This window comes from Pongo abelii, chromosome 13, assembly GCF_028885655.2.
Source record: "Pongo abelii isolate AG06213 chromosome 13, NHGRI_mPonAbe1-v2.0_pri, whole genome shotgun sequence".
Lineage (NCBI taxonomy): Eukaryota > Metazoa > Chordata > Mammalia > Primates > Hominidae > Pongo > Pongo abelii.
Window position 1 is genome coordinate 119,729,114 of NC_071998.2, and position 58,226 is coordinate 119,787,339.

The 58,226-nt window shown below is 52.7% G+C and overlaps 2 protein-coding genes and 1 pseudogene across 33 annotated transcripts in view; all 3 read left to right on the plus strand.

The window, feature by feature from the left end:
- Positions 1-221: 221 nt before the first annotated feature.
- On the plus strand, positions 222-30,753 carry CERCAM (cerebral endothelial cell adhesion molecule). Of its 4 annotated transcripts, XM_063714469.1 has the most exons (18): positions 222-498; positions 3,343-3,466; positions 6,382-6,496; positions 12,872-12,991; positions 13,905-14,799; positions 15,105-15,236; positions 16,590-16,700; positions 16,870-16,987; positions 17,864-17,998; positions 18,137-18,341; positions 21,755-21,874; positions 22,211-22,287; positions 22,393-22,499; positions 24,623-24,755; positions 27,517-27,644; positions 27,825-28,028; positions 29,060-29,312; positions 30,250-30,753. In XM_063714469.1, exons 5-17 carry the CDS (start codon positions 14,240-14,242, stop codon positions 29,310-29,312), a joined length of 2,283 nt encoding a protein of 760 aa, XP_063570539.1. In that variant the 5' UTR covers positions 222-498; positions 3,343-3,466; positions 6,382-6,496; positions 12,872-12,991; positions 13,905-14,239; the 3' UTR covers positions 30,250-30,753. The 4 variants fall into 4 exon arrangements, with proteins under 4 accessions (XP_063570539.1, XP_063570538.1, XP_063570540.1 ...); XM_063714468.1 differs by lacking the exon at positions 6,382-6,496; XM_063714470.1 differs by lacking the exons at positions 6,382-6,496; positions 15,105-15,236 and having other exon boundaries at positions 227-498.
- Positions 30,754-37,278: 6,525 nt separating this feature from the next.
- On the plus strand, positions 37,279-40,192 carry LOC100455427 (protein PAT1 homolog 1-like; annotated as a pseudogene).
- Positions 40,193-47,952: 7,760 nt separating this feature from the next.
- Positions 47,953-58,226, plus strand: part of ODF2 (outer dense fiber of sperm tails 2) — a 46,378-nt gene continuing 36,104 nt past the window's right edge. For 3 of the 29 annotated variants that reach the window (XM_054519432.2, XM_054519438.2, XM_054519441.2), the window contains exons 1-4: positions 49,323-49,492; positions 50,113-50,352; positions 52,505-52,595; positions 53,881-53,949. In XM_054519432.2, the coding sequence (XP_054375407.2) occupies positions 50,321-50,352; positions 52,505-52,595; positions 53,881-53,949 (192 nt within the window). In that variant the 5' untranslated portion in view covers positions 49,323-49,492; positions 50,113-50,320. 29 annotated transcript variants of the gene reach the window in all.

Below are 58,226 nucleotides of genomic sequence, written 5' to 3' on the forward strand. Positions count from 1 at the left end.
TGCTCCAACTTGCTGGGCGTTGGCCAGGGGTGGGGATCGGCTGCTCTGAATGGAGTCAGTGTAGATGCAGGAAAAGCAAACACCTCCGTGTGGGCCCTGCTGGCAGTGGATGGGAGCGGTGTGGGGGCAGGGGCCTGCGCTCCTCTCAGCCTCCTTGATCAGACCTCTCCCCACTCCTGAGGCTCCCTGTCTTCCTGGACCCTTGGCCTACAGTGTCCAGAAGGAGAGTGGGGTGAAGGTTTAGGGGCAAGCCCTCTGGGAGACATCTTTGCTCAAATCTTTCCCTGCTCCTCTGCCCAACCCCCAGCCAGTGCCCTTCCTGCCCAGCAGATGCCAGGAAAATCTGTGCCCGGGAAGGGCGGTCTGGCACCTGAGGGCCCCGCCTGACCAGTCCTTCTCAGCAGCAGGAGCTGGGTGGGGGTCACCTTATACCAGAGACACCACAGCAGTGCCATCCACCTCCTGGGCTGAGGAGTACCCCCAAGAGGCTCTGCCCGGGTGAGTGCTCCTCTGGCCCCACAGCCAGGCAGTGAGGGAGGGAGAGGTTGTCCATGTCGGGGCTCCCCAAGACCCCCACAATCTCCGTGAGTCCTCATGGTTCTGTGTCATTTTCTGTTGTGACTGTCTCACCCTCTGTCGGGGACTCGTGTGTCACTGATGGCTTGGTGAGGGGAGCTGAAGGGATGGTTAGAGAAGCTGGAGGAGAGGGCTGGGAGTGTGAGGAGGCAGGAGGGGCTGGAGTCTAGGGTATAGGACTCCTGGATTCCCAGCCAACTTTTTGTGTTTTATTTTTATTTGTATGATTTTTAAATTTCTGTTTTAAAAGATGAGGTCTCTCTTGCATGGACTATATCTTTATATTAAAAAAAAAAAAAAAGATAAGGTCTCACTATGTTGCCCAGGCTGGTCTTGAACTCCTGGGCTCAAGCAATCCTCCCACCTCAGCCTCCCTAAGTGCTGTGATTACAGGCCTGAGCTACCGCACCCAGCCTAGCCAACTTTCTGATTAGATTTGTGAAATCACAGAGGCTCCTGTAATGGTTTCCTTTTAACGCTTTGGATTCTAAAAGACCTTTGGAATGAGCTCAGAGAGAGTCAGCAGTTCATCCCGGGTGACACAGCAAACTGGTGGTACTCAAACTCACCGGGCCCCCTCATCACACCGCAGGCTGTTTGTGTTATGGAAGCCATCTTTGACCACCTCTGTCTTTCCCTCTCCACATGCAGTTTCCCCCTGAATTTAAGAGGCTGAGGGGTAGAGGGAGCCGACTTTGCCTAGCACCTCCAGGCCTTTCCTTTCTGTTCTCTCTCCAGGCACCATGCCCAGGGCCCAGCCTAGTAGCAGGAGCAGCCCCTGCCTGGGCCTCAGAGGGCCACAATCTCCTCTGACTATTCCTGCGAAGCCGTGGTTGGCTTTTGCCTTACATCCCCCAGAGAATGGGGACCGCTTTGCTCTTGGTGTCTAACCATAGTCCCTCATGTTGTCTTCAAAGCCCAACCACGTCCCAAAAATCAAGGTCAACAGCGGACTGCATACCACAGCACCCCAGTGGTGCCTGCTTTGAGATGGGACCTGGCTGGGGGGACCCTGCCGAGTAGAAACAGGCATTCCTCACTGGGTCAGGCTCTGTTCTGAGGTCGTCCACGTACCTTGCTGAATGCTGGTCACCACATTCCTGCAATGTGGAGTCAGTTTTACAGATTGGAAAACTGAGACACAGAGCATTGAAGTGACTCATCTGTGGACACACTGCAAGAAAAAGAGCTGGGATTCAAGCCCATAGCTTGGCTGCAGAGCCCAATCTCTTAAACGTTCTTCCATAATGCCTCTGATTCCTAGGGGGCCTCCACTGGAGGTGATTGCATTCAATCCCCTGCATCTGGGTGTCCACCCAGGCCCACCTCTGCTCACAGATAAGAATCAATCAAGCTTTTATTTTTTTTTTAACTTTGTTTGTATTTTTCGAGACACGGTCTCACCCTGTCGCCCAGGCTGGAGTGCATGGCCAACACGCTTGGCTGATTTTTGTATTTTTTGTAGAGATGGAGTTTTGCCATGTTGCCCAGGCTGGTCTTGAACTCCTGGGCTTAAGTGATCCACCTGCCTCAGCCTCCCAAAGTGCTGGGATTACAGGCGGGAGCCTCCCAAAGTGCTTGTCCAACCTCGTTTTTAAAGGCAACTGCGGCTGGGCGCGGTGGTTCACGCCTGTAATCCCAGCACTTTGGGAGGCCGAGGAGGGCTGATCACAAGATCAGGAGTTGAGAGACCAGCCTGGCCAATATGGTGAAACTCCGTCTCTACTAAAAATACAAAAATTAGCCAGGCGTAGTGGTGGGTGCCTGTAGTCCCAGCTACTCAGGAGGCTGAGGCAGGAGAATCGCTTGAACCCGGGAGGTGGAGGTTGCAGTGAGCCAAGATCGCGCCACTGCACTCCAGCCTGGGTGACAGAGCGAGATTCTGTCTCAATAAATAAATAAATAAATAAAGGCACCTGCTCCAAGGGTGGAATTTCCCCTGGGGATAAGCAGACATTTCTTTATTCATAGCCTTCTGGCAGGGAGGGAAGACCCTCCCAGCCAGAACTCACCATGTCCAGCTGCCTCGTTGTTCCTCTCTCCTTCCCACTGGAGTATAATTTCGGGAAGGAAGCAGCTCCGCCTTGAGTCTTGGCTCCACAATCTCCAGGCTGTGTGATGCCGGACAAATGACTCAACTTCTCTGAGCCTTAGCTTAGCAAGTGTAAAGTGGAGCTAATTATACATCTGCTTTGTGAGTCTGAGAAAGTTTACATGATAAAAGGGTATGAAGGTCTGAAAGCGCTTAGTAAGCACAGTGCCTGGCACCTATGAAGTGCACAGGACCAAGTGGCAAATACTTCTTACTGCATCCTTACTTCTCACTGCATCCTGAGGGGTCGTTCCCAGACCTTGAGATCCCACCCAGCCACAGCCAAGTCACCTTCTGGGTTGTCTTACTTAGCCATGGGATTGTCCCTGTTCCCCTGTCCCCTCCCTAGTCCGGGTTCTGGACTCAAGAGAGAAGGCCCTAGGGGTAAAGGAGTTGGAGGAGGGGGCCTTGGCAGCACCACCATCACCACTATCATCATCCTCATTGAAACCCTTCTACCTGCAAGATCAGAGCCCGTGCTTTTGGCCTTATAGTTTAGCCTTCTTACTACAGATAGGGAAACTGAGGCCCACAGTGGGTAAGGACTTGCTCAGGGTCACGTAGCAAATTGGTGGTGGAGCAGGAACTAGCTCTCAGGCCTCCACATTCCCGGTTGGTTTCCCCTGTCTCTTCTTGACAACTGCCCACCTCAAGTCCTCCCCTGGTGTGCCTAGGGCGTGGGGCCTGGCACCCAGTCCTGCCTGGCAGAGCCTGGAGAGAAGTCAGCCGCGGTTGGTGAAGTAGTCGCAGCGGCCCGGCGCGTTCTCAGCCCAGCTCTTTGTCTGCTGCTTTGTGATGGTAAGTGCTGCTCCTAAATCAGTTCTGTGACACTGTTATTGTTGCCCAGGGCGCAAAGAGTCTAAACTTTTCCCCTGAGGTCAAGAATGTGGCTGGTCCCCAAGCCGCCCAGAGCAGAGGCCTGGGTGGCTGGGGGTGGGGATGGGGCCTCGCCCCGAGCTGGGGCGAGATGTTGGGGGGAGGGGGTCAGCGGGAACAAAACGCTTTGAAATGCCTCCTCTCCATCACTGCCAACATTGTCCGCTGCCCGCGGGGGGCCTGGCACCGCCTCGCCGGGGCTCCGGCCCCCAGCCCTGGCCAGGCCCAGCCCGACATCTGAAAATGGACAGAAGGTTATTGTCCCTTCCCGCAGCCCTTTGTCTGCCCCAGTTCCAGATGTCTAGGCTGGGACCAGGGAACTGACCCATGGTGGGCAGGGGGGAGGGGACAAAAAGGGAGAGCACGGGTCACTGCATCCTGAGGGGTCGTTCCCAGACCCCGAGATCCCACTCAGCCACAACCAAGTCACCTTCTGGGTTGTCTTACTTAGCCCTGGGATTGTCCCTATTCCCCTGTCCCCTCCCTACTCCAGGTTCTGGCCTCAAGAGAGAAGGCCCTAGGGGTACAGGAGTTAGAGCAGGGGACCTTGGCAGACTCACGGATGGGGCTGAATCCCAGCTCCACCCGGTAACTGTGTGATCTTGGACAGGTGTGGCCCTCTTCCAGCCTGCTTTCCCCATGTGGGGACCATGGACCAGGTTCATTCATTCACAAGTAATGACAGAGCCCTCCTACGTACCAGCTGTGAGCTGAGCATGGGGGCACGCGATGGTGGATGGGCCACTCAGATCCTGCCCTTGACCATTGTGGTTAAATAGAAGAGTAACAGGCAGGATTTCCCACCCACTACCTCTGGGTCAGGTCCTGGGCTAATCACTTCATCTGCGTCATCTCATCCTTTCCATAACAAAATCAAAGATGCAGAGGCATTGTTCCTGTCTCCATTTTCCGGCTTTGGAGACTGCTAGACTCTGAGAGGTCCAGTCACTTGCCCAAAGCCAGGCAGTCTGGAGGCAGCAGAGCTGGGATTCTAGCCCAGGCCGACCGTAGCCACCAGGAGGAGTAATTCGCTAATAAATACTTGGAAAGAATCGAGCACAGAACCTGACACAGCTCCAGACTCAGAACTGGTGTGTTTACTCCATGCATAGAGTGTCCCCATTCCACAGGTGGGGCGACTGAGGACAGGGAGAGAAAACCTGGGGCAAAAAGCTCCGGGGAACTTAAAACAGTAACACCAACAGCAGTTCCAGAGTAACCAGGGCTGGCCAGAGTGAGACAGGCAGACTTGGTTTCAAACCCCAAACCCCAACTCTGGATGAGCTTCGGCAAGTGATTTATTTAGATTCTCCGTGCCTCAGTTTCAAGGTTTCCTCTTCTGTAAAATAAAAATATTCCCAACTGGCCAGGCATGGTGGCTCACACCTGTAATCCCAGCATTTTGGGAGGCCAAGGCGGGCAGATCACTTGAGGTCAGGAGTTCAAAACCAGCCTGGTCAACATGGTGAAACCTCGTCTCTACTAAAAATACAAAAATTAGCTGGGCGTGGTGGCACATGCCTGTCGTCCCAGCTACTTGGGAAACTGAGGCAGAAGAATTGCTTGAACCAGGGAGGCAGAGGTTTCAGTGAGTCAAGATAGTACCACTGCACTCCAGCCTAGGCGGCACAGCAAAAATCCATCTCAAAAAAAAAAAAAAAAAAAAAAAAAGAATTCCTGACTTCACAGGGTTGTTGTGAAAATCGTTATATAATACATTTAAAGCACTTAGCAGGCTGGGCACGGTGGCTCATGCCTGTAATCCCAGCACTTTGGGAGGCCGAGGCAGGTGGATCACCTGAGGTCAGGAGTTGGAGACCAGCCTGACCAACATGGTGAAACCCCATCTCTACTAACAATACAAAAATCAACTGGGCGTGGTGGCGGGTGCCTGTGATCCCAGATACTTGGGAGGCTGAGGCAGGAGAATCACTTGAACCCGGGAGGCAGAGGCTGCAGTGAGCCGAGATCATGCCATTGCACTCCAGCCTGGGTGACAGAGACTCCGTCGCCTACCCAAAGAAAAAAGCACTTAGCAGATGCCTGGCACACAGCAAACGGTTAATGATAGCTATGATTATTATTCTGAATAAGGTTAACATTTATTCCTTTGAGCCTCCTGCTGGGTTCACCTGAGGACAAGGCTCTGTGGAGTGGGGCGGGGGTTAGGAGTTGTTGAGGGGGGTGGGGATAGCAAAACTTGGTCTTCTTGGGGTCCCTAGAAGTCCCGAGATGGGCTAGTTCTGTGGGTCAGGGGGAAGCAGAAGGTATCAGGGCTGAGAGAGGGAAGGGGCTGCCTGGGCCCAGAGGAGTTAATAGCTCCCAGGACCTGGCTCAGCAGGGCTGCCACGCTGCAACCACAGCAACGATTTTAGCAGAGGAGCCAGGACTGCTTCCTGATGGGCAAAACAGCTGGCTGCCCAGAGAAAACAGCTGGCCTGGTCCCAGCCTCCTGAGAACAGAGGCAGAGCCTCAGAGGAGGACAGCTGCACATCTGGGATCCTGGGAGAGGAGGGCATGGCCAAAAGGGAGAGAGAGGGTGGTCCGTGGAAGTGTGTGTGGGTGTTGGGTGGACCCCCAGAATGTGGGGGGCTGAGGGCAGATTCCTAGAGCAGAGACCAGGGTGTGCTAAGTCTAAGCAGAATGGGCAGGGATGCCTCCAGCTGGGCTTTGAGGGTCTCAGTCTTCCCTCAAATAGGAAAGATGAGGAGCAGGGGAGGATATTGGGGACAAGCCTCTGCTCAGCCTTGGGTCCTCTTGGAACTGGGCTTGGAGCCGGAGGTGGGGAGGGTGCCCAAGCTGAGCTCCTGGATTCCCATCTGCCGAACTGCACCCAGAACCAGGAGTGGGGCGTGGGCCCACCCTCTGGCCAGGATCCTGGGCTCCCTTGGCCACAAAGCAGGACAGAGGACCAGAGATCCCCCAACTCAGGAGACGTGAAGCTGGCAGCTGGTAAGAGCATCCAAGCATCCTCTCTGCTTTGGGTCCCCATTTCAAGCCTGTTTGACTGCCAGGCCACGAGGACTCCCAATCCGGGGACCCTACCTGGGCCCTGGGGCACCCCCAGGCTGCCCCTACCGATTGGCAAGGAAGCAGCTCCTGGGACCTCAAATGAGGTGGGGCAGGGTACACAGAGGGTTAATGGGGGTGTGGCCAGAGTCCACTGGACCAGAGCAGCCTACCCGGGTTGCTGACCCCCAACTCCCAGTGGCCTGATACCCCTAGTTTCTCTTTGACCCAAGGGGGCTCTTGCAGCCCACCTCCCTAACATTTAGGAGTAGGGGTTGGCCCCCAGTTTGAGTCTGCCAGCCTCAGCTCCCCTCTCCCTGGTGGAGCCATGCTACAAAGTCTTTGCCAGGGGCAGGCAGGCCTTGGAACTGAGGCTCCCAGCAGGACGAAGGCGCTGGGGAGGGGGACAGTTCTTGCAGGGTCTCTACTCCAGGAAGCTAGAGTCAAGCCTGAGGCGCTGGCGCCATCACCTGGATTTGGTCAGAACTACAATGGCTGAAGTGGGTGAGGATGCTGCAGGCAGAAACCCGCAGCCTCACCAGGTGTGTCAGCCCCATAGGATCCGGATCCCGCTCAGCCAGGTGGGCCCAAGCAATCATTTTTTTTCCAGGCATGACCCAGCTAATGAGGTCTTAGGCTCCATAGGACAGCACTTTTTTTTTTTTTTTTTTTTTTTTTGAGACGGAGTTTTGCTCTTGTTGCCCAGGCTGGAGTGCAATGGCGAGATCTCGGCTTACTGCAACCTCTGCCTCCGGGTTCAACCGATTCTCTTGCCTCAGCCTCCGGAGTAGCTGGGATTACAGGCACCCGCCATCACGCCCGGCTAATTTTGTATTTTTTTAGTAGAGACAGGGTCTCTCCATGTTGGCCAGGCTGGTCCCAACCTCAGGTGATCCACCCGCCCCAGCCTCCCAAAGTGCTGGAATTACAGGCATGAGCCACTGCGCCCGAGCTTTTTTTTTTTTTGATGGAGTCTTGCTCTGTAGCCCAGGCTGGAGTGCAGTGGTAGGATCTTGGCTCACCACAACCTCCGCCTCCTGGGTCCCAGTCCAAGAAATTCTCCTGCCTCAGCCTCCTGGGTAGCTGGGATTACAGGCACGTGCCATCATACCCAGCTAATTTTTGTATTTTTAGTAGGGATTACATGTCTGTAATCCCAGCACTTTGGGAGGCCGAGGTGGGTGGATCACGAGGTCAGGAGTTCAAGACCAGCCTGGCCAAGATGGTGAAACCCTGTCTCTAGTAAAAATACAAAAATTAGCCGGGCACTGTGGTGGGCGCCTGTAATCCCAACTACTCGGGAGGCTGAGGCAGGAGAATCCCTTGAACCTGGGAGGCGGAGGTTGCAGTGAGCCAAGACCCCACCGTTGCACTCCAGCCTGAGTGACAGAGCGGGACTACGTCTCAAAAAAAAAAAAGAAAAGAAAAGAAAAAAAGGAAATCCAAAACCCTGCCATATAGCCGGGTGCGGTGGCTCACGCCTGTAATCCCAGCACTTTGGGAGGCTGAGGTGGGTGCATCACCTGAGGTCAGGAATTTGAGACCAGCCTGGCCAACACTGGCAAAACCCCGTCTCTACTAAAAATACAAAAGTTAGTCGGGCGTCGTGGCAGGTGCCTGTAATCCCAGCTGCTCGGGAGGCTGAGGCAGGAGAATCGCTTGAACCCAGGAAGCGGAGGTTGCAGTGAGCTGAGATCATGCCACTGCACTCCAGTCTGGGCAACAGAGCGAGACTCCCTCTCAAACACAAAACCAAAATCAAAACCCTGCCATAGTTTCAAGGCACTGGGTGACCTGGCCGTTCCCACCTATTTGACCTCACCTCTTACCATATCCTCTTGCTCACCTTGCTCCAATCACACTGGCCGCCTTGCGTGTTCCCACCTCAGGGCCTTTGCTCTACCTATTCCTTCATCTGGAACACTCTTCCTTCAGATCTCCCCTTGATTAGCTCTTCCTTTTGTTCCAAAATGTCTTCCCTGACCCCTCTGTCTGAATGTTGCTCGACTCCCAACTACTCTCAGTTCTCTCTCTCTCTTATTTATTTATTTGTTTTTGAGCCAGTGTCTGGCTCTGTTGCCCAGGCTGGAGTGCAGTGGCGCAATCTCAGCTCACTGCAACCTCTGCCTGCTGGGCTCAAGTGATTCTCCCACCTCAACCTCCTGAGTAGCTGGGACTACAGGTGTGCACCACCATGCTCGGCTAATTTTTGTACTTTTTGTAGAGACAGGGTTTCACCATGTTGGCCAGGCTGGTCTCGAACTCCTGAGCTCAAGCAATGTGCCTGCCTTGGCTTCCCAAAGTGCTGGGATTATAGGTGTGAGCCACTGCCTTCAGCCTACTCTCAGTTCTTGATCACGTGTTTCAATTTGTTCATGGCATTTACCATTCCTTGAAATGATCTCTTCATTGATTGTTTTGCTTGTTTCCTATCTGTCTCTCCTCACCAAAATGTAAGGAGCCTAGGAGCAGAGACTGCATCTGTTTTGTGCACGTCTGTATTCCCAGCCCCGAGCATTCCACCTGCACATAGCATGTGCTCGGGAAATAGTTGCTGAATGAACGGGATCATACAGAATGACCTGTAGGGATATGTCTTCCCAGACATGGCATCAGGGAAATCTTTGCAGAGAGAGGAAGTTTGGGCTGAGACTATAGGACCCAGAGTGTAGAAGCTGCCCAGGAAGGGAAAGACCAGACCAGGCAGTGGGACCAAGGGAAAAAATAGAAAAGGGTGTGGGAAGGTCCAAAAGCATGGAGTATTCTGGAAACTGTAAATGGTGCAATTTGGCTGGAGCATAAGGTCGGGTCAGGGGGAGGGCTTGCAGACCAGAGGAGGTGGAGAAGATGCAAGCAGGCCATGAAGGGCCTTGTTGCCCCTTGACAGGTTGAGCTCTGTGCTCAGCAGCGGCAGCCCTGAAGGGAGTTATTGTCAGGCATTTTAGAAAGGGGTGCTGGCCAGACTCAGTAGCTCACACCTGCAATCCAAGCACTTTGGGAGGCCGAGGTGGGAGGATCGCTTAAGTCCAGGAGTTCAAGACCAGCCTGGGCAGCATAGTGAGATCCCCGTCTATACAAAATAAATAAATAAATAAATATTAGGCATGCACCTGTAATCCCAGCTACTCAGGAGGCTGAGATGGGAGGATGGCTTGAGTCCAGGAGTTCAAGGATGCAGTGAGCAATGATCATGCTGCTGTACTCCAGCCTGGATGCAGGTATGAGGAGGAAGTGTCCACTCAGGGGGAGTGGTTGGAGGACTCTGGTCTCTGCAGGATCCACCTTGGTGTGTGTCAAGCAGAGAATGGAAGGAAGTGAAGAGTGAGACAGGGAACAAGGTGCACATTCACCATTCAAGAGGCTTGGAGGAAGAGAGCGAGTTATGGCCACAGCTAGAGGCCACAGGGGTGCCTTGGTGCTTTCTTATCTTTGGTTGGGGGAGATCCAAGTCCTTTGACATGTGGAAGGAAGGGCCCAGAAGAGAGGGAGGATGGGGATCCAGGAAGGGTGAGGGGACCAGGTGTAACCACCCAATGGGTTCACCTTGCTCACTGCGTAGACAGAACCGATTTATCAAGACAGGGGAATTACAAAGGAGAAAGAGTAATTCACGCAGAGCCGGCTGTGCGGGAGACGGGAGTTTTATTATTACTTAAATCGGTTCTCCCCAGTCATGTGGGGATCAGAGTTTTTAAAGATAATTTGGCAGGTAGGGGCTTGGAAAGTGGGAAATGCTGATTGGTCAGGTTGGAGATGGAATCATAGGAGGTGGAAGTTAGGTGTTCTTAATGTCTTCTGTTCCTGGGTGCAATGGTAGAACTGGTTGGGCCAGATTACTGGTCTGGCTGGTGTCAGCTGATCCATCAGGTGCAGGGTGTGCAAAATATCTCAAGCACTGACTTTAGGTTTTACAATAGTGATGTTACCCCAGGAACAATTTGGGGAGGACCCAAAGGCTGCATGACCCCTAAATTGTAATTTCTAATCTTATAGCTAATTTGCCAGTACTGCAAAGGCAGACTGGACCCCAGGCAAGAAGAAGGGTCTTTTTGGGAAAGGGCTGTTATAAATTGTGTTTCAGAGTCAAACCATGAACTGAATTCCCTCCCAAAGTTAGTTCAGCCTACACCCAGGAGTGAACAAGGACAGCTTAAGGGTTAGAAGCAAGACAGAATCAGTTAGGTCTGATTTGTTTCGCTGTCATAATTTCCTGAGTTACAAATTTGCAAAGGCGGTTTCACAGGGGCCGTTCTGTTGAGGAGGGGTGTGCCTCCTGAGGCTGGCTGAGGGCAGAGTTGGAAGGTTTGGAGGCTGGAAATGAGAGTTCCCAGGTAATGGCTTCTATTTTCTCCAAAAAGTAGTAGAGAGATCTTTGCTGGGGGAGAGGGGCAGTGGAATGGGGGCTTGAGAAAACTGGAGGCTTTTTTTTGTTTTGTTTTTTTGAGACAGAATCTCACTCTGTCACCCAGGCTGGAGTGCAGTGGCGTGATCTCGGGTCACTGCAACGTCCACCTCCTAGGTTCAAGTGATTCTTCTGCCTCAGAATCCCAAGTGGCTGGGGCTACAGGCATGTGCCACCACACCTGGCTAATTTTTTTTGTATTATTATTATTATTATTTTTTTGAAACAGAGTTTCGCCCTTGTTGCCCAGGCTGGAATGCGATGGCGCAATCTCGGCTAACTGCAACCTCTGCCCCCTGGGTTCAAGTGATTCTCCTGCCTCAGCCTCCTGAGTAGCTGGGCTTACAGACACGCGCCACCATGTCCAGCTAATTTTGTGTTTTCAGTACAGATGGGGTTTCTCCATCTTGGTCAGGCTGGTCTTGAGTTGTCGACCTCAGGTGATTCACCTGCCTCAGCCTCCCAAAGTGCTGGGATTACAGGTGTGAGCCACAGCCCTGGCCTTTTTTTTTTTTTGTATTTTTAATAGAGACAGCGTTTCACTGTGTTTCCTAGGCTGGTCTCCAACTCCTGGACTCAAGTGATCCGCCCACCTCAGCCTCCCGAAGTCCTGGGATTACAGGCATGAGCCACCGTGCCTCAATGACTGGAAGCATTTGAAATGCCCTGAGGGGAGTGGGCAGGGGACACAGGGAAACAGGATTCTTGGGCTGGGTGAGAGCCCAACTGAGGGTAGAGACCCTGAGTTTGCAGTAGCCCCAACCTGCCCCAAAACAAGATGGCTATTGGGTTTTCCAGGAAGGTGTGATGGGAAAACTCTGAGGCAAGAAAGTTAGTGACAGGCTGGACTACTGGGGAGGGTGGGAGGACTGGGGGGAAGAGGAGGACTTGAGGCCAGGGAATAATCTGGAAGGCCCCTGTCTTAGTCCGTTTGGGCTGCTATAACAACATATCTTAGACTGCATAATGTATAAACAACAGAAATTTATCAGCCGGGCACGGTGGCTCACACCTGTAATCCCAGCACTTTGGGAGGCTGAGGCGGCTGGATCACCTGAGGTCAGGAATTCGAGACCAGCCTGACCAATGTAGTGAAAACCCATCTCTACTAAAAATACAAAAAATTAGCCAAGCATAGTGATGTGTGCCTGTAATCCCAGCTACTCAGGAGACTGAAGCAGGAGAATCGCTTGAACCACCCCCCACCCCTGACCAAAAAAAGAAATTTATTGCTTATAGTTCTGGGGGTTGGGAGGTCCACGGTCAAGGCGCCAGCAGATTTGGTGTCTGGTAAGGGCCCGTTCCTCATACCTGGGGCCTTCTAGCTGTGTCTTCATGTAGCAGAAGGGGTGGACAAGCTCCCCAGGCCTCGTTTTTTCTTTTTGAGACGGAGTCTCACTCTGTTGCCAGGCTGGAGTACAGTGGCGGGATCTCGGCTCACTACAAGCTCCGCTTCCCGGGTTCATGCCATTCTCCTGCCTCAGCCTCCCGAGTAGCTGGGACTACAGGCGCCCGCCACCACGCCCGGCTATTTTTTTCTATTTTTTAATAGAGACGGGGTTTCACCGTGTTAGCCAGGATGGTCTCGATCTCCTGACCTCGTGATCCGCCCGCCTCGGCCTCCCAAAGTGCTGGGATTACAAGCCTGAGCCACCGCACCCGGCCGGCCCTGCCTCTTAATACCCTGACATTAACATTAGGTTTCAACATTCAGACCATATAGCACCCTTGGACAGGACAGGCAGAGGCTGTGGAATGACTCTGGGTGTGTGTGGGGGGGGGGGAGGTGAAGTAGGGAACACTGCTTTGCTTTAGAAAGGGAATCCCTCTTCTGGGGCTGGGAGTGGCTTCCCGCAGGGGACTACCGTGCAAGGGAGGAGAAATCTGGCATCTCTCCAGAATGCTTCTCATTGCAGGGCCGCTGGCCTAGAAATGGCCTCAAATGGAAGCTGCCACCCGATCCTGGTGGAGGCTTTGGAGCTAGGCTAGAGATCAGTACTCCAGGGTTCAGTGCGCACGTGCTGCCCACGCACTAGGTAAGTCCCTTCCTCTATGGACCTCCAGCCCTCCCCTTGCAGAGGAGATCGTGTGCACAGCCCTAGCTCCCCTCCCCGACCTTGGGAAAAGGCTGAAGGGAGACCCCGTGGTGTTCCTAGGAAAGGAGATCTTCCCAGCGGTGGGAGGGTGAAGGGGGAGACTCCCTCTCCTCCAGTCCTGTCTTCCCAGCCCCAGGGCGGAGCTCTTCGTGTGTGTCAGGCTCCATGCGGGAAAAGCTGCCAGTGCATTCATTCTCTCGAGGAATCCCTGCAAACCCTCCCAGATGGGTGGCGTTATCAGCCCGATTTTACCCGAGAGGCTCCTGAGGGAAAGAGACCTGTCTGAGTTTGGTGACAGACACCTGGTTCGATCCCATCTGTGGTGCCGCCAGGCCTCTCCCTTTTCTGCTCCTTTCCCGAGAGGCTGGAGAGTCCTTTCCCTCCCAGCAGGGTCCTAAGGACCCCGGCGGTGCTCCAGGGGAGCCAACATCCCCTGCTTTGGAGGGCGGACAGGTCGGGTCGCAGTGAGCAGCTCCGTGGTGTCCCCTAGTTCTACACTCAGACCAAGAGAGGGCTGTGAGGGCTGTGCTCTTTTTTTTTTTTTTTTTCCTTTTTGAGAGGGAGTCTCGGTCTGTCATCCAGGCTGTAGTGCAGTGGCGCGATCTCGGCTCACTGCAACCTGCACCTCCTGGGTTCAAGCGATTCTCCTGCCTCAGCCTCCCAAGTAGCTGGGAGCACAGGCACCCGCCACCACGCCCGGCTAAATTTTGTATTTTTAGTACAGATGGGGTTTCACCATGTTGGCCAGGCTGGTCTTGAACTGATCTCAGGTGATCCGCCCGCCTCAGCCTCCCAAAGTGCTAGGATTACAGGCGTGAGCTACCACGCCCGGCCTGGCTGTGCTCTCTTAAAGGGCCGAAGCAATGCGGGTGCTGGCGACCGACGCAAGGAGGTGACGCGCAGGGGACTTAAGGAGCGAACCGCCGCGGGAGGACGCGCCCAGGTCAGAGGGACTCCCTTTGCGCCCCCCACGCTGGGTCTCTGGCCCACGCGTGGCCCGGCTGGTCTGCGGAGCAGGCGCCAGGGCCGCCAGAGGGCGCCTGGGGCAGAGGAGGGGGCGGGAGCCGGGGAAGCCCGGGAGGTGGTGGCCGAGTAGGCACCGCCCCTCTGGGTCTGCGGCTCAGGTCGAAGGGTCCGCTGCGTGGGCCGGGGAATCCGGATTCCGGGAGTTCAACGCCCAGGGGTTCCATGAGCCCCTACTGTTCTCGGACGCCCGGCTGGCCCGGACGCACTCGTCCCAGCACCCCTCCCCCGTCCCCGTCCCCGTCCTCCCGCCCCTCCCCCGTCGCCCCTCCGGGGTCCAGCCGGGCTGGGCTGCTCCAGGGTCGCGGCTGGCGCGGGTCCCCGGGACCTGGCCCTCCGGTGCCCCAGGCCAAGGACAGAAAACTTGAGCATCCACGCGCAGGGGTGGGGAGGGGGATCCCACTCTGGGGGTGCACTGCCCCGCCCTCTCCGGGTCTGCCTCGGCCCCGCCCGGGCCCCAGGCCCCGCCCCCTCCCCTCTGCTGGCCGGAGAGCCCCGGGGGCCGCCGCAGCCGCCCGAGCGCCCGCCATGCGCGCTGCCCCCGCCGCGCCGCTGCTCCAGCTGCTGCTCCTGCTGGGGCCGTGGCTGGAGGCTGCGGACGTTGTGGAGTCGCCGCTGCCCGCCGTGGTCCTTGCCATCCTGGCCCGCAATGCTGAACACTCGCTGCCCCACTACCTGGGCGCCCTGGAGCGGCTGGACTACCCCCGGGCCAGGATGGCCCTCTGGTGAGAGACCCGGGCATTGGCACCGAGTGGGCACCTAACCCCCAGCCTCGCAGATGGCCCCCGCCCCCGGCGGCCCTGTTTGCTCTCTCCCTGCCCAGACACCACCTAGACAGGCCCCTCCCCTCACAGACGGCCCTGCCAGCCCGAGCCCCCAGACAGGAACCCGAGCCCCCTGCTGGGAGACGACAGACCTCTGAGGCCACAGGCGGACGCGGGACACCCACCCCTCCTTCTGGTCCCCTACTCCTTCCTCTTGGGGCCTTCCCTGGGTGTAGGTTGGGCCCAGCCAGCCCTTTTCACCCCAGCCTTCAGGGCCCAGCTCAACCCCGGTGGGACCTGTGGTTGGCTGGATTTGAAGAGGAGCAGACAGGAACCTCTGAAGTCCACTGGGGTCCAACGTGGCAGGGATCGACCAGGCTGGAGGCTTCCGTGCACAGGTTGGGGGTGCCATCAGCACTGGGCTCTGGGCTGTGCAGCGGAGTCAGACCGGCCCCCCTCTCTCTGTGCTGGGGCCAGCTCTCTTGGTAGATCTTGGTAGAGGGGCGGGATCCTGTCAGCTAAGGGCAGTCCCCCTTCCTGGAGCCTCTCCCCTCTGGCATCTCTGTACCCACAGGGCACTGGGATTGAAGGCCACAACCCCTGGTCTGTAGACACCAGAACAGGGAGGAGTCCCTGGCTGAGGTTGGGGGTAAACTAAGAAAAATGACAAGCCACCCTCTACAACACACCACAGTTGGGCTGGGGGGGTGGAGCCCTGGCCTGGGGAGGCCGCCCACAATTACCACAGTTTGGGAGTTTGTTAGTTCCCACCCCTGTAAGACTTGACACGTAGTCTTCATTTCTGGGGAACTGGCTTAAAGGGGCAGCATCACCCAAAACCTGGGCACTTGGCTAAACCCCCACCTCTGTTATGGGGGCCCCTTCCCCAGGAGAGGGGAGGCTGTGCCCCATGACAACAGAGCTCGGACCCATCTGCATTCTCAGGGACGCTCAGAGCATGGTTTGGTCCTTATTACAACCTGGGGGTGGAGGAAAGCAGCAGCTCTTCTGTCTAGTCTCCACTCAGAGAGGGACAGGGGCTGGCCTGTGGTCACACAGCCACAGGTCACACAGGTAGGTATCTGCCCACCTAACGAAGGTAACTAGGGAACGTGCCAGGTGTGCTCCTTAAAGTCGAGGTACTTTTCATCTTTCAAAATGCATTCATTGGCCAGGCGTGGTGGCTCACGCCTGTAATTTCAGCACTTTGGGAGGCCGAAGTGGGCAGATCACCTGAGGTGAGGAGTTCAAGACCAGCCTGGCTAACATGGTGAAACCCCATCTCTACTAAACACACAAAAATTAGCCGGGCATGGTGGTGCGCACCTGTAATCCCAGCTACTCGGGAGGCTGAGGCAGGAGAATCACTTGAACCCGGGAGGCGGAGGTTGCAGTGAGTCGAGATCACACCACTGCACTCCAGCCTGGGCGACAGAGCAAGATTCCATCTCAAAAAAAATGCATTCATCTTCTCTTCTCTTGGCCCATCACATAGGCAGGACAGCTTAAGTTATAGAGGGAGGACGTGAAGCCCAGAGAAAGATGGGACTTGCCTGAGGTCACACAGCAGGTCACAGAACTGTGGTGGGGACCTGGCTGTGCTGCCTCCAGCCTCTCTGCTGTAGCACAACTACCCTTCACTGTTCCAAGGAGAGCTCGACCTCAAAGGCGTTGGTGCTTTGGGGTCAAGGCTGCCTTGGGGTTCAATCCTGTGGCTTTGCCCCCTCAGGCTTTTTTCTTCCCGTCCCCAGGTGTGCCACGGATCACAATGTGGACAACACCACAGAGATGCTGCAGGAGTGGCTGGCGGCTGTGGGCGATGACTATGCTGCTGTGGTCTGGAGGCCTGAGGGCGAGCCCAGGTGGTGATCTGAGGGGAAGGGTGCTGGGGAAGATGGAGAACAGCTGCAGCCCAGAGAGGAAAAGGGTCAGCCCAGAGCCACAGCCTCCAAGCCAGGGCTCTGTCCACTGCCCTGCAGAGAGGGAGGGGCATGTACCCCATGGGAACATCTCACCTCTCTATCCCCTCAGGTTCTACCCAGATGAAGAGGGTCCCAAGCACTGGACCAAAGAAAGGCACCAGTTTCTGATGGAGCTGAAGCAGGAAGCCCTCACCTTTGCCAGGGACTGGGGGGCCGACTATATCCTGGTGAGGAAGTCTGGCTAGAATTGGGCTTCTGAAAAGTGGTAGTATCTGTCCCTGATAGAAATCTGGGTATAGGCTGGGCGCAGTGGCTCATGCCTATAATCCTAGCACTTTGGGAGGCCAAGGCAGGTGGATCACCCGAGGTCAGAAGTTCAAGACCAGCCTGGCTAACATGGTGATACCCCATCTCTACTAAAAATACAATAATTAGCTGGGCGTGGTGGCAGGCGCCTGTAATCCCAACTACTTGGGAGGCTGAGGCATGAGAATCGCATGAACCTGGGAGGTAGAGGTTGCACTAAGCTGAAATCACGCCACTGCATTCCAGCCTGGGTGACAAGAATGAAACTCAGTCTCAAAAAAAAAAAAAAAAAAAAGAAATCTGAATGTGACTGACCCACCCGAAGGCTGGATCCTTCAGCAGGCTATCTGGGCCAGAGCCCAGACCAGATGTTCAGATTGGGTCCCTGTGTTAAAAGCTCAGACTAGGTACTAAGCCTGGACCCCTCAGATAGATCCCGTTATATAGACTTTACTGAGCCTCAATTCCTGGGCTAGAGCCCAGGGTATAAACTGAGCCTGGATCTCTGAACTAGAGCTCAGAGTAGGTGTTTGGATCCATTTTCTAAGCCAGATCCCAGATAAAGGTCTTAGATCAGCAACTCAGGTATAATCTCTGGACCCAATCCCTGAGTCAGTGCCCCAGACTAGAGCCTTGGTCCAGAAACAGATGTACTGAGTTTGTTAGTTAGACCTCTGTAAGAGCATTCCCACTGGATCCTAGGAGCCACGCTGGGTCTCTGGCAGGACCACTCAGTGAACTCCTTGGGGGGCTGCAGCCCAGGCAGGGCTGGAGCCTGTGACGTCCCCTCCCCAAAGTTTGCAGACACAGACAACATTCTGACCAACAATCAGACTCTGCGGCTTCTCATGGGGCAGGAGCTTCCTGTGGTGGCCCCAATGCTGGACTCCCAGACCTACTACTCCAACTTCTGGTGTGGGATCACCCCCCAGGTGAGGCCGGGATGGGGGCCTTGGGTGGATTGAGGTCCTGGAAGGAGGGACATGGAAAGCAGAGAGCCTGAAGGCCTTGGGGTCTGTGGGCAGGGGCAGGGGAGCCCTCTCACAGCCCAAAGCATCCCTTTTCCCCAGGGCTACTACCGCCGCACAGCCGAGTACTTCCCCACCAAGAACCGCCAGCGCCGGGGCTGCTTCCGTGTCCCCATGGTCCACTCCACCTTCCTTGTATCCCTGCGGGCTGAAGGGGCAGACCAGCTTGCTTTCTACCCGCCACATCCCAACTACACTTGGCCTTTTGATGACATCATCGTCTTTGCCTATGCCTGCCAGGCTGCTGGTGAGGACCAGCCCTCCTTTAGCATTCCTTGGAGGCCTCTGCGCCTTTGCACATGCTATTCCGGCTGCTTACCATGCCCTTCCCTACTCTGCATTTCATCCTGTTAACTCATGAGTTACAACTTTGGGTCATGAGTTTTCTTTTCTCTCTCTCTCTTTTTTTTTTTTGGTGTGATCTCGGCTCACTGCAAACTCTGCCTCCCGGGTTCAAATGATTTCCTGCCTCAGCTTCCCGAGTAGCTGGGATTACAGGCACCCGCCACCACACCCAGCTAATTTTTGTATTTTTAGTAGAGACGGGGTTTCGCCATGTTGGCCAGGCTGGTCTCAAAACTCCTGAGCTCAGGTGATCCACCCTCCTTGGCCTCCCAAAGTACTGGGATTACAGGTGTGAGCCACCGCACCCAGCCAGTAGTTACTTTTAAGATGAAAGTTACTAGAAAGAGTTTGGGTATGGCCGGGCAAGGTGACTTAGACCCTAATCTCAAAGTCTTGGGAAGCTGAGGCTGGTGGGGAAATCACTTGAGCTCAGGAGTTCGAGACCAGCCTGGACAATGTAGCAAGACCTCATCTCTTTTCTGCCTTTTTTTTTTTTTTTTTTTTTTGAGGTGGAGTTTCGCTCTTGTTGCCCAGGCTGGAGTGCAATGGCGTGATCTTGGCTCACTGCAACCTCTGCCTTCTGGGTTCAAGCAGTTCTCCTGCCTCAGCCTCCCGAGTAGCTGGGATTACAGACATGCACCACCACGCCTGGGTAATTTTGTGTTTTTAGTAGAGACGGGGTTTCTCTGTGTTGGTCAGGCTGGTCTCGAACTCCTGACCTCAGGTGATCTGCCCGCCTCAGCCTCCCAAAGTGCTGAGATTACAGGCGTGGGCCACCGAGCCCAGCCCAGCCTTTTTTTTTTTTTTTGAGATGGAGTCTTGCTCTGTGGCTCCCAGGCTAGAGTGCAGTGGCACAATCTCAGCTCACTGCAGTGTTGACCTCCCCCACCTCAGCCTCCTGCGTAGCTGGGACCACAGGTGCACACCACCATGCCCAGCTAATTTTTGTATTTTTTGTAGAGATGGAGTTTTGCCGTGTTGCCCAGGCTGGTCTTGAACTCCCGGGCTCTAGTGATCTGCCCCCTCAGCCTCCCAAAGTGCTACGATTACAGGCATGAGCCACCACCCCCGGCTGCGAGATCCCATCTCTACAAAAAAATTTAAAAATTAACCTGTCATGTTGGCCCACGCCTGTAGTCCCTGCTTCTTGGGAGGCTGAGGCAGGAGGATCGCTTGAGCCCAGGAGGTAGAGACTGCAGTAAACTGTGATTGTGCCACTGTACTCCACCTTGGGCAACACAGGATGAGACCCTGTCTCAAAAACAAAACAAAACAAAACAAAACAAACAAAAAAAACAGAGAGAAAGAAAGTGTTTGGGTATGGATGGAATAAATCCAGTCCTGGCCAGGTGTGGTGGCTCACGCCTGTAATCTAAGCACTTTGGGAGACCGAGGCAGGTGGATCACGAGGTCAAGAGATCGAGACCATCCTGGCTAAGATGGTGAAACCCCGTCTCTACTAAAAATACAAAAAATTAGCCGGGCGTGGTGGCGAGCGCCTGTAGTCCCAGCTACTCGGGAGGCTGAGGCAGGAGAATGGTGTGAACGCAGGAGGCGGAGATTGCAGTGAGCCGAGATCGCACCACTGCACTCCAGCCTGGGCGACAGAGCGAGACTCCGCCTTAAAAAAAAAAAAAAAAAAAAAAAAATCCAGTCCTGAGGATGAGAGGGAGGGGTAGAGACACTCATGTTGGAGTGAAGCTCTTGAGAAGGCTGCAGAGAATATGTAATTCCGACCCTGAAGACTATCTGGTGCATGGAGAAGAACTTTGTAGGTGGTTAGGGTAAATTAGAGGTGACGATTTAATCAAGTAATCAGTGGCAGCCGGTAAGGAGGATGTTGTAATTCTTTGTTTTGTGCTGGAGAAGTCTGCAGTGTGCAGACATGCAAAAAGAAATCTTACCAAGTGCAAAAAGTGAGTGAAGGTGAAACAATTGGAGGGGAAAACACAAGAGGAAACAAAAGCATTCTGTTATTTTTCATTTGCTATCCCTACTTCAAGCGACAGCCTTTGTTAATTGGTCAATGGTTTGAAGGAATTCAGTCTCTAACAGCCAGATACTACATCCCGGCTCTGGGCCAGGCTCTGTGCTCAATGCTGGGAATAGGGTTAGCTTTTATTTGTTTTTTTTTGTTTGTTTTTAAGACAGAGCCTTGTTCTGTCGCCTAGGCTGGAGTGCAGTGGCGCGATTTTGGCCCACTGCAATCTCTGCCTCCCGGGTTCAAGTGATTCTCCTCCCTCAGCCTCCTAAGTAGATGGGATTACAGGCGGCCACCACCACACCCAGTTAATTTTTGTATTTTTAGTAGAGATGGGGTTTCACCATGTTGGCCAGGCTGGTCTTGAACTCCTGACCTCAAATGATCTGCCTGCCTGGGCTTCCTAAAGTGCTGGAATTACAGGTGTGAGCTACTGTGCCCCGCCTGGGTTAGCTTTTTAATTGGCACCGTGTGCCTGCCCCTGAGGATAATTATAATAAAGGTAACAAATATTGGCCGGGTGCTGTGGCTCACACCTGTAATCCCAGCACTTTGGGTGGCCTAGGGTGGGTGGATCACTTCAGGCCAGGAGTTCGAGACCATCCTGGCCAACATGGCAAAACTCCGTCTCTACTAAAAATACAAAAATTAGCCGGATGTGGCGGTGCGCACCTGTATTCCCAGCTACTCAGGAGGCTGAGGCAGGAGAATCGCTCAAACCTGGGAGACAGAGGTTGTAATGAGCCAAGATCGCACCATTGCACTCCAGCCTGGGTGACAGAGCAGGGCTCCATCTCAAAAAAAAAAAAAAGGTAACAAATATTGAAGCCGGGGGAAGGCCACTCTGGCCGCCAGATGAAAGACATCGTGGAGGGGAGCCACAGAGGGTGTGAGGTGAAGTGGAGGGGTCTGGGGAAAAGGCGATGGCCCTTGGATCCAGGTGGGGTGGTGGGGATCAGGAGAGATGGGGGGATTTAGGAGACAGAGCAGTGGGGCTCACTGGCATCCTGTGGCTGTGATGGGTAGGAGTTTACCTGCTCCTGCCTCACCTTGATACCCTGAGGGCAGGGACTCAGTCTTGCTCACTGCCGTAACCCTGGCTCCCAGCGGGTGCCCTGGACAGGTATATTGAATGAATGAACCATTTCAGCAGAAAGACCCCTTAGATACTGTGTGAGCCAAGCCCTTTCTCCCTCTGGTCCCACAGGTGGGGAAACTGAGTCCCAGAGAAGCCCGACATGTTGGGTCACTGGCAGTGCTGGGCCTAGGACCTCTCAGCTGGGTTCTGAGAGCCCCACCCTCCACTGCAGCTCTCACTCAGCCTGTCTCTGCAGGGGTCTCGGTCCACGTGTGCAATGAGCACCGTTATGGGTACATGAATGTGCCGGTGAAATCCCACCAGGGGCTGGAAGACGAGAGGGTCAACTTCATCCACCTGATCTTAGAAGCACTAGGTGAGGGCTGGGGAACTGTTCCACCCACCTGCTGCTGGGGCTCCCTGCCTCCCTACGGTGCCCCTTTCCCTAGGCCCTGGACTGGAGCAGGCATTGGCCTTGGGGTTCCAGCTTTGCCCCTAACTCGTTCCATGACTCTGAGAAAGTCCTTTTCCCTGTTGGGCCTCAGTCTAGCCTCCCTACAATGGGGGCAGGTGGGTCCTGTGATCTCCGAGGTCCCATCCTGTGGGGTGTTCTGCCAACGGGGGCAGGAATGAGGCTGGGGGCTAGGACTTCAGGGTGACTGCTAACAGGAGTCAGTAGGGACTCATGCTTGGGGTGTGCTTCCCTTTGCAGTGGACGGCCCCCGCATGCAGGCCTCAGCTCATGTGACTCGGCCCTCTAAGAGGCCCAGCAAGATAGGGTTTGACGAGGTAAGTCCCCCAGCCTGTGGGCTCGCTGTTAGGAGGTGGATGGGCCCTCCTCTCCCGCTCCCTTGCACTTACCGCCCCCCCCCTCCCCACCCCCGCCTCCTCCAGGTCTTTGTCATCAGCCTGGCTCGCAGGCCTGACCGTCGGGAACGCATGCTCACCTCGCTCTGGGAGATGGAGATCTCTGGGCAGGTGGTGGACGCTGTGGACGGCCGGTGAGGCTGCCTGGAGGGGGGCCCTGTGCACTTGGGGGAGCAGTGTGGTCCATCTCCTAGCCCCCTAGGACTGGGAAAAGCAGACAGGTTGAATGAGTTTCCTGTCCCAGGAAGTATGCAAATAGGGTCTGACTAATACTCTCTCAGGGAGTTCGGAGCAGACACTCGTGGGAGAAGACGCCCTCCCGCTGCTCACCAGAGGAGGAGAGCACAGTGGCTGAGGCTCCAGGGCCTGGGTTCCAGCTCTACCAGTTACTGAATGTGTGACCTCCAGCCAGCTACCCCCATCTCTCAGCCCTTTTGTATAAATAGCAGATATGTGCCCTTCTCTTAGGGTTTTGTGAGTTTAGTGAAGTTAGCCAGGGCCGGGAACATAGTAAGTTTCCAAAGGCTTAGGTGTCTTCCTTATTATTACTCTCCATCCTGGACTTGAGCTACTGATGCGTGGGGATCAGGAAAGGCCAGCCATGTTCCCCCGAGGAACCCAGAGGCTAGGCTCCCCCAGCCACCAGGGGTCCTATGGCCCCATATGTCCGCTGCCATTTGCTCCAAGTGCTCAACTCTTTTTTTTTTTTTTTTTTTTTTTTAGAGACAGGGTCTCCATCTGTTGCCCAGGCTGGAGTGCAGTGCCACAAACATGGCTTACTGCAGCCTTAAACTCCTGGGTTCAAGCAATCTCCCGCCTCAGCCTTCTGAGTACCTGGGACTATAGGTGTGCACCATCACACCCAGCTAATTAAAAAGAATTTTTTTTTTTGAGGCAGAGTCTCACTCTGTCGCCCAGGCCTGGAGTGCAGTGGCGTAATCTTGGCTCACTGCAACATCCGCCTCCCGGGTTTTAAGTGATTCTCCTCCCTCACCTCCCAAGTAGCTGTGATTACAGGCTTGCATCACCACACCCGGCTAAACAAAAATGTTTTTTTCTTTTTCATAGAGATAGGGTCTCACTCTGTTGCCTAGGCTGGTCTTGAACTCCTGGCCTCAAGTGACCCTCCTGCCTCAGCCTCCTGAATAACTGGGACTACAGGCATGCACCACAATGTCCACCTAATTAAAAAAAATTTTTGACTGGGCACGGTGGCGCATGCCTGTAATCCCAGCACTCTGGGAGGTTGAGGTGGATGGATCACCTGAGGTCAGGAGTTCAAGACCATCCTGGCCAACCAACATGGTGAAACCCCCTCTCTACTAAAAATACAAAAATTAGCCAGGCATGGTAGTGGGTGCCTGTAATCTCAGCTACTCGGGAGGCTGAGTCAGGAGAATTGCTGGAACCCGGGAGGCAGAGGTTGCAGTGAGCCGAGATTGTGCCATTGCACTCCAGCCCGGGCCGAAAACAGTGAGATTCCGTCTCAAAAAAAAATTTTTTTTTTTGGAGAGATGGGGTTTTTCTCTGTTGCCCAGGCTGGTCTTGAACTCCTGGCCTCAAGCAATCCTCCCACTTTGGTCTCCCAAAGCATTGGGATTACAAGTGTGAGACACCATGTCCCCCGAGGTCTCTTGACCATAGGCTATCCAACCTTTGCTTGGGCCTCTGCCCAAGAAGTGTCTGTCATGTTCCCACATTCTTCCTAGACTGCCTCCCCCTCAGGCAGCCCCCTACCATCCCACCCTTTCCTCAAGAGTCACCCCTGTCTTATCATATTAGGACATGTCCTAATAGTTATCCTCTCAGAACTCCCGAGGTGGCCGGGCGTGGTGGCTCACGCCTGTAATCCCAGCACTTTGGGAGGCTGAGGTGGGTAGATCACCTGAGGTCAGGAGTTCGAGACCAGCCTGGCCAACATGGTGAAACCCCATCTCTACTAAAAAAAAAACAAAAACACATTAGCTGGGCACCTGTAATCTCAGCTACTTGTGAGGCTGAGGCAGGAGAATCACTTGAACCTGGGAGGTAGAGGTTGCAGTGAGCTGAGATGGTGCCACTGCACTCCAGCCTGGGCAACAGGGGCTCCAGTTCCCCACGTCCAGTCCCTTGACACTTTCGGGTCACACAAAGGAGTTACAAGGCAGAAACCTTCAAAGCCAACTCCAGTGTGACTGTCCCCAATATGCACAGGCCTGGCCCCTCTGGAGGGGTCTCTGGCAGGCACCCCTCACCCTGCCACACCTGTGTCCCTCAGGATGCTCAACAGCAGTGCCATCAGGAACCTCGGCGTAGACCTGCTCCCGGGCTACCAGGACCCTTACTCGGGCCGCACTCTGACCAAGGGCGAGGTGGGCTGCTTCCTCAGCCATCACTCCATCTGGGAAGAGGTGAGGGCACCTGCTTCCTCCACCCACAGCCTTCGTGGAGAACGGGGCCAGTTTGTTCTATTCACGGCTCTGTGAACGAGTGCGTGAATGAAGACGTTCATCAAAACCTGGCCAGCAGCTTTCAATCTCCTCTGTGTTCAACACCCCATGGGCACCACTAAGCGGTGCTTGTTTTCATTCTGCAGTCTCTCTTGAGCATCTACTATGTGCTAGGAGATATTCTGCTCTGAGAACACAGAGGAGGACAGGAACAATGCATGTCTGCTCCTTCCTGCAATAAAGGGATCCCCCTGGGGCTCAGGGACCTGAGCGGAGTTATGGAAATCAAAACCAAGCTTGCAGTGGAGGGGAGAGGTATGGGCCACTTTGAGAGGCGCCTGGTGTGGGAGGGGGTCAGAATGGGCCTCACCATTGAGGGGCCGGGAGAAGAGGCTTCTAGGCAGAAGAGAACAGTGGGTGCCAAGGCCCTGAGGCAGGAAGGTGTTTAGGAGCAGAAAGAAAGAAGCCTGGGGCTTAGCATGTGCTCAGTACTTGGCCAAGAAGCCTCAGCCCGGGGGCTGGGAGTGTGAGCGCAGGAAAGAGGTTGCTGGACATGGCAGGAGAGAACGGGAACTGGACCCTCCAAGGGCAGCCCCTCCAAGAGATGGGACATGGATTCCTTGTTTTTATTCTCTGCTATAGCCAAATATATGTGCATGTGTATGTGAGCATTATGGGTTTTTGTTTTGTTTTGTTTTGTTTTCTGAGATGGAGTATTGCTCTGTCACCCAGGCTGGAGTGCAGTGGCACTCCTGTCTCAGCCTCCCAAGTAGCTGGGATTACAGGCATGCGCCACCACACCCGGCTAATTTTTCTATTTTTAGTAGAGAGGGGGTTTTGCCATATTGGTCAGGCTGGTCTCGAACTTCCAACCTCAGGTGATCTGCCCACCTCGGCCTCCCAAAGTGCTGGAATTTCAGGCATGAGCCACCACGCCCAGCCTATGTTGGCTTTTTTACCGTCCCTGAACAAATTGGAGGATGACATGGTTCACTCCTTTTTTTTTTTTTTTTTTTTTTGAGACAGGGTATTGCTCTGGCACCCAGGCGGAAGTTCAGTGGCGTGATCTTGGCTCACTGCAGCCTGGACCTCCCGGTCTCAAGCAGTTATCTCACCTCAGCACCCCTGAGTAGCTGAAACTACAGGCGTGCAGCACCACACCCAGCTAAATTTTGTATTTTTTGTAGAGACAGGGTTTCGCCATGTTGGCCAGGCTGGTCTCAAACTCCTGAGCTCAAGTGATTCCACCCACCTCAGCCTCCAAAAGTCCTGGGATTACAGGCATGAGCCACCGCTCCTGGCTTCACTACTTTCTGAGCTGATTTCCTTTTCACAGAAGTTATCAGAAGTAGTTTTCCAAAAGTTATTCCAAAGTAACTTTTCCAAAAGTTATCAAAAGTACTTTTTCTTTGGGATATTCGGGGCTGGGGTCTTCCCACCACCCCACCCAGCCCAGCTTCCTTTAGAAAATAGCAGGAGGCCAGGCCAGGTGCGGCGGCTCACGCCTGTAATCCCAGCTGAGGCGGGCAGATCATGAGGTCAGGAGTTCAAGACCAGCCTGGCCAACATGGTGAAACCCCGTCTGTACTAAAAATACAAAAATTAGCCTCACGTTGGCTGGGCGCCGTGGCTCACGCCTGTAATCCCAGCACTTTGGGAGGCCGAGGCGGGCGGATCACGAGGTCAGGAGATCGAGACCATCCTGGCTAACACGGTGAAACCCTGTCTCTACTAAAAATACAAAAAAATTAGCGAGGCTTGGTGGTGGCGCCTGTAGTCCCAGCTACTCGGGAGGCTGAGGCAGGAGAATGGCGTGAACCCGGGAGGCGGAACTTGCAGTGAGCCGAGATCGCGCCACTGCACTCCATCCTGGGCAACAGGGTGAGACTCTGTCTCAAAAAAAAAAAAATTAGCCTGGCGTGGTGGTGGGCACCTGTAATCCCAGCTACTTGGGAGGCTGAAGCAGGAGAATCACTTGAACCCGGGAGGCAGAGGTTGTAGTGAGCCAAGACCATCTTTTGATGGGAACTGCAAGCCCCTCCCCCGTCCCCAGAGAGTCGGGCTTTTGGGCCCAGCCACCGTCTGTCATGCCTGCACTCAGGCAGCTGGAGGGGTGGGAGGGGAGATGGCTCCTGGTCTTGGCCATGGCTGCCTTGGCCTCCACCGTTCCTGCTCCTCTTCCATGCAGCCCCTTGACTTAGGGGGCCATTTCACTCCAGTCTGGGCAACAAGAGTGAAACTTTGTCTCAAAAAAAAAAAAAAAAAAAAAAGGAAAATTGCAGGAGGCCAAAGTGACAAGCTGGGCCCTGGTGTTTAGCAGATGCGGGTTCATATCCCAGCTCTGCCACTTCCTGGCTGTGTGTCCTTGGACAGGCAGTTTCCCATCCCTGCGTGTCCACCTCCTTCCTGCGATTGAGGATCGTCATTTCCTGCCTCCTGAGGGACCCTGGAGATACGCAGTGGCACAGCCCTGTGGTACAGTAGCACTCAGGGAATGTAGCAAGGGCCACGGTTACCATCATGATTCTATCTGGAGAGCCTCAAGTGCCAGAGCGAGGTTGGGATTTCAGGTCCCGGGCAGTGGGGCCCCCAGCAGGCTTTGGGGCAACTGCCTGATGTGGCCAGGCCAACTGAGGCCAGGCAGAGGCTGTGAGCTTCAGCGTGGAGGGAGGGGGATAGTTTAACTCCGAAGAGCCATCTCCCACCCCATTGTGTGCCACAGGTGGTTGCCAGGGGCCTGGCCCGGGTCCTGGTGTTTGAGGATGACGTGCGCTTTGAGAGCAACTTCAGGGGGCGGCTGGAGCGGCTGATGGAGGATGTGGAGGCAGAGAAACTGTCCTGGGACCTGATGTAGGCAGCCTGCACCCTCAGGGACAAGGGGGCAGGGTGGGCCCCCGGAGTCTGCCTTTTCCTGCTTGGGACCCTGGCTGACCCATCCCCTGAGAGCCTGGCCCTGTAGGAGCGGGTGAGGGAGGGTCCCATAACACCCAGGACCTAAGTGACTCCTGGGCCCCTTGGTGTCACTTACAGCTACCTCGGACGGAAGCAGGTGAACCCAGAGAAGGAGGTGGCCGTGGAGGGGCTGCCCGGCCTGGTGGTGGCCGGGTACTCCTACTGGACGCTGGCCTACGCCCTGAGCCTGGCGGGCGCCCGCAAGCTGCTGGCCTCACAGCCTCTGCGCCGCATGCTGCCCGTGGACGAGTTCCTGCCCATCATGTTCGACCAGCACCCCAAGTGAGGCTCTGATGGGGGCCGGGCATGGCAGGGCAGAGGCATCCCCTCCAGGAACTCACCTCAGTCAGCAGGAAGTCCCCTCACCTGGCAGATGGGGAGACTGGGACTGGCAAGGCCAAGCCACTTGGCCCAGGTCACCAAGGAGTGGCTCAGCCAAGCCTCAGAGTCAGACCAATCTCGGTGTGTATTTTGCGCAGTGCATGCAGGCTTTTTTTTGAAATGGAGTCTTGCTCTGTTGCCCAGGCTAGAATGCAGTGGCGTGATTTTGACTCACTGAACCCTCTGCCTCCCAGGTTCAAGCAATTCTCCTGCCTCAGCCTCCTGAGTAGCTGGGATTACAGGGAGGTGCCACCACACCCTGCTAATTTTTATTTATTTATTTATTTATTTTTGAGATGGAGTTTCGCACCGTCACCCAGTGCAGTGCAGTGGCGCGATCTTGGCTCACTGCAACTTCCGCCTCCCAGGTTCAAGTGATTTTCCTGCCTCAACCTCCTGAGTAGCTGGGATTACAGGTGCCTGCCACCACACCAAGCTAACTTTTTTGCATTTTTAGTAGAGACAGGGTTTCTCCATGTTGGCCAGGCTAGTGTCGAACTCCTTGACCTCAAGTGATCTGCCCGCCTGGGCCTCCCAAAGTGCCGGGATTACAGGCATGAGCCACTGTGCCCGGCCTTAATTTTTGTATTTTTAGTAGAGATGAGGTTTCGCCATGTTGGTCAGGCTAGTCTTGAACTCCCGACTTCAGGTGATCCGCCCGTCTCGGCTTCCCAAAGTGCTGGGATTATAGGCATGAGCCACCACGCTTGGCTGCGTGCAGTTTTTAATCAGATGACTTCCCGGTTCTCAGCCTCTGTTTCTTCATCTGGAAAATGGAGGTAGTAGAAGTCCCGCTGCTCAGGGCTGCTGTGAGGACTAGATGGCGGGGAGTAAGATGCTTTGGGCAGGCAAGGTGCCTGGCTCCGGGCAGGTGTGTGGCCGGGGAGTAGGGGCCCGCCTCAATCCCCCTGAGCTGTCCTCTCACCTTACAGTGAGCAGTACAAGGCACACTTCTGGCCACGGGACCTGGTGGCCTTCTCCGCCCAGCCCCTCCTCGCTGCCCCTACCCACTATGCCGGGGACGCTGAGTGGCTCAGTGACACGGAGACGTCCTCTCCATGGGATGATGACAGCGGCCGCCTCATCAGCTGGAGCGGCTCCCAAAAGACCCTGCGCAGCCCCCGCCTGGACCTGACTGGCAGCAGCGGGCACAGCCTCCAACCCCAGCCCCGAGATGAGCTCTAGGTGAGGCCAGGGCGGGAAGAGGCCCCAGCCCCGTAGACCTTGGCTTGCTCTCCCCTTTGATGGCATGACTGTGTCTGGGGCTGTTTTCCCCTTCTCAGCCTTCTCTCTCCCTCTCCATCTCTAGCTTTGCCTTTATGTTTTTGTTGTTGTTGTTGTTTTTTTTTTAGATGGAGTCTCACTCTGTCGCCCAGGCTGGAGTGCAGTGGCGCGATTTTGGCTCACTGCAACCTCTGCCTCTCAGGCTCAAGAGATTCTCCTGCCTCAGCCTCCCCAGTAACTGGGATTACAGGCACCCACCACGAGGCCTAGCTAATTTTTCTATTTTTATTTATATTTATTTATTTATTTTGAGACGGAGTCTTGCTCTTTTGCCCAGGCTGGAGTGCAGTGGCATGATCTCAGCTCACTGCAACCTCTGCCTCCCGCGTCCCGGGTTCAAGCGATTCTCCTGTCTCAGCCTCCCGAGTAGCTGGGACTACAGGCACCCACCACCACGTCCGGCTAAATTTTGTATTTTTAGTAGAGACAGGGTTTCACCATGTTGGCCAGGCTGGTCTTGAACTGCTGACCTCAGGTGATCTGCCCGCCTCAGCTTCCCAATGTGCTGGGATTACAGGCGTGAGCCACCGCGCCTGGCCTTTTGTATTTTTAGTAGAGACGGGGTTTCATCATCTTGGCCAGGCTGGTTTTCAACTCGACTTCAAATGATCCAGCCGTCTCTGTCTCCCAAAGTGCTGGGGATTACAGGCGTGAGCCACTGTGCCTGGCCTCTGTGTCTGTCTGTAATTGTACCTTTGGCTGTCTCTGCATCCCTCTCTAGCTTTTTCTCTCTCTGCCTGTCTCTGCCCCTGTTTTCCTATATCTGTCAGTGTCTGTCTGTCTCTGATTCTGTCTGACTCTAATTCTCTTTCTCTTCCTGCTCCTCCTGTCCCACCAGGTCCAGGTGATGACTGCAAAGCAGTGTCCAGGATTAGGCCACTACTGCCCAGAGAGCAGAGGAGGAGGTTGTTGGCAGGGACTGCAGATCCAGTCAGACCTGGCCACCACCTTGGGCATGGCTACTCTGCCCTCTGGACCTGTCTTTCATCGGGAGAAACCACTCAGAGATGAATCCCATTCCCTAAAAGTCTCACAGCAAAGGAGCAGGACTCCCAGGCCCCTGGACCCTGCCTGGCCTGATTCAGGGCCTGGTGGCCCCCAGCCTTCTGTTTCAAGCTGGGCAGACCCCAGGAGCCCTTCTCTCCGTAAGGACTCAGCTGAGGGGCCCCTCTGCCCCCTTCTACCTCCACCTCAGCACCCTCCCCCAGCTTGATGTTTGGGTCTCCCCAGCACCCTCCTCCCTGGCCAGTGCAAAGTACAGGGAGGTAAAGGAGGACCCTTGCAGACCTGTTGCCCAGCACACAGTAGGCCCTCAATAAAAGCCATTTGCACTTTAAATATATATATATATATACATGTATGTATATATATATTTTTTGACCCAGGGTCTCCCTCTGTTGCACAGGCTGAAGTGCAATGGCGCAAACTCAGCTCACTGCAGCCTCAACCTCCTGGGCTCAGGCGACCTTCCTGCTTCAGCCTCCCACGTAGCTGGACCACAGGCACATGCCACCATGCCTGGCTAAATTTTTTTTGTATTTTTTTTTGTAGAGACTGGGTTTTGCATGTTGCCCAGGCTGGTCTCAAACTCCTGGGCTCAAACAATCTACCCACCTCGGCCTCCCACAGTGCTGGGATGAGAGGCGTGAGCCACTGCACCCTGCCACTGTATATATATATATATATATTTGTTTGTTTTTAAGACGGAGTCTCGCTCTGTCACCCAGGCTGGAGTGCAGTGGTGTGATCTCGGCTCACTGCAGCCTCTGCCTCTTGGGTTGAAGCAATTCTCCTTCCTCAGCCTCCCTAGTAGCTGGGATTACAGGCGCCTGCCACCACGCCCAGCTAATTTTTGTATTTTTACTTTACATTTTTTAACTCATGGCTGAGCCTCTGCATCTCAGCTGGCCTGGGAGGAGGCTTCCTGATCTATGCTTGAGCAATTAGAGGGACAGAGAGGGGAGGACAGGCAAGGAGTCAGGCCGATCCAGCATCACCTCTGTGCTGGGTGATTTTGGGTGGGTGCCATCCCTTCCCTGGGCCTTAGTCTACTCTTTGGTCATTGTGGCTGGTTGGGTATAGAGTGGCTTGGCCTGAGCCCGGCTCACAGTTGAATGCTCACCTGGTGGGGCTGATGTGGTCATCCCCAAAGTCATTACCAGCCTCACCTTGCTGGTCAGGGTGGGCCCAGCCAGTCCAAGGGCTGCTGATGTCCCCCAGCCCTTTGGATCATCTCTTGTGCAGCGGAAACCCTGGCTTAGGGGAAGAGGAACCGCCTGGGAGGGACTCGGGGAGATCCTGGGTTCCCCTCTGGCACTAACCAGTGTGGCCACCAGAGGGCGCGAGGTGGCAGAGCCTGGACTTGGCCAGGACGCTCTCTGCTGGGTTGGGGCCAACACCAGGAAGGGAGCGTGGGCCATAGGGAAGCTCCCGTTGGTGCTGGGGCGACCCGCAGCAGCTCTGCGTCTTCTGCTCTTCTGATGGGAACTGCAGGCCTGTCCCCTGCCCCCAGAGAGTCGGGCTTCTGGGCCCAGCCACTGTCTGTCATGCCTGCACTCAGGCAGCTGGAGGGGTGGGAGGGGAGATGGCTCTTGGCCTTGGCCATGGCTGCTTTGGCTTCCACCGTTCCTGCTCCTCTTCCATGTGGCCCCCTGACTTGGTTGTGTGAGCACCCCAGTCCTGGCAGAGTCTGACAGGCACTCCCTGAGGTTGGGGTATCCCTTGGCTCTGTCCTGGGGTTGAGGTCCAGGACCTGGTACGGCTGTGAGAAGGACCTTGGGCTGGAGCTGTGGACTCGGTGCTTTATTCGTTCTAAGATGAAAGTCATTCATTCTGGATGGCTATGACCTTGAGCGACTCACTTCTCTCCAGGCTCCGGGTGTCCCTTTCATTAATTTGTTAACCTTTATTAAGCACCTCCCATGGGCCACGATCAGGCCCTGGGGATTCAGCAGTGAATGAAACTGACAAACCCCTGACCTCATTAAGCTGACATTCTTTTTTTTTCTTTTTTTTTTGTGGCAGAGTCTCACTCTGTCACCTTCTGTCACCACACCTGGCCAAAACTGACATCCTAATGAGGGATGCAGACAAAAACAAGGAAAGATTAGAGGGTGTGAATTGCTATAGAGAAAAATGAGAAGTGGGGAGATACAAAGTAAGATCTGAGAAGTTAACACCTGAACAAAGACGCAGGAGTGGGCCAGGCATAGTTGCTCACGCCTGTAATCCTAGCACTTTGGAAGGCCTAAACAGATGGATCACTGGAGGCCAGGAGTTTGAGACCAGCCTGGCCAACATAGGGAAATTCCATCTCTATTAAAAATACAAAGATTAGCCAGGTGTGGTAGCAGGCGCCTGTAATGCCAGCTACTCGGGAGACTGAAGCAGGAGAATCGCTTGAACCCGGGAGGTGGAGGTTGCAGTGAGCTGAGCTTGCACCACTGCACTCCAGCTTGGGCGACAGAGTGAGACTCCATCTCAAAAACAAAAGACTTCACCGGGCAGGTGGCTCACACCTGTAATCCCACCACTTTGGGAGGCCGAGGCAGGTGGATCACGAGGTCAGGAGTTCAAGACCAGCCTGGCCAAGAGGGTGAAACCCCGTCTCTACTAAAAATACAAAAATTAGCCAGGCGTGGTGGTGGGCGCCTGTAGTCCCAGCTATGTGGGAGGCTGAGGCAGAGAATTGCTTGAACCTGGGAGGTGGAGGTTGCAGTGAGCCGAGATCAAACCACTGCACTCCAGCCTGGGTGACAGAGTAAGACTCTGTCTCAAAAAAAAAAAAAAAAAAAAAGAAGACTTTAAGGAGGGGAGGGGCTGAGCCTTGGGGATAGTAAAAGGAAGAGCTTCCAAGCAGAAGGAACAGCATATGCAAAGGTCCTGAGGCAGAAGCAGGACTGTCAGTGCAGAAGAGAGGAGGACCAGTGTCTAGAGTTGATAGAGCCAAGGTTGGGGCCAGAGCAGGAATGGCCATGAAGGCCATTTTGGCTTTTACTCTGAGATGGAGCCCTCAGAGAGATGGAGGCAAAGAAGTAACCATCTAACTTACATTTTTACATGATCACCCTGGCAGAGATGTGGCATGATCTCATGTAGTGTTATAAGATCACACCGGCTACTGTGCTGAGAATAAACTGTAGGCAGGTCCATGGAAGAAATAGGGAGACCAGTTAGGAACCCACTGTAATAATTCAAGCATGGCTGGGCGCGGTGGCTCACGCATATAATCCTAGCACATTGGGAGGCTGAGACAGGTGGATCACCTGAGGTCAGGAGTTCGAGACCAGCCTGGCCAACATGGTGAAACCCATCTCTACTAAAAATACAAAAATTAGTCGGGCATGGTGGTGGGTGCCTGTAATCCCAGCTACTCAGGAGGCTGAGGCAGGAGAATTGCTTGAACCCAGGAGGTGGAGGCTGCAGGGAGCCTAGATCGCACCGTTGCACTCCAGCCTGGGCAACAAGAGTGAAACTTAGTTTCAAAAAAAAAATTAGCTGGGTGTGGTGGTGGGCACCTGTAGTCTCAGCTGCTCAGTAGGCTGAGGTAGGAGAATCGCTTGAAGCCGGGGGCGGAGGTTGCAGTAAGCTGCGATCATGCGATTGTACTCCGGCCTGGGTGACAGAGACTGTCTCAAAAAAAAAAAAAATTGAGATCCAAAAGGGTATGTCAAGTAAGTAGCTGGATACACAAGTCTGGAATTCGGGGCCCCAGTCTGGGCTGGAGATAGAAGCTTGGAACCCCTCAAGCTGTATACTCCTCCACCACAGGAACCTGTTAAAAGGCACATTCCTGCCCGCTGCCAATTCTCTGAAGGTTCTGATTTAGTAGGCTATGCGTGAGGCCTGACTTTTTTTACTCTCTCTTTTTTTTTTTTTTTTGGTAGAGACACAGTTCTCACTATGTTGCGCAGGCTGGTCTCAAACTCCTGAGCTCAAGTGATCCTCCTGCCTTGGCCTCCTAAACTGCTGGAATTACAGGCATGAGCCACTGCACTTGGCCATTTTTATTTTTGTTTATTTATTTTTGAGACAGGGTCTCACTCTGTCTTACTCTGTCACCCAGGCAGTGATGTACTCGCCAGAGTACAGTGGTGCAACCACAGCTCATTGCAGCCTTGACCTCCTGGGCTCAACTGATCCTCCTGCCTCAGCCTCCCAAGTAGCTGGATCTATAGGCCCATGCTACCACCCCTGGCTAATTTTTAAATTTTTTGTAGAGGTCAGATCTTGGTATATTACCCAGGCTGGTCTTGAATCCTGAGCTCAAACAATCCTCCTGCCTCAGCCTCCTAAAGTTCTGGGATTACAGGTGTGAGCCACCAGGCCCAGGCTGGTGTTTTGTTTTGTTTTGAGACGAGTCTCCCTCTGTCGCCCAGGCTGGAGTGCAGTGGCGGGATCTCAGCTTACTGCAACCTCCACCTCCTGGGTTCAAGTGATTCTCCTGCCTCAGTCTCCCAAGTAGTTGGGATTACAGGCATGAGACACCACGTCCAGCTAATTTTTCTATTTTTATTAGAGACTGGGTTTCACCATGTTGGCCAGGCTGGTCTTGAACTCCTGAGCTCAAGCAATTCCCCCCACCTCGGCCTCCTAAAGTGCTGGGATTACTGGTGTGAGCCACCGCGCCTCTCCAAGGTGATGGCTTTTATAGAAATCTGTTCCCTGACTTTTTAAGTAGCAAGTAGTACCTTCTCTTGTAAACTCGAATTGTTGTAAGTGCTTCTGGCTCCCTGTCTGCTGAAGTCAGGGGCTATCGGCCCCTTTGCTGAGTGCCCCAAACTGCAGCGTTTCCCGAGCTCCTTTGTCTGCTTTTAAAGTTCTTTTGCTTCCTCCTTTGCTGGCATGTTGCCAGGATAAAGAACGTGGAATCTGAAGTGGGTCCCACGTGGGCTATAGTCCTGACATGGCGTGGGGAATGTGTGACCTTGGGCATGTTACTTAGCCTCTCTGAACCTTCGTTTCTCCATCTCCAAGTGAGGGCAATACTACCTTGTAGAATGCAGGTAAGGCACAATGAATGGTATTTGATTATCTGGTCTTCTGATTATCCCAGAGCTGTGAGTAAGGATGCTTTTTGCTGTAAGGGACCAACTCAAACTGACTTAAGAAGACCATGTACAGGCTGACATAACACAGAGTGCAAAGCTGTAATCCCAGCACTTTGGGAGGCCGAGGTGGATGGATCACTGGAGGTCAAGAGTTTGAGACCAGCCTGGCCAACATAGGGAAACCCCATCTCTACTAAAAATACCAAAATTAGCTGGGCGTGGTGGCAGGCACCTGTAATCTCAGCTACTCAGGAGGCTGAGGCAAGAGAATCACTTGAACCTGAGAGGCAGAGGTTGCAGTGAGCCGAGATTGCATCACTGCACTCCAGTTTGGGTGACAGAGCGAGACTCCATCTCAAAAAAAAGAGTCACTTCTAGGCTGGGCGTGGTGGTTCACGCCTATAATCCCAGCACTTTGGGAGGCCGAGGCGGGCGGATCACAAGATCAGGAGATCAAGACCATCCTGGCTAACACAGTGAAACCCCGTCTCTACTAAAAATACAAAAGCAAAATTAGCTAGATGTGGTGGTGGGCGTCTGTAGTTCCAGCTACTCAGGAGGCTGAGGTGGGAGAATGGCGTGAACTTGGGAGGCGGAGGTTGCAGTGAGCCCAGAAAGTGCCACTGCACTCCAGCCTGGGCGACAGAGCAAGACTCTGTCTCAAAAAAAAAAAAAAAGTCACTTCTAGATGCTTTTGAAGAAAGAACCCCAGCCAGCCTCTCCACATTGGCCCAAATAGAGTCACGTGTCCATTTCTGAACGAAGTGTTGACAATCACTGACAAGAAGGTGGGGTTATCAACAGGCCAAGCAGACTCATCCTCAGAGCCAGGCTGGGCTCAGCCTCTTCTGCAGCGGTGTGCCATGGGCACTCAGTGTGATTTATTGGCAAGTGAGCCAATAAATGTTGATCACCACTCTCTTTGGGGCAGCTGGGCAGGGCTTATGGTGGCCTGTGTGGGGCAGGATGCTATTTTATGTCCATGGTTCCTGTGGAAAGTGAACATGTTCTGATGAGCTAGCTCGGCCAAGGTGGGGGTCCACACCCTGGACATCCACTTAAGCAGTCAGCTGCATAGGGCGCCACTGCTTGTCTTGGACAGGGGACCCATGGACCTCCTGCTAGAGGAGTTCTGGTCCTGTATGCCCAAGGTGCAGCTGGCCCAGGAAGGAGGAGGCTGGTGTGCATTGCTCCTGGGGGTGGCTCCCCAGCTCCATCTTCACAAATTTCAATACTTCCCATCTGTTTGCAACTAACCTGTTCTCCTACTGGCATCTGTGACAGCTTTTTTTTTTTTTTTTTTTTTGAGATAGAGCCTTGCTCAGTCGCCCAGGCTGGAGTGCAGTGGTGCAATTTCGGTTCACTGCAACCTCTGCCTCCCGGTTCAAGCGATCCTCCCACCTCAGCCTCCCAAGTAGCTGGGAATACAGGCGTGTGCCACCACGGCCGGCTAATTTTTTTTTTTTTTTTTTTGGTATTTTTAGTAGAGACGGGGTTTCACCATGTTGACCCAGCCTGGTCTCAAACTTCTGACCTCAAGCGATATACCCACCTTGGCCTCCCACAGTGCTGGGATTATAGGCGTGAGCCATCACGCCTGGCCCAGGTCTTTTTTTTTTTTTTTTTTTTTTTTGAGACAGAGCCTTGCTTTGTCACTCAGGCTGGAGGCTGGAGTGCAGTGGCGCGATTTCGGCTCACTGCAACCTCCGCCTCCTGGATTCAAGCAATTCTCCTGCCTCAGCCTCTGGAGTAGCTGGGATTACAGGTGTGTGCCACCACGCCCGGCTAATTTTTTTATTTTTAGTAGAGAAAGGGTTTCACCGTGTTGGCCAGGCTGGTCTTGAACTCCTGACCTGAGATGATCCTCCCACCTCAGCCTCCCAAAGTGCTGGGATTACAGGTGTGAGCCACCGCGCCCAGCTGGCCTAAGTCTTTAAATATAATTGCAACTGGGTGTATGGCAGCAGCCAGGGGTCCTGAGTCGGTGGAGGACCCGAACCCGGGACGTGCTTCTTCCCTCTCTTCCCTACTTTTCTCCCCACTCCCTCCCTCCCTCCCCAAGAGTCTTTGGAGGATTGTCCTGTGAATGAAGTTGAAGATGCATTTCAGGGCCTGGGAAAAGAAGATGAGGAAATTGATCAATTCAGTGATAATACATTCGGGTCAGGTGCAATTGATGATGATTGGCAGGAAGCACATGAGTGCCTGGCTGAACTGGAAGAAAAGCAACCAGTGGCAGTTATTGAACAAACAGGCAATGGAGAGAGGGATGAAATGGACTTGTTGGGTGACCATGAGGAGAATCTGGCAGAAAGGCTCAGTAAGATGGTGATTGAAAATGAACTAGAAGATCCAGCTATCATGAGGGCAGTGCAAACCAGGCCAGTTTTATAACCCCAACCAGGAAGTCTGAATTCCAGTATCTGGGATGGATCTGAAGTTCTGAGGGGAATCCAAAGACTACTGCTCACTCATACAGTGTCTGTATGAGTGTGCCTTGCCTCAGAGGCCCCCAGCGTCCAGAAGATGATCGAGACCTTTCTGAACATGCATTACCAAGGCGGCCAACTTCACCTATCATTGGCAGTCCTCCTGTTAGAGCTGTCCCCATAGGCACCCCACCTAAGCAGATGGCTGTATCCAGTCTCACCCAACACTTTCTGTGTCCAAAGCCTGTTCATGTTCAGCCCCCAATGCCACTGCATTATCCTGCTCCCTATAGTGACAGGACATCTCCAAGCCAGCTCTGCTGTGTCCCGCTACAGCCTGGATGTATGTCTCCCAGCGAATTCGCATGGGTCCCTGGATTTGTTGGTAGTCTACTTGCTGCTATGAATCCCGAGTTACTACAAGGGTCAGTTGGGCATATGCTTCCCCCAGCACCAGGCTTCTGTGCCTTCTTTAGTGCTCCACCCCTGCTGCACCACCTCCACAGCAGCACCCTCCTGGCCCAGGACTTCACCTGCAGAACCTAAGATCTCAGGCCCCAAGGTTTAGACCAGACGCAACTCACTTTCATCCACAGCACTGTTGACTCTTGCATCAGAGACAGCAACAGAATAGAAATCAGCATCAGAATCTCAATGGTGCAGGGGATAGAGGAAGTCATGGAACAGTCATCAAGATCTTCTCTGAAAGGATCCATATACCAATCTCATGTTGCAGCGGGAAAAGGATTGGCTCCCTAAAATCCAGATGATGTAACTGCAAAGCACTGACCCCTACCTGGATGATTTTTATTACCAGAATTACTTGGAAAAACTGTCATCTGCTGAAGAAATATAAGGTGATGGCCCGAAAAAGGAGCGCACCAAGCTCATCACCACTCGGGTGGCCAAACTGGAGCGCGCCTATAATCCAGTGCAATTTGCGGGCTCTTTGGGAAAGCTGACTGTTTCTAGTGTAAATAATCAGCAAAAAATGATTGATGCTGTTGTGACATCTTGGAGTGAGGATGATGAGACAAAAGTTTGAGACAAGAGGAGAAAAACCCTTGTCATGGCCGAGCGCAGTGGCTCAAATCTGTAATCTCAGCACTTTGGGAGGCCGAGGTGGGCAGACCATGAGGTCAAGAGATCCAGACCATCCTGGCTAACACGGTGAAACCCCGTCTCTACTAAAAATACAAAAATTAGCCAGGCTTGGTGGCGCACGCCTGTAGTCCCAGCTAGTCAGGAGGCTGAGGCAGGAGAATCGCTTGAACCTGGGAGGTGGAGGTTGCAGTGAGCCGAGATCATGCCACTGCACTCCAGCCTAGCGACAGAGGGAGACTCAGTCTCAAACGAACAAACAAAACCCTTGTCATGATTGAGAAAACCTACAGATTACTCCTTGATGTGGAGGACTATGAAAGACGTTATTGCCTAAAGCTAGAATGGATGAGGGAAAGCACAAAATTTGTAGCATGTATGACAACTTAAGAGGGAAATTGTCTGGACAAGAGAGGCCTAGTGATGACCACTTTGTACAGATCATGTATATCCAAAAAGAGAAGAGAATGGTTGCCTGTAGTCTTCCTTTCCTCTCCACAGAGCAAGCAGCTGACATTCTCCTGATAACAGCCAGGAACCTCCCTTTCTTTATCAAGAAGGATGCACAAGGGCCAGGCGCCCTGGCTCATTCTTGAAATGCCAGCACTTTGGGAGGCCGAGGTGGGCAGATCACTTGAGGTCAGAAGTTTGAGACCAGCCTGGCCAACATGGTGAAACCCCATCTCTACTAAAAATAGAAAAATTAGCCAGACATGTTGGCACGCACGTGTAATCCCAGCTACTTGGGAGGCTGAGGCAGGAGAATCCTTGAACCTGGGAGGCAGAGGTTGCAGTGAGCTGAGATTGCGCCAATGCACTCCAGCCTAGGCGACAGAGCGAGACTCCATCTCAAAATAAATAAATAAGTTAAAAATAGCCGAGTGTGGTAGTGTGCACCTGTAGTCCCAGCTACTTGGGAGGCTGAGGTGGGAGGATCATTTTAACCCAGGAGTTCAAGGCTGCAATGGGCTATGATCACAGCACTGCACTCCAGGCTAGGTGACAGAACGAGACACTGCAGCTAAATAAATACATGTGAAATGTGACCTTGCCTCTATGAAAATAGCTTTTTATGTCAGGTTTCATGTTTGAAACAGCTACACACAATTTCTGATAACTTTATCAGGAGAAATAGGCTTTGTAATGGTAGTCTCTTAAGAAATTCTTGATGGCTACTAATAGTGAGAACCTTTATTCACAGCTGCAGGTGATATAAAGTTTGGACCTTTTTAGGCCGGGCGTGGTGGCTCATGCCTATAATCCCAGCACCTTGGGAGGCCAAGGTGGGCGGATCACCTGAGGTCGGGAGTTCAAGACCAATCTGACCAACATGGAGAAACCCTGTCTGTACTAAAAATACAAAATTAGCTGAGCGTGGTGGCACATGCCTGTAATCCCAGCCACTTGGGAGACTGAGGCAGGAGAATCGCTTGAATCTGGGAGGTGGTGGTTGCAGTGAGCGGAGATCACACATGCCATTGCACTCCAGCCTGGCCAACAAGAGCGAAACTCTGTCTCAAAAAGAAAAAAAAAAATTGGACTTTTTTTTTTTTTTCTTTTTGAGACAGTATCATTCTATCGCCCAGGCAGGAGTGCAGTGGCTTGATCACACTCACTGTAGCTTCCACCTCCCCAGTCTCAGGTGATCTTCCCGCCTCAGCCTCCCAAGTAGCTGGGACCACAGGCACACACTGTGACGGCTGAGTTTTTTATTTTATTTTTTTGTAGAGACGAAGTCTCAGTATGCTGCCTAGACTGGTCTTGAACTCCTGGGCTCAAGTGATCTGCCCTCCTTGGCTCCCAAAGTGCTAAGATTATAGGTGTGTGCCACCACATCCAGCCTGAAATGATTTTTTAATCTCTTTCCTTTCCTTTTTTTTTCTTTTTTGAGACAGAATCTCTGTCACCCAGGCTGGAGTGCAGTGGTGCCATCTCGGCTCACTGCAACCTCCGCCTCCTGAGTTCAAGAGATTCTCCTGCCTCATCCTCCTGAGTAGCTGGGATTACAGGCACGTGCCACCATGCTCAGCTAATTTTTGTATTTTTTTAGTAGAGACGGGGTTTCGCCATGTTTGCCAGGCTGGTCTTGAACTCCTGAATTCAAGTGATCTGCCCTCCTTGACCTCCCAAAGTGCTGGGATTACAGGCCTGAGCCACTGTGCCCAGCCTCTTTTCTTTCTTAAGCTGCGTCCTGGCTATGTTAGTGTTTATTTTATTATAATCCTTAAACCAAACTTTTACATTCTGTTATGGGTTGAATTGCATCCTCCCTGAATTCATGTGTTGAAGTTCTTACCCCTAGTACCTCAGAATGTGACCTTACTTTGTTTTGTTTTGTTTTTTTGAGACAAAGTCTAGCTCTATTGCCAGGCTGGAGTGCAGTGGCACGATCTCAGCTCACTGCAACATCCACCTCCCGGTTCAAGCAATTCTCCTGCCTCAGCCTCCCCGAGTAGCTGGGACTACAGGTGCATGCCACCATGCCCGGCTAATTTTTGTATTTTTAGTAGAGACGGGGTTTCGCCATGTTGGCCAGGCTGGTCTTGAACTCCTGACCTCATGATCTGCCCACCTCCGCCTCCCAAAGTGCTGGGATTACAGGCATGAGCCACTGCGCCTGGCCGCTCATTTGGATATAGGGTCATCGTAAATGTAATCCATTAAGATGGGGCCCTACTGTAGAGTGGGTCCCTAATCCAGTATATCTGATGTCCTTACAAAAAGGGGAAATTTGGACACAGGCACACACACAGAATACCAGATGGAGGTTGGAGTTATGCTGCCAAGGAACCACTAGAAGTTAGAACAAGGTTGGGAATATATCCTTCCCTGGCACCTTCAGAAGGAGCACAGCCCTGCAGACACCTTGATCTTGAACTTCAGCCTCCAGAACTGCCAGACAATACATTTCCATTTTGTTTTTTTTCTTTCTGAGACAGAGTCTTGCTCTGTCACCCAGGCTGGGGTACAGTGGTGCCATCTCAGCTCATTGTAACCTCTGCCTCCCAGGTTCTAGCAATTCTCCTATCTACCTTGGGTGAAAAAGCGAGACCCTGTCTCAAACAAAACAAAACAAAGAAACTAATCTCTTAAAGAGAATTGAGAGACTTTCAGTTTTCTGCATGCAGGGATAGTTTGTCTAGCAGAGGGCATATTCATTGCTTGAAAGACTGGCAAAATCCCTCCTGTTGTTTATAACACAGTAAATACTGGGTGAGTTTATGCATTCTCAGAAACTGTTGGTTGGGGCTCCAACACAGAAAGACAGCTGTACCTGTGCCATGTTAAATCAGAGAAAAAGGTTGTTGGATAATAAGTGTAATATGAGTTGATTTAAGTGCAAAATATTTTCATTTGCCTTGAAAAGTCTGTAAGGTGCACATTAAAAGCTCAACAGCAGTTAATAGGCCAGCGCAGTGGTTCATGCCTGTAATCCCAGAACTTTGGGAGACTGAAGCAGGAGGATCGCTTGAGCTCAGGAGTTCGCGACCAGCCTGGGCAACATAGCAAGACCCCATCTCTAATTAATAAATAATAATAATAATAAAAATAATAAAACAGCAGTTAACATCTGGAAAAAAAAAAAAACTGTTGGTTGGGTATAAACTGGCCTAACCCTTTTGGCAAGATCTCCTGTCTTTTTTTTTTGTTTGAAACAGTGTTCCTCTTTTGCCCAGGCTAGAGTGCAGTGGTGATCTTGGATCACTGCAACCTCTACCTCCCGTGTTCAAGCAATTCTCATGCTTCAGCCTCCCCCGTAGCTGAGACCACAGGTGTGTGCCACCACACCTGGCTAATTTTTGTATTTCTAGTAGAGACAGAGTTTCACCATGTTGGCCAGGCTGGTCTCAAACTTCTGGCCTCAAGTGATCCTCCCACCTAGGCCTCCCAAAGTATTGGGATTACAGGCGTGAGTCACCATGCCCGGCTCCTACAGTTTATGTTTTAGCATACGTAGGATCAGATGGTATGTCTTGAGGATCTTCTATTATTACTTATGGGTGTAACTAATGCTTTTAAACTGGCATACAGATAACATAGATGTACTATGTTAATTGATTCCTCTGTTGATGCATATTTAGGTTGCTCTCAAATTTTTAATATTACTTTTAGACCCAAAAGTCTAAAAGTTTTTAGAAGTTTTTTTTTTTTTTTTTTTTTTTGAGATGAGGTCTCATTCTGTTACCCAGGCTGGAGCACAGTGGCACGATCACTACTCACTGCAGCCTCAACCTCCCCAGGCTCAGGTGATCCTCCTACCTCAGCCTCCCAAATAGCTGGGACTACAGGTTAGTGTCGCCACGTCTAGCGAAGTTTTGTATTTTTTTTTTTTTTTTTGAGACGGAGTCTCGCTCTGTCGCCAGGCTGAAGTGCAGTGGTGCAATCTTGGCTCGTTGCAAGCTCCGCCTCCCAGGTTCACACCATTCTCTTGCCTTAGTCTCCTGAGTAGCTGGGACTACAGGTGCCCACCACCACGCCTGGCTAATTTTTTTGTATTTTTAGTAGAGACGGGGTTTCACCGTGTTAGCCAGGATGGTCTCGATCTCCTGACTTCGTGATTTGCCCCCCTCGGCCTCCCAAAGTGCTGAGATTACAGGCGTGAGCCATGGGGCCTGGCTTTAAGTTTTGTATTTTTTTGTAGACACACAATGGTGCCCAGGCTGGTCTTGAACTCCTGGGCTCAAGCCCGCCTCAGTCTCCCAAAGTGCTAGGATTACAGGCATGAGCCACACTGTGCCTGGGCCCCCAAAAGAAGTCTTTAAAGTTTATTTGATCCTTCACTGGACTTTTAAAGTGAAACTCTCAGAGCATCTATTTTGTGCTAGATTCTGTGGGACATGAAGAAGTGGCCCTTGCCTTAAGAGAGCACCCAGTAGGAGGTGGCACAAGATTTCCATACACACACGAGTGCTCACAGCAGGGATATTGGGACCCATACCCAGGAGGGAGCCATCAGTGCATCCTGAGAAGCAGGAGCCACAGCAGGCCTCAGGGAGGAGGGAGCATCTGAACTTGACCTGGAGGGTTCCCACAGTTGCAGGAGCTGGAGATCCTGGGCCAGGCCCAGCGCTGGCACTCCTGAAGTGGACACTCTAGAGACAAGTGGAGGATGAACACTGTTTCTGGTTTGGGGTGGTTTGTGTGTTTGGGGCAAGGGAATTTCTCAGGTTGCACTTATTTTCTGAAACACACATACTCCTGGATGTTTCTGTGTAAACCATCAACTCCATTTTGGCCAGAGCAGGAGTTCCTCTCAACGCTCCATGGGGACCGGGGAGGTGGAGGATGCAGAGATCAGACAGACTCATAGCCTCTGAGCTTTGGGGTGGCCTGTGGGTCTGGTAAATACTTCTGTGGTTCTCCAAATGTGATCCTTGGCCAGTAGCACCAGCATCACCTGGACATTTATTAGAAATGCAAATTTTTGGCCGAGCACAGTGGCTCACTCTTGTAATCCCTGGGCTTTGGGATGCCGAGGCGGGTGGATCACCTGAGGTCAGGAGTTCGAAACCAGCCTGGCCAATATGATGAAACCTCGTCTCTTCTAAAAATACAAAAAATTAGCCAGGCGTGGTGGCAGGCGCCTGTAATCCCAGCTACTCAGGAGGCTGAGGCAAGAGAATCGATTGAACCCGGAGGTGCGGAGATTGCAGTGAGCCGAGATCAATGCCACAGCCCTCCAGCCTGGTCAACAAGCGCAAAACTCTGTCTCAAAAACAACAACAACAACAAAGAAATGCAAATTTTCTGGCCCCATCTCAAACCTATTGAATCAGGAACTTTTAGAGAATTAGTTCCTGTAATCTGTGTTTTAACAAGCCTGTGACTCTGGTTTGGGAACCATTGATAGCGATATTTACTCCAGCTGACCCAGGGAAGCAGGGCCCAGCCTGGGCTCCCCCGACCTGTGTCCACCATCCCCGACTGCTCCGTGCTCACCTCCAAGAGGCTGAAGCTGTTCCTGACTGATGGCTCGCAGGAGGATTGGGAGCTGGGATGCTGTTTGGCTAACGTCCTCTCCTGCAGGGAGGGGGTGAGCTCTACAAGGGGTACCCAGCGCATTCTGTGGAATGCTGCCTTCCTTCCCGTGAATACTACCTCCCTCCCACTTAATGCACTAGGTGGCGTTATTAATAGTATTATTAATCCATACATTCATTCAACATTTCTTTTGTTGATTGTCTACCGTGTACAGGTTGGTTTGGCTACTGGAGATAAAGAAATGACTGTGATATCACCCTAATCCACAAGGAATCCACGGTCCAGTGGGGACACTGGGGTGCCCAGCAGGCAGTGATAGAGCAACCTCATACAAGTTTATATTACAACCAGGTGCAGTGGCTTGTGCTTGTATTCCCAGCTACTCAGGAGACTGATGCACCTCCTTCGGAGGTGGGAGAATCACTTGAGACCAGGAATTCCAGACCAGCCTGGGAAACATAGTGAGACTGTCTCAAAAAAAAAAAAAAAAAAAAATTAGCCGGGCTTGGTGACCCGCACCAGCAGTCTTAGCTACACAAGAGGCTGAGGAGGGAGGATCGTTGGAGCTCAGGAGCTTGAGGCTGCGGTGAGCTGTAATCATGCCACTGCACTCTAGCCTGGGTATATTATATATAATATGTATGTATAAAAATGTGTATATTTATTTATGTTTATTTATTTATGTTTATTTTCTGAGATAGAGTCTCACTATTTCACCCAGGCTTGAGTACAGTGGCACAATCATGGCTCACTGCAGTCTCGAACTCCCAGGCTCAAGCGACCCTCCCACCTCAGCCTCCCAAGTAGCTGGAACTACAGGCATGTGCCACCACGCCCGACTAATTTTTAAAAATGTTTTGTAGAGATGGTGTCCCCTATGTCGCCCAGGCTGGTTTCAAACTCCAGGTTTCAAGCAATCCTCGCACCTCAGCCTCCAAAAGTGCTGAGATTACAGGCATGAGCCACCATGCCTGGTGATTTTTTTTTTTTTTTTTTTTTTTTGAGACGGAGTCTCACTCTGTCGTCCAGGCTGGAGTGCAGTGGCGGGATCCCTGCTCACTGCAACCTCTGCCTTCTGGGTTCGCACAATTCTCCTGTCTCAGCCTCCCGAGTAGCTGGGATTACAGGTGCCCGCCACCACGCCTGGCTAATTTTTTTGTATTTTTAGTAGAGATGGGGTTTTGCCTGTTGGCCAGGCTGGTCTGGAACTCCTGACCTCAAGTCATCCGCCTGCCTCGGCCTCCCGAAGTGCTGGGATTACAGACGTAAGACACCGTGCCCAGCCCCCCACCCTTTTTTTTTTTTTTTTTAAGAGATGGGGCCTCCCCATGTTGCTCAGGCTGGTCTCAAACTCCTGAGCTCAGGTAATCCTCCCACCTCAGTCTCCCAAAGTGCTGGGATTACAAGCATGAGCCACCACGCCTGCCACCCCCCACCCCCGAATTTTGTTTACAGTTAATATTGCAAAGGCCTCCTCTCTCTACATGCTTTCTTGTCTTTCCAATCCATGCTCCGCATTTTTGGAGATGGAGTCTCACTCTATCCTCCAGGGTGGAGTGCAGTGTTGCAATCTTGGCTCACAGCAACCTCTGCCTTCCAGGTTCATGCAATTTTCGTGCCTCAGCCTCCTGAGTAGCTGGGATTACAGGCATGCACCACCACGCCTGGATAATTTTTGTATTTTTAGTAGAGATGAGGTTTCCACATTGTTGGCCAGGCTGGTCTGGAACTCCTGACCTCAGGTGATCTGCCTGCCTTGACCTCTCAAAGTGCTGGTATTACAGGCGTGAGCCACTTTGCGCTTGGCCACCTTTTTTTTTTTTTTTTTTTGAGATGGAGTCGCGCTCTGTTGCCCAGGCTGGAGTGCAGTGGTGCAATCTTGGCTCACTGTAACCTCTACCTCCTGGGTTTAATTGATTCTCCTGCCTCAGCCTCCTGAGTAGCTGGGACTATAGGCGCCGGCTGCCACGCCCAGCTAATTTTTGTATTTTTAGTAGAGACGGGGTTTCACCACGTTGGCCAGGCCGTTCTCAAATTCCTGACCTCAAGTGATCAACCTGCCTCAGCCTCTCAAAGTGCTGGGATTACAGGTGTGAGCCACAGCGCCTGGCCTAGAGTGAAATACTGAAAACCCCTTCATGGCTTTCCAGGCTTCTGAGGGATGAAGTCCAACACCTTAGGCTGGCCTATCAGACGCTGCATTGTCTGGTCCTGCTGACTTTGGCAGGATTTCTCTCATCACTGGCCCTGTAACACTTCAAGGGACTGCAGTGATGATGCTTCATAGAATATGCCGTATTCTCTTGTACCTGCATGTGGTACCTGTGTACCTACTGCTCTCTGCTTAGAATTCCCTTTGCTGCTTGTTTGGCAAACTTCCACTCACCTTTCATGGTTCAGCTCCAATACCATCACCTCTGGGAACCATCTCCTGCCCGCCCCAGGAGGACTGGGACCTCCTTTTCCTGTCCTCTTTTCCTTGAACCTGTATATACTTTGTTTGTTTGTTTGTTTTGTTTTGAGACAGAGTCTTACTCTGTCACCCAGGCTGAAGTGTAGTGGTGATTTTGGCTCACTGCAACCTCCGCCTTCCAGGTTCAAGCAATTCTCCCTGCCTCCTCCTCCCTAGTAGCTGGGATTACAGGCACACACCACCATGCCCGGTTAATTTTTGTATTTTTAGTAGAGACGGGGTTTCGCTATGTTGGGCAGTCTGGTCTTGAACTTCTGACCTTAGGTGATCCGCCTGCCTCAGCCTCCCAAAGTGCGGGGATTACAGGCGTGAGCCACCGCAGAATCTTAAATGGTTGGGTTACAATGAGGATTAGGAAATCTATCAATTATTCAAGAGAGACAATGAATGGATCAAGGATCGGGGAGCTCCCTGACATTACAGAACAAATTCAGTATGCAGTGTACTGTGAAAGCGAGGCGGAAAAGCAGGTTTTGTTTGCGAATCTGACTTTAGGATTGCAGGTGAAACACTTGTGTGACCCTGGAGCTGTGTGGCTAAGGTGCTGCGGGGTCACTGGAGAAAGGTCAAGGGACTGTGGCCCAGTTGGCCCGGAGGTTGTTCAGGTCTCCCAGATTCCAGGGCGGCATTATGAGCCACGTGACAGACCTCCCCTGACTGGCTGACAGCGAAGCATAATTGAGAAGATGGCGGACCAGCAAGGACCTCATCAGAATAGGTCTGTACACAGAGCGGCATAGAGAGTGCAGGAGGGTGGTAGACCGGGAGCGGAGGGTCACGCCGGTAATACAAGCACTTTGGGAGGCCGGGGCGGGCGGATCATGAGGTCAGGAGATCGAGACTATCCTGCCCAACACGGTGAAACTCTGTCTCTACTAAAAATACAAAAAAAAAAAAAATTAGCCGGGCGTGGTGGCGGGCGCCTGTAGTCCCAGCTGCTCGGGAGGCTGAGGCAGGAGAATGGCGTGAACCCGGGAGGCGGAGCTTGCACTGAGCCGAGATCGCGCCACTGCACTCCAGCCTGGGCGACAGGGCAAGACTCCGTCTCAAAAAAAAAAAAAAAAAAAAATGTGCAGGAGGGTAGTGAAGAGCAAGGGGAATGCCGACCCTTTCTCCTGTTGGGGCCGAGACAGAGGCTATGTGGGCAGGGGAGAGTGGCCGGGGAATGCGCAGAAGCCAGCTCCATCTCTGCACTAACAGTGGACTAGGGGCAGGGCTGGATTTTCCGAGGCAGTGTGCAGCTCCCAATAACTTGTTCCATGGGTCCTCTGTGAGCCTAGTTTCCTGGTGGGTACCGAGGGGAGCGCGTCGGAACCGTACGCTCCTTTGAGTGAGGGGAATCCGGGAGGACCCAAGGCAGGGGAAACAGGGCCGAGCGGGAAAGCCCTTGAATGGGGGGCGAGACCCGGCCAGGCTCGCTGGACGCGTCGCACGTCTCCTTGGTGACGGGACGCGTGGCCCGGAAGTGGGCGGTGCTTCTGGCGGGGCGGGGCATCTCTGTGACGCTAGGGGCTGGGCCTCGATGGCGAAACCCAAGCGGCTCCCGGGGGGGTTTGAACTGGCCAATGGGCGAGCTGCCGACCGGGTGTCGGAAAAGGAGGCGGAAGCGGGGAGGAGCCGCCGCCAGAGCCAGACTGCATCCGCCGCGGCGTCTCCATGGCACGACCCTGGCCTCCGACTTCAACGACTTCATAAGGCGGCGTTTCTGGGCACAGCCGTGTCGCTCCTGGTGAGAGGCCGCCGGCAGGCGGGATCCATCGCCCTCCGGGGCACCGCGGGCGAGACGTCGCCTTCGCACTCCCGGCGCGGTCGACCCCGCGGCGCCGTCGAGTCCTGCGTTCCCCGCCGCGTCGCGCTCGTCCCCCTCCTGTCAGAACCTGGGCCCCCGCCCCGCCCACCAGCGCCGGGCCTCTCCTCCCGCTAACGGGCGGTCGGCCGCCTCCTTCCTCTCCTGGCTACCACGGGGCTCCGCCCCTCCTCTGCCGCCCGCAGGCAGGGCTTCGCCTTTCTCTCCATGGGCAGAAACCGGTACTCTCCTGCCTGCTGGTGGGTGGCCGTCCCTTCTCTCCGCCGACAGAGGCTCTCCCTCGCTTTGCTGCCCGCCGGCGGCATCGCCCCGACCGCCTCGTCCTCTCCGCGGGCATCCACACGGCAGTCACTTGCCCGCCCTCCGTAGGCAGCGCTGTCCCCCGGGCACCGTCTCCGGGTCGCCAGGGCCCTCGTCCGGGGGGGTCCCGCCCGCCCCCTCCCAGCCCGGCGTCTATCCTGCTGAGAACTCGGTTGTTCAGTTTTCCCTCGCGGCGGGGCACCCGGGGCCCATGCAACCTCCGCACCTATCTCCTTCAAACACTATTGGTCCTCTCGGGCACCTGTTCTTCCGGGAACGCCCCTTCTCCTAGGAGACAGTTGTGCGGCCCCGCCCCAGCATCCCCGCGGCTCCCTGCGCGGTTCCGGCCCTCTGGGGCCCGCTTGGGGCCGAGCGGTTCTCACCCGCCCTCTCCGCACGTCCGCCGGCGCCTCAGGTTTCCCCCGGTAGCCACCGGCAGTCCTCCGCGTGGGGCCCGGGCGCGGTGGTCCTTTCCCTCGCTGTTCTGCCCCGTCCCCTCCCCTTTCTCTCCTCTGCCCCCAGGTCGCTCAGCCTCTCCTATCTCCCCCTACTTTGGCAGGACAGTTGCTGTGCGACTTGGACAGTAGAGGAGCGCCTCCCAAGTTTTCATCCAACTGCAAACCCCAAAGCTTCCACCCTTCTCCCCTCAGAGAGGACGTTTGATGCCGGGCCCCTTGAGAGGCTCTTTGACAAGCCCGCCCCTCTGGGTCCCCCTGAGCAGAGCCTGCTGACCCAATTGCCCACCTTTGCGGCTTTGATGCCTAGCCATGTCTGCCTCATCCTCAGGCGGCTCCCCCAGGTATTGCAGATGTGGGAGGCGCCTGCGCCGGAGGGCAGGGAAAGGTGGCCAGGGGTCCCCAGGGCAGGCTCGCCTGAGGCTTCCAGCTTCCTCATTGTGTTTGCTGAAAGTCTGGACCAAAACATTTAAAAATCGTTTTTAAAGGGAAGGGGGAACGAAATGTATACACAATCCTAGCTCTACCTCCCTCGCTCCTTCCCTCCCCAGATGTCACAGCTTCCTGGAAGCAAACAGGGTCACTCTTGTTGTCTTTATATAGTAGAGTACTAGGTTCAGAGCCTTTTCGAAGGGAGTCGAGATGTAAATAAATAACCTGTAGGAGGTGGATGTGGCAGTTAGCAAGATAATGGAATCCAGGTGGTTTGACAAGAAACCCACTGAGAGATTTCCCAAAGCTATTGGCTTTACGTGAACAATGTTCTAAATGATTAGGGAAAAAAGCCTGTCTTCTCAGTTTTGGTATTCCTTGGCTAAAGGATCCGTAGAGCTCAATATATATATATATATATATATATATATTTTTTTTTTTTTTTCCCTTCTTTTTAAAATCACGATGTAATACACATACAGCAAAACGCATACCAAAGTGCTCAAGTATTTTTTTCCTTGCATTTTGAAGTTGCATTATTTTCCCCAAGTGTTTGTAAAGAGGGCAAGATGATAATTTGGGACCTCCCTGTCTCTGCCCCACCCTCCCCGCCACCCCCTGGTCGCTCAGCCTCTCTGATCTCCCCCTACTTTGGGGGGCCAGGCGCGGTGGCTCATGCCTGTGCAATCCTACCACATTGAGAGGCCAAGGTGGGTGGATCACCTGAGGTCAGGAGTTTGAGACCAGCCTGACCAACATGGTGAAACCCCGTCTTTACTAGAAACATAAAAAATTAGCTGGGCATGGCGGCACACGCCTGTAATCCCAGCTACTCAGGAGGCTGGGGCAGGAGAATTGGAGAATTGCTTGAACCCAGGAGGCAGAGGTTGCAGTGAGCCAAGATTGGGCCACTGCACTCCAGCCTGGGCGACAGAGTGAGACTCCATCTCAAAAAAAAAAAAAAAAGGCAACGAGATGGATCAGATGGTTATTCCAAGGCCCTTCCCATCCTGGAGTTCTTGGATATACTGCTGAAAGGTTTTGGAGCAAATTAAACTTTTAAACTTTTGCTCTCTCTCTTTTTTTTTTTTTTTTTTTAATTTGGCTATCTTTGCAGATCTGGTGATGGGGCTGTACAGTATATGTGTAAGCAAGGTGAATTACACATGGCATTAAAAAAAAAATCCTCTGCTGCTTAAGAGCTTAAAGGATAGCAAGTGGAATATTTTGGGAAATAGATACTTTTTTATTCTCTTAGGGGAATATTTGAGACTTAATTTGATGAGTGTGCGTCACAGTGACTTCTCGTGCCTGAGCCTAATGCTCTTTGAAAAAAATTTTTTTTTTCTTTTTTGTTGTTGTTTTGAAACGGAGTCTCCCTCTGCCACCTAGGCTGGAGTGCAGTGGCGTGGTTACTGCTCACTGCAGCCTCCACCTCCCAGGCTTAAGTGATTCTCCCACCTCAGCCTCCCAAGTAGCTGGGACTACAGACACACGCCACCACACCCAGCTAATTTTTGTATGTTTTGTAGAGATGGGGTCTTGCCATGTTGCCCAGGCTGGTCTCAAACTTCTGGGCTCAAGCAATCTGCCTGCCTTGGCCTCCAAAAGTGTTGGGATTACAGGCATGAGACATGGCTTGTGGTCACTAATGCTCTATTTTTGTCATTCACTCACTGCACCTTTCTCCAGGGCCACCTCTGCTCCAGGCGCTGTCCTGGGTGCTTCTACCCTTGGCCAAACCAGCACCTTGGCTGCTGTTCATGTGCTGCTTGCTTTTTGTCATCTGACAGGATGTCAGCTGGGCTTTTCAGCAAGGGTCATAATACATGTGATGATATGTTAAAAGTCCAGCCTGCAAATGCCTGTCACCCTATTTCCATCCCACTGCTGGACACACCATGCACATCTGGTACTCATCTCAGGGGAGTCAAGGAATTCCAGGCTGGTTTTCCTAGCCATGAAGATGTTAGCTATCGTAGTCAGTGTGTAATTTCATGAGATCTAAAATATAAGAGAGCCTTAGTTTTCTGCTTACAATCTGGTTCTTGTGCCTGGGTGCAGGTTTCCATCGTGTGGGAAGAACGGAGTAACGAGTCTCACGCAGAAAAAGGTCTTGAGAGCACCTTGTGGCGCACCCAGTGTAACTGTGACGGTAGGTGATGCACTCATGTAGCAGCCCTCTTTGGTCACCCTGCTAAAAATGCTTATGCACACCTTTTCTAGGAGGTGCCTTACCCTGCTGGCACCATCGCCGCCCAGTTGCTCTGCTAGGTGCTGTTATGCATACCCTGCTGATTTTTAATTATGATCATGTTTGCCTGTGGTAAGGTTGCCGGGTGTGAGGAAATTGTCTTAGACTTATTCTTCCAGCCAAATCCTAAAATCTTGAGATTTTTAAAATAAAGAAAGGAAAAGAAAAAGAATAGAAAAAAAAAAGTTTAAAGAATGAGGGGAAGGATAAGAGCTGGTGGTGGTTGAGGGGTTTGTAGCTGCGGTTCTGCCTTGCTCATGTTTTCTTTAGAATCTAGACAACCTTCTCATCCTTAGGATTTCCTCCAGCTTTCTGTTTTCGTGGTCTTTGATCTGCCTGCTCTCTGATTTATTCTGCACCCTGAGCATTTTGTGTGTTTCCCATGCCAATCTGCATGCCCAGTTGAGATCACTGTGTAGAAGGATCCGCCTGCTTTCCGCTGTGCTTCACTAAATCCAAGGAGGAGCTGTGCATTCCAGCAGGTTTAGAGGAGATCCAGCCCTGAGGACCCTGGTGCCTGCGTCTGGGATCTGTTCTAGAACAGGCGGGTCTTGCAGACCCTCTCTTGAGTGGACCAGAATCTCCCTGGTGGTCTTCTGCTGGGATCTCTGCAGGAGCCTGCTGAATGATACTCCCGCCTTGCTCCCTGCCTGCATGCCAGTAGTTGGTAGCTGTCCTGCTCGCTTGGTGGCTAGGCTTTTTGGTGGCCCCCAGAGGCTGTGAGCTCTGTTTTTATGCCCAGTTTACTCATCCACAGATCAACCATTTTTGTGTTGTCCTCCCCCACCTGCCAGAAGCCAACCATGAAGGACCGCTCTTCAACTCCCCCCTTACATGTTCACGTGGATGAGAACACCCCTGTCCATGTCCACATAAAAAAACTCCCGAAACCGTCAGCGACCAGCAGCCAGGTAGGAGCATGCCAGTGGGGCGAGGTAGTAGCTGTGGATCTGGGTGATCCTGCTAAGCCCAGCCTCCTCGCACTCTGACTCCAAAGATTTGGGAGACAAACACGCTCTTTCGGAGGCCGGTTTCCTGGTTAGAAGGTAGGCAGGCCTGTCATCCAGGAGCAGCAGCAGTAACATTAGTCAGAAGAGGCACTCTGCCAGTCGGAGAGGGATGTCACTAGCGTGGCACCATGGCCAGCTGGGTGTGGAAGTGACCCTGGGTTTGTCCCTTTCCACAGAAATCTCACAAGCGAGGAATGAAAGGGGACACTGTGAATGTGCGGCGGAGTGTCCGGGTGAAAACCAAGGTACCTTGGATGCCCCCTGGAAAATCATCTGCCCGGCCCGTGGGATGCAAGTGGGAGGTAGGCTCACCCTTGCCCAGGCTTTTCTTCTCGGACTGCTCAGATCCTAGCAGGCCTCAGCCTCGGTATGATTCAGGGTCAGCTATAGCTACTGGAATGTCCTAACAGACCCCACTTACTGAGGGCCTTGCTAAACCCTGAAACTGTGTGAATCTTCTTGAGTTCTCATGATACTGCTGTGTGGGAAGTCCTGCTGTCCAAAGGCAGAGATGAGGAACTAGGCCTCAGAGAGAAGTGATTTTCCCAGAGTTACAGAGAAGGTAGCAGAGCTGGAGTTAAGATTCATTCTAGAGGCAGTACTCTTAGCCTCTCTGCTTTGCTTGTGAGGAGCCACATCACATGTATTTTCTTTTCTTTTCTTTTCTTTCTTTTATTTTTGAGACAGAGCCTTGCTCTGTTGCCCAGGCTGGAGTGCAGTGGCATGATCTTGGCTCACTGCAACCTCTGCCTCCCAGGTGCAAGTGATTCTCCTGCTTCAGCCTCCCTAGTAGCTGGGACTACAGGCGCCCGCCACCACTTCTGTCTGATTTTTTTTATTTTTAGTAGAGATGGGGTTTCACCGTGTTGGCCAGGCTGGTCTCGAACTCCTGACCTCAGGTGATCCGCCCGCCTTGGCCTCCCAAAGTGTTGGGATTACAGACGTCAGCCACCGCAGCCAGCCTATTTTTCTTATAGTTTATTACATTAGAAATCTTTCATACCAGCAGTGAAAAGAAAAAAAAAAATAGAAATGAAAAACAAAAGTAACTCCTTGAAGTTTATAGTCATACCTCATAAAACTATGTCAAAACTGACTCCTTGATTTACCAGACAAAGGAGACTCCTTTCCCTTAGAGACAAAGGGAGTATGGGGCCTTCTTAGGATTAAATGGAAACTGCTCTGACCAGTACAATAAATTACAAGGATTGAAATTAGGATGCTGCCTTATATTTTTTACTACATATACTTCACTAATAATCAGTGAAATGTAAATTAAAAGCCGCAGTATATATTTTTTTAAAACAAAAACAATGAGCTTTTTTCTTGAATGGAAAAAGTTTAAAAAATGACAACTATCTCCTGCCAGCAAGCATATGAAATATCAATGAATCTTTTTTTTTTTTTTTTTTTTTCAAAATGGAGTTTCGCTCTTGTTGCCCAGGCTGGAGTGCAGTGGCGCGATCTCGGCTCACCACAACCTCCGCCTCCTGGGTCAAGCTATTCTCCTGCCTCAGCCTCCTGAGTAGCTAGGATTACAGGCATGCACCACCATCCCGGCTAGTTTTGTATTTTTAGTAGAGATGGGGTTTGTCCATGTTGGTCAGGCTGGTCTCGAACTCCCGACCTCAGGCGATCGGCTCACCTCAGCCTCCCAAAGTCTGGGATTACAGGTGTGAGGCACTGCACCTGGCCCGAATCTTTTAAAACGTTTTTTATAGGACTGTGAACCTGATTCAACTGTTCTGGAGTCAGTTTGGTAGCACTTGTCTAAACATTGATTCTGTAATTTTTCGTCTAGGAAGTTGTCCTAAAAACATCATAGAAGAGTAGAGGGATTTTTTTTTTTTTTTTGAGACGGAGTCTCGCTCTGTCACCCAGGCTGGAGTGCAGTGGTGCAATCTCGGCCCATTGCAAGCTCCGCCTCCCGGATTCACACCATTCTTCTGCCTCAGCCTCCCAAGTAGCTGGGACTATGGGTGCCCGCCACCACGCCCGGCTAATTTTTTATGGTAGAGATGGGGTTTCACCGTGTTAGCCAGGATGGTCTCGATCTCCTGACCTCATGATCCGCCCACCTCAGCCTCCCAAAGTGCTGGGATTACAAGTACAGGGACTTTTTATAGATTTTTTGCTATAGCATTGTTTGTAACAGAGAAATTGGAAGCAACCTAAATGTCCATCAGCAGAGTGTTGGTTAAATTATAATACATCTGGCTCAGCGTGGTGGGCTCACACCTGTAATCCCAACACTTTTAGGAGGCCCAGGAGGGAGAATCGCTTGGGCCCAGGAGTTTGAGATCAGCCTGGGCAACATAGTGAGATCCTATCTCTACAAAAAATAAAAAACTAGTTGGGCGTGGTGGCATGCGCTTGTAGTTCCAGCTACTCAGAAGGCTGAGGTGGGAGGATCGCTTGAGCCAGGGAGGTTAAGGCTGCAGTGAGCCATGATCATGCCACTGCATAGCCTGTGTCACACAGTGAGACCCCGTCTCAAACAAAACAAAACAAAAGAGAAATATGATACATCCATACAATGGAATACCATGCAGCCTTGCAGAGACTGAGGTAGAGGCTGATTGCCATGGCTTATACCTGTGATCCCAGCACTTAGGGAGGCCAAGGCAGGAGGATCACTTGAGCCCAGGAGTTCAAGACCAGCCTGGGCAACACGACGAGACCCTGCCCCTACAAAAGATAAAAAATCAGCTGGGTGCAGTGGTACGCACTTGTAGTCCTAGTTACTTGGAGGGGAGGTTGAGATTTCAGTAAGCTGTGATTATGCCACTGCACTGCAGCCTGGGTTACAGAAGAGGACCCTGTCTCAAAAACAAAAAGATTGAGACAGATATTTATGCATGGTAATGAAGCATGGAGATGCACAACGTATAACATTTGGCCGGCCCTATTTGTGCAGAAAAGGGGCGTCTGTGTCCATGTGTAAACGCATATGTTTGTATGTGCAGAACGTTTTCTGGGAGAATATGTTTATATCTACAGAACGTTTTCTAGGAGAATATGCAAGTAGTGGTAAACAGTGATTGCCTCTGAGGTATGGCAAGGTTTAATGCTTTATTTTTATTTATTTATTTACTTTTTGAGAAAGAGTCTCGTTTTGTCACCCAGGCTGGAGTGCAGTGGCGCAATCTCAGCTCATTGCAACCTCCACCTCCTGGGTACAAGCGATTCTCCTGACTCAGCCTCCCGAGTAGCTGGGATTACAGGCACGCACCACCACACCTGGCTAATTTTTGTATTTTTAGTAGAGACGGGGTTTTGCTATGTTGGCCAGGCTGGTCTCAAAACTCCTGACCTCAAGTAACCCGCCCACCTCAGCCTCCCAAAGTGCTGGGATTACAGGTGTGAGCCACCACCACACACAGCCAAAAATGCCTTTTTTTTTTTTTTTTTTTTTTTTGAGACAGAGTCTTGCTCTGTCATCCAGTCTGGAGTGCAATGGTGCAATCTCAGCTCATTGCAACCTCCACCTCCTAGGTACAAGCGATTCTCCTGCCTCAGCCTCCCGAGTAGCTGGGACTACAGGCGTGCACCACCCCGCCTGGCTAATTTTTGTATTTTTAATAGAGACGGGGTTTCACCATATTGGCCAGGCTGGTCTCGAACTCTTGACCTCGTGATCCGCCCTCCTTGGCCTCCCAGAGTGCTGGGATTACAGGTGTGAGCCACTGTGCCCAGCCCAAAAATGCCTTTTCAAAAAATAAAAAGCCTTGGTAGTTTTGTTTTTGTTTTTTTGAGACGGAGTCTTGTTCGTTGCCCAGGCTAGAGTTCAGTGGCATGATCTCGGCTCACTGCAACCTCCACATCCCAGGTTCAAGTATTCTCCTGCCTCAGCCTCTGAGTTAGCTGGGACTCAGGCATGCACCACCACACCAGCTAGTTTTTGTATTTTTAATAGAGTTGGAGTTTCACCATGTTTGCCAGGCTGGTCTTGAACTCCTGATCTCAAGTGATCTGCTCGCCTCAGCCTCCCAAAGTGCCGGTATTACAGGCATGAGCCACTGTGCCTGGCCTCCTTGGTAGTTTTCAAAGTACACATCACAGAGATGCTGCTATGAAAAATTTTCCTGTTGACATGGGTTGCTAGGGGTAATAATCCCCTCTGGAAAGCATAATGCCACTTCCAGCCCCATTGCTAAATCCTAGAGATGGAAGGTCCCAGAGAGGTGGCCTGCCCAGGTTCTCTCAGCACCTGAAACAGTAGCTGTCTTTTCTGCTTTCATTCTTGTGTCTGCCCCTTTCCACTCTCCAGTGGCTTCCTGTGGCCCTGAGAGGCCCTAACTCAACCCTGTCCTTCATGGACAGAAGGGGAACAGCCCCTGGAGGTGGAAGTTTGAGGAAGATACGGAAATGAAGACCAAAAGCTGCTGTATGCATGTGGGGTTCTTGTTTGATATCTTACAACTCCTGGAATATAAGATCAGCTTTGGGAGAAAGAAGGTCTAGGCTTTTTTCTTGCCTCTATTACTAAAAGTGATCAGCCGGGCGCGGTGGCTCACACCTG

What these genes read in the sequence shown, in the direction of transcription:
- CERCAM (XM_063714469.1), top strand. Translation starts at nt 14,240, where the DNA reads ATGAGCCCCTACTGTTCTCGGACGCCCGGCTGGCCCGGACGCACTCGT. An exon ending in CGGGCCAGGATGGCCCTCTG is followed by an intron (nt 14,800 to 15,104) that starts GTGAGAGACCCG and finishes TTTTCACCCCAG; the next exon opens with CCTTCAGGGCCCAGCTCAAC. An exon ending in GTGGACGCTGTGGACGGCCG is followed by an intron (nt 22,500 to 24,622) that starts GTGAGGCTGCCT and finishes TGTGTCCCTCAG; the next exon opens with GATGCTCAACAGCAGTGCCA.